This window comes from Prenolepis imparis, unplaced genomic scaffold (assembly GCF_030444845.1).
Source record: "Prenolepis imparis isolate NDT839.2.m4 unplaced genomic scaffold, iyPreImpa1.0 SCAF_22, whole genome shotgun sequence".
NCBI lineage: Eukaryota > Metazoa > Arthropoda > Insecta > Hymenoptera > Formicidae > Prenolepis > Prenolepis imparis.
Window position 1 is genome coordinate 431,299 of NW_028141180.1, and position 72,089 is coordinate 503,387.

The window sequence follows — 72,089 nt, forward strand, 5'->3', positions numbered from 1 at the left end:
AAACCCCTCGTATGGTTACATTCTATTAAGGACCCTTCCTCCAGATTATGGAAATGGAGAACAAAATTGGCTGAATACGAATACGAAATACAATATAAGAAAGGGAGTTTAAATAATAATGCAGATGCTTTATCCAGAAATCCACCTATTAATCTCGCCATTCCTCTATTCGTAAATCACGAGTATGATGAACTTCCAAACGAATCATTAGTCGAACCTGTTTCTAGTAACCCTAATATTTATTGCGAAGTTATTAAGACTCCTCCACCTAATCCACATCCTCAGGAACCTGACGTAATAGTAGAAGAATATTCCAGTGACGACGACAGCAGCGAAGACGGCGACAATAAACGAAGAACAGTTATTGACCTACGCGAAGGAGATCACATATATGAAGAAGTACTCCAACTCGCAGAACCACGGGAAACAGATTTAATTCTAGTAACCGAAAGCCGCGACTGTTTATTAAGACAAAAAGACGATGACGTAATTTTTATTCAAATGGATGGAACTCCTTATGATAATGGCGCTAAAGAATATCAACAAGCAAATTTACTACCTGTATATGAGAACCTCACGTTTGAAAGAGTAAATGTACAAACAGTTAAATCAAAAACATTAATATCCATTCCTATAAGATTAAATAATCGTTCGCGCTTAGAACAACAAACGTTAAAAAATTGTATGCGTTCCCTTTTAGATGCCGTAACCGAATACGTTTAGCCTCCTTTAGTATCAGTAAAACTGATCGTTTCGACGATATACCATGGCGATACGTGATTAGCCAAATTCAAGAATTTTTGAGAGAATTACCCATCCACATTACAGTCTGCGAAAACTTAGTTCGAATTCCCCCTGCCGAAGAACGCGAAACGCTCATTATCGAAAATCATTCCTCCGCTCACGGTGGTCATAAAGGAGTAACTAAAACTTATAACCGATTAAGACCTTATTATCATTGGAACACTATGAAAAAAGATATACAGCATCTTATTCAGAGGTGTCGTCAATGTCAGTTAAAGAAATTAACACGTGTAAAAACAAGACAACCCATGGTAATTACAGATACACCTAGGGCCGCATTCGACAAAGTAGCTCTCGATATAGTAGGTCCTCTCCCTATAACAAATTCTGGAAATCAATATATATTAACTATGCAAGATTTATTGACTAAATATTCTGTAGCCGTTCCTTTAAGAGAAGCTAATTCTTTATCCATTGCTATTGCGCTCACTAGAAATTTCATTTGCATATACGGCGCTCCTAAAGCCATCCTTACGGACCAAGGAACTAATTTTCTCTCTGGTCTCATACGAAATTTAGCTAAAATGTTTAATATACAACACTTTAAAACTACCGCCTATCATCCTCAATCTAACGGTTCTCTTGAAAGATCACATCATGTACTGACAGAATATCTTAAAATTCAGGTCCAGAAAGAGAGAGACTGGGATAGTCATATTAACATGGCAATGTTTTCTTATAACACTAGTGTTCATGAAGGAACTAAATACCCACCATTTGAGTTAATCTTCGGTAGAATAGCCCGATTACCCTCCGCTCACCCACCTGTCGAAGGAAATCTAGAGACTACCTATCGAGATTATCTGACTGATTTATTTAACAGAATACATGACACACAAGAAGACGCACGCAAAAACCTCATAAACTCTAAAGAATGAAGTAAACATTATTACGATCGAAAAGTTAACGAACAAAATTTTCAAGTAGGATCACGTGTATTTTTACTAAAGGAACCTGCAAAAGGAAAATTCGCCGACCAATATACCGGACCCCATGAAATTATAGAAGTTCTACCGCAGTGCAACGTCACATTATTAGTCAAAAATAAACCCAGAATTGTTCACGTTAACAAGTTAAAAATTGCACATGTTGAACCAGGATAAAATAACATGTATCATCTTTGTTTACAGATGTTGGCAGCGCCAACGAAACATTATTCCAGGGCCTAAAGCAGTTATCCTCTTTAACAGCTCTCCATCGTCTGTGACTACGAACTGCCCCGGATCAACTTCAGGTGGAAACAGTTCTCCTTTTTATCAACACTGTTTTACGGATCGCCTGACATCTTTTATTAATTAACTAATTAACAAATTTTCCATTTCTAATAAACCATCTTAATTTCTGCTTAAATGCAGCAACCGTACTAAATATTCCCACTTTATACGCATAAAAAAAACTTTAACAACAATAAATACTAACGCTATACTTACTAATTGCAAAATGTGCATCGGGAAGAATTTTAAATACAACCCACATCCCTTGTTAAAGCACTTTCCAGAACTATATGAAATAAAATGCCTACGAATATCTGGCTACCAAGCTGAAGAAAGTGGCAATAGACTTTGTATTAAATGCTATAACCGCACAACCCCAAAGGGTTATAAATATATTATTGGTCACGGAGTTATAGACGGAGATATGAGCCCTGCCGACTGTCAAATCTGCAGCAGCGAAATAGCCATAGAAAAACGCTCTGTTTTACAATGTAACGATTGCTTTATCGCTTATATAGAATTCATGAACGCCTTTAAAACATACTATTCTAACAAAATCGCACTTCTAGTTCTGGACACTGCTACCCTGGATGTTCTTTACCTCTCGGTGTACGATAACGACACTGGCTTCGAAATTGAATTGAGAACCCCAACCTAATAACCAAATAATCTATTTACTAAAACAAAATCTATTTTCTAACATTTACATACTCCTATGTAACCTATATTCTAACCTTGATGAGTTATCTAGTCATAACTAAAACAATTCTATAAACGGTCTCTAGCTTAACATTTATTAACCAAATAAATCACTAATCTATAACAAGGTATAGAATAAATTATATCTTTATTATAACCTTATAAATACTTAAGTCCAAGGCAAATGCAATTCCGCGTAATTAACTAAAATTAGGAGATACAGTAAACTAGTTATACTACATTTCGTTAAACGTACAGTCTAAAACGTACAGTCTAAAACGTAATATGAAAATTATACGCAGCATTTAATCATTATTAGTGTTCAAATTTATAGAGATAATACATATATATATATATATTAAATGATAATATATCGTTAAAATTATATAAAATATACATTCAAATATTACTACTTTTAACTCTAAGTATTTTAATACTTAATGAAGACATTGAACGAAAACATTTTGGGAAAATATACTATACTTTAAGTAACTTTAAAATGTCCTATCTATTTAATCCTAATACGATAAAGTGTCCTATCTATTTAATCTTATATATAAAATGATAAAATGTCTCTTTATAGCTTCCTTCGATCTTACTACTATAATTATTCTGGCGAAACAATTACATTACGACAAATAACTAGTCTTAAGCAAATATGGCTGACAAATATCTGATTTATTTAATCTTGATCGTAGATAATAAAGTGCTCGTCCTATTTAATAAATAAAAAAAAAAACAATAAAAAAAAAAAAATATATATATACGATAATTAATACGATAATAATATAACAAAGTGCATTCTTAGCTTCTTTTAATCTTATTACGAATCATATATATATGGATTTAAATCATAAGAATATATATATTTTAATTAATGAATCTTAATCATAAACAATAAAATGCTTCTACGGTGTTTCCTCTAATCTTACGAGTATATAAAGTACTTATGAAGGCAGTATGAAATAAAATAACGCAGTTTCTCGATAAGCATAATTTTAATAATTACGTAAAATACATGCGATAATAATTATTATAAAGGAACTATTAAAAATATATACGTTTGCAATCGCGCGCGCGCTCTTCAGAATAACCTGAATCGACGCTATCAAGGCAGTCCTGAAACAATGCACAAAAATAATGTAATGTCAAGCAATGAGATAAACCCAAGGCAAAACAAAGTAAAAGAAAGCTTACTTACCTAATTCTTATAGAATCCCGCTTGGCGTAAAACTTCTTCACGGTACTCCGCGTCTTCAAAATCATCGTACCCCGCGTCCTCACACCTCCTCACCGGCGCCGCGAAATCGATCATTCTCTGCACCCTTCTTTCAGCACGTAGTCTACTCATCTTCACTACGTTCTTCCACAAGCATACCCTCCACGGTGATCCACAATCCCAGTCGTCCTCTAACAAACAAATAAAGGTTACATACATCGAATTATCAATTATATATTAACAAACCGCGTCATAAAAAAAAAAAATTTAAAAGAACTTACTGAGCATCTCATCGGTGATCAGAAATCTCTCTCTGAACAATCTCTCCTCACTCCATTCCTCGAATAATTTATTCAGGGAGAAAATATCATCCCCTTCCTCCTCCAGGAAAGCCTCCCAGCGCCGTCTCTCTTCGGCTCTCACTCGCCGATCTTCGCGATCCTTCTTCGTGTATTGATACACAGAAAGAATAACGTTGGGCTGAGAAAGAAAACCCTTAATTATTATATTTCCCTATCTCGATCGCCCCGTTCCAAATTATTAAGCAAATATCAAATATCATTAATATCAGAGGTAATAGCATTAATAATAAAACAGACTCATACACATTCATGAATAACTACTTACGTTCTCCTTATCAAACTCCATCACCAGAATTATCGGTAATCGCCTGATCACCACCCTCGTTTTCGAATACGGGACTTCAAGTTCCATTATAAATTTTTCTTTTCTCACAACTCTCTTACTACTGCAAAAACTAAAGTGCGACTGTGCGATTCTTCTTCGTTGACCTGCACGTGGAAAACCATTTTCTTTTTCCTCCCATTCCCCCTCTACTCACATACTCTACTCACTACCTATGATATGTTTACGACTTGACACGCCCTTTCTAACTTACCAAAGACGTTAAAACACAACCTTTCCCAGCGAAAAACTACACATATGGATGCAATATCAGACCCTCGCAGCTGCCTGATTCAGAGAACTAGCAAAATACGAAAGCATCCTCGAAAAAAATAATAACAAAAAGAGAGAAGAGAATTTTTATTTATCATTAAGCATCTATGTAAGTTAATATAGTATATATTCCTCGCTACGATAAGCTTCACCCTAAATAATTAACATCTACGCATTGGTTCTAACTGACCTAATTAAAGTAATTTTAATGAAATATATATATCTTAAATATAGAACGTACATATATACCCAAGTACAATTCTTATATCTTACTCAGTTGCAAAATAAAGTTATAAGACATATAGTATATATATATATATAAAAAAAAAAAGAAAAAAAAATAATTTACATATTCATAATTTTAGAATAAAACGTGCATATAATCTATTATAATTCCATACTTTACTCGGTGACAAAAGGATACCTCATATACTATATATATATATAGATATATATATAAAGAAAAAAAACCCAAAAAGCACACAAAAAAAATAATAATAATAAAACAATATATATATATTTACGTATAATTAGAATAAGAATATATATATATTCAATAATAATCACATATATATATATCCTACTTGATTACAAAGCTATAGGAATACAAACATACACATATAACCATAATTTTAAAGCAATATCACATACACGAACAATTAGATTAAGAATATCTATATATATATACTTCACTATGCATTATTACAGACATGTTGTCGTACTTCGCGATTCTCGTTCTCGTTAATCCGATTCATGCTCTTATTGGATTCGATTGTGGCGGACAACACCTGAATATTACTTCGGTATCGTTGCTCGATGTTGGAGAATGCAATCTTGATATACGGAAACCCAATTCGACTGACGTCTACATGCAACTCTTACAACTCTCGGACTACAATCATGCAGAAGTCATCCAGTGCAAGGTGGAAATATCACGGACAATTTACCACTGCGGAATGCACTCGTATGTCTCCATAGTCCATAACGGAAAGGCAGATTATATCCACGAAACCGGATATACAGTGTGCCGAAGGGCATTCCAAGATGGAACATTCTCTCTCGGAGATAGCAATATCATTCACGGACTAAGAGCTAATCAGACTACTTATCATAGTCTCACCTTAGCCGGACGCACTAATAACGACGGAACCTGCAAAGGCACTCAGTACTCCGACCCTTACGGAACCTGGGACAACATCGTTGTTCAAGCCGTCGTCAAGATCTCCTTGAGGACATCGCACGTTCCCGTACAATTAAACTCCGGAAAAATAATATTAAAATCCGAAACCATTTGTCTCTTGAGCGAAGGATTTTGCATCGATTCCGAAAACGGATACTCGTATTGGAAATCCTTGCCAACATCTGCTTGCAATTTCCATCAATATGACGTTCTTTATGAGGGTTTAGCAACTAAAATTACAGATAATTCAACTAACCCTCTTTCTCCAATTATTTATAGTTTGACTACGCAGGACGTCACGTTCGCACTTACGAAGACAAAAGAACAACCCTTGTGCGGATACACTTTATTTCGCACAGAGCACCCTAAGCTCTTTATCCTAGAGACAAAGCAAGGCGATACCTTCGCCAGCCGAGGTATCATCCCCGTGGACAACCTGGATATATTCACATATATGAATTCTAAATTCGTGTATGTGGAAAAACACATCCGACAACAAATGACTTCATTATATTATAATGTTATGCAACAAAAATGCGAATTAGAAAGACAGGTAATCACCAACGCCCTGTCTTTCGCTACTCTTCAACCAGATGAATTCGCATATCGCCTTATGAAAGGACCCGGCTATATGGCAGTTACAACCGGGGAAACCACGCACATCGTCAAATGCATACCTGTAGATGTTGTAGTAAGGAAAACAAAGGAATGTTACACGGAATTACCTGTAACCACCCGCAACACTTCCTTGTTTCTCACCCCGAAATCCCGGATAATTTCTAAATATGGAAATCAAAGGGAATGCAGTTTTGAATTACCAACTATGTACCGTATCGAGGATACATGGGTTCAATTTACACCTGAACCTCAAATCAGACAGTTACCTCCGCAACAATTAAAACCAATGACGACATTAACCTGGGATTATTTGATGCCAGGAGCCCTCGCTGTCAGCGGAATATACTCCGAAGAAGAAAAACTGAGGGATCACATTATGTTCCCCGCAGAGAAACCCGCTCTTCTAAATACAATTGCAAGAGGAATTACGGGATACTCCATTAACTCCGACGCTGTCTCCATGTATAATTTATTGGACGAAGCCTCTCTCAATAAAATTGCCGAGAGTGCCGCCTCACGAGTATGGACCGGATTTATTTCATTCGGATCCGCAACCGCTGGAATCCTTGGCATTCTAATAATTATTCGCATCATAAAAGTCTTCGTCGATACAGCTATTCACGGTTATGCCTTACATTCCGCCTATGGATGGAGCATGCATTTGGTTGGAGCCATTTGGAGCTCTCTCACTCATCTACTACTTCATCTCGCACGAGGACCTGTCGATAAGACCGATAATAAAAAACCAGCCAAGGGACCACCGTCACCTTCTGCTCCTGAAGACCTCTCCAGGGAACCTACCGTAATCATTAATGGGTTTTCAAGACCAAATGATAATGCCTCATCCAACATCGAATCAGCAACTACTAATAATGTTTCTGATATTAATTCATATCAGAATTTAAGAGATCGTTTAAAAGATCTCGAACAAATTCCTTCGAATACATCGCAATTTGTTCTTAAATAAGGGGGGAGGTGTAACGTCCCGTCATTTTCGATAATACCATACTTTTGCGCGCTACTGTTTTCCTGCGCCAATACTTAAAATTTAAGGATAATTAATGATTTTCCTCTTTACATATAATTGTTTAGACTAAAATCAAGCATTTATATTATTAATTACTAACCATACCAAATCTAGGGTCTCCAGTTATCTAGTTCTAACCAGCCGCTACCAGGAACTAGCGATCCGACCAATCAAACGTCATCCGAGACCCCTGAGCGTATACTTCAACTAACCAGTTATTATTATATGAAACTAACCCTTAGCAATAAGAATATATTTTAATCATGACTAACCCACCTATATATGATTATTCAATATTAATTAAACAATATAATAATATTATTTATGGAATCAGAAACATAATAACTTGTCGAACTTTACTTAACAATTTAAGACTTATAGTAATGAGTTTTAGAAGTATTTTAATCACTGACAGAATTATTATGAGGAAGGTTCCATAAATCCTTATCTTGCGATGCATTGTAACGACAAGCCTGCGACAAGCATTCGATGAATTACTAAAAGTGTTCAAACACTTAATATTTTAAGATTTTATCCGCAATTATATTTACGAAGCCTTATTTCAGTCATTAAATGATTTCGATAACGAACCCAAGATTATTAAGATTTATTGAGTAAATTATTGAATGAAGAGATTTATAAATAAGGCCCAAGTGGATATAATTAAAGAGAATATTTTATTACAGAATTAAGTCAAACGAGAATAAGAAAGTCCCGATATTACGTTATGGAATCATAATTCTATAATTTAGAAATAACCTAATCTTACCCTATTGCATTAAACTCAAGTTTTATTATAAATGATCAATCATTAAGAATTCTAATTAATAATATAAAATAAATTATATTAGAAATGATTCCATAAACGTACAAATGAATATTTGGCGAACTACAAGAAACTTTAATATGTATCTATGCGCAGACCTCTCTAAAATCAGCTCATAATCAGCAAGTAATTAAGTGCCGATCGTAGGTGACAAGCCGCTAAGCAGTGGTATCAACGCAGAGTACTCGGATGCTAGCGTTCAAACCACAAAAGAATAATAAATTAGACACTTCTTGGAATCGTCGCTCCTCACCTCAAGCTCACCGCCTAACTTCGATATCCTTTCCAGATTATCTAAAACTCGTAAATTGATAGTTGACACCTAGAGCGTTCGCTCCTGCGGGTCACCGTATCATGACCTCTTAGTACAATTTATTGTGACATATTCCAAGAAAACGTCTTTCTTAGAAATCCCCACCAAAAGGGAATTGCACACGACACTCAGATTTTTCTCGATTTGATGGGTATATAAACCCTTAATTCTTAACTTCATCGCGGCATACCATCATTAGCATCTCACCGTAACTCTACGGCATCTCATTATCGAGATCCTACCGTAGCTCTACAGTACATCATTTCTGTAGCCTTACGATACTCTGTATAAAGTCACGCGTTTGCCGTCAACTGCGTAGACATACCCAATTTGTTAGTCGCGCATAGAATTATAAAGTAAAAGTTAAATTAAGAACTCTTGTGCTTCAAAACTCGAATACGTTGATTTTGCCAAACATCCCGCGACCGAGGTCCTAGAGAAGGGAAGAAGGCGAACGAGCGTATTACGATCCACTGCCTGAAGTTCACAGTCTATCACAAGGTAAGTACTTATAATTACCCAGACTATTTAACACGCCAATTTTAATTCTAAGTTACGTTAGACTGACAATTCTCTTTCAATCACTACCTTCTCCTAAAACAAATAAACGAAATCCACTGTTAAGCATTGCATGCAGCTAACAGTTTCCCGTTGTCAATCGGTATTTATCAAATTAGAATCCAACTACCTTTCCATAATTTATTCAAGGTATCAATATCAGAAACTAGCAATATTAACGTGTAGAAACAGTACTCTTGATATCACTCGGACGTCGTCCAATCCACATTTTACCTCTAGCCGTTGGACGTACCTTTCGTAAGTCCATACGACTCTCTACCATTTCCTCAGCATCCCGTCGTTGTCGAGCACCCAGCGATAGTGCCTGGTGACAAAGCTCCCCTCAACACCCTGCGTTATTTCCATCGTCGACGATAGGCATCCTTCGTATGCCCGAAGACAACTTCTCATTACCTTCTCTCGCCTAATAATATCGATAACAAGAGACAATATATCGCGTAAGAATTCTTAAATAGAATTCTAGAATTAATTTCGCTCTGGACGTGGTCCAATCCTCATTTTACCTATAGTTGCAACGCATACTTTTACCGTAGGCACAAGCAACTTTCTGCCATTTCCTCAACTTCCTTTCGTTGTCGAGCACCCAGCGATAGTGCCTGGTGACAAAGCTCCCATCAACATCTTACGTTATTTCCATCGTCGACGACAGGCATCCTTCGTATGCCCGAAGACATTCTCCTTAACCATCGACCTTCCTTTTGAATTCATATTTAAAACCAAATGAATAGACGTATCGGATATTGATATCTCACTCTCTCTAGTTCCCCTTCATGTTATCTCACGATAATCCTTATCTAACTCATTATAAATATATTATTCTCATCATTGCCTCTACCAATTAATTCAAATGCTACCCAGATCTACTGAATTAGACGTCCAAGGATTAACAAACGATGATGCAAATTCAATTATAAATATAATTATCGGGCTACTAACTGACGTTTTAGAAGGAACTATTGATATCGATCAACTCATAGTCTGCTTAGATAATCTTCATATCCCTGGTGCTCAAATAAGCGTCGAATTCACAGACGATTAAATAAATATCAAATTCATTTTATTAATTAGCCCCTGAATTATTATTATCCAGATGAATAAACAACTTCAAGGCTTAATTTGCAATACAATTTACCAATTAATACTCAATTTGATCTATGAATATTTGAATGGTAAAATAACTTTCGATCAAGTCATAACTATTTTAAACGACATCGAAGATATCGCTAATAGATTCGATACTCCCAACTAATAACTAATACCCCACTCCTGTGACCTACAACATCCCTAGATCCGTAACTTCGGTCCTAGCTCTCGGCGTCCCAGAGGTATAGCCGGTGTAAGCAGGTTGCCTCACAAAAATAGAGAGCGCCCGTTTTCTCACTAGCCTAGGCATAGAGAGAGAAGGAAGATCACCCAGACGTGACACCGTCCTTCACTTTCACTGCACTGTGACTTCTGCTTATTTCCGTCAGCTGTTTTTCTAACTGACGTGCCTGCTTCCACACGTTGTGTATGTGTGTATTGCGGGTCTTATTTTTTAGTATGCTGCTTTCTGTGTTGTCCGTCGATTATTTCGACGTGCCTGATTTTTCTAATACTTCTGTATTGTTTTCAGGTCTTCAGGTTCCTGCTGGTCCTGGCGGTCCGTCGGCGCAATCCCACCGCTGCCACCAATTTTGTTGTGTGCCTCGAACAAGGCACTGGAGTTGCGCCGAATTAAGGATGAGGATCCTCGGGTCGACCGGGACGTCGTAGGAAGATAGGAGGATTATTCTCTTCTTTTGATTAAATCGACTCTTATTTCTGATTAAATATTTGGTTTTACTTTATTTCTCGACCTTTCTTTAAATATATATATACTAGCGTTTCGGACCGCGCTTCGCGCGGTCCTCAAAGCTTTTATAATTCGGACCGCGCTTCGCGCGGTTCTCATAAAGCCTTTATAAAACCTGATTTAACACAAAAGATTAATTGTTCTGTCTGTATTACCGCGAACTACTTCCATATTTTTGGACCGATTTTCACGAAATTTATATCTAATGTTGCAAATTTTTCGAAGATGACTACTATTATTTTTTTTTCACTCCCTGATATTGTATTTTGCGTCTTGTTTTGAATAAACTTAAATATTTATAATTAAAATTTTGTTTGCTTATATTAATTTTTTTTGTTATTTTAATTTCCACACAATTTAATATGTTTTAAATCTGAAACATTAGTTTAGTAAATATATATACATACAAATTTTTTTTTTTTTATTATTTAATTATTATACCATTTTTTTTTCCTTACTCAAATATTTTTTGATTACGTCTAATGTACCCACCGCTAACCCGCTATTATTAGCTCTCATACAATTTCATAATTCTTCAATTTACAAAATTTCTCTGTATATTACATTTTTTGTAAAACATTTTTCACTTCCTTCAATTAGATGTCCTTGATTGCTAAATTCATCAATTTTAATTTTTACACTTTCCCTTTTGGTTGCTCTAGAAAATGCCACATAAAGTTGACCATGAGCAAATACAGGATGTGGCAAATAAATCCCAATTTTTTCTAAACTCTGTCCTTGTGATTTATTTATTGTCATAGCAAATGATACTCGAATAGGAAACTGTCTTCGTTTAAATTTAAATGGCAATTCCAAATCACTTGTAATTAAATCTATCCTTGGAATGATGACAATCAGTCCTCGAGCAGGACCAGTTAGAACCTTCGCATATATTAGATTATTTTTCAAATTAGTTACAATAAATCTTATTCCATTACAAAGTCCTTTCTTAGTATTTAAATTTCTTAATAGGATTATTATAGCACTGACTTTTATTTTAAGTCGATGAACTGGCATTCCAGAAGGTGTCAGAGAGTTCAAAAACTCAGTTGGAAAATTTAATTGCTCCTGTGGATCATCACTTACAATAAAGTCAATTGAGAGATATTCCTTTTCCTCTCCTTCCATTTGACAAAGGATTGTGTCATTAATTTTAAAAGTATCCTCATTTTTAGGACAAAGTATCGCTCGATCTGGATTTTCTCTAATCCGTTCCATGGTGATTCTATCACCAAAAATTTCATTAATATGAGATTCTTTTGATATAAAATCTTTGGGGATTTCAATTGTATCGAGATGTAGTCCATCCGTATTTGATAATTTACCATCTCCGAGTTGCATTAGCCAATTTGAAAATTCTTTTTCTTCCGCAGTTCTCATATTTTGTTTTAATTTAACTTGAGTTACGTTCCTCCATATAGGATTATATTTTACAATCGATTCAATTATAGCTGCTTTTTGTGCATGAGGCACTACTGGGAGATTTTGTCTGAAATCTCCTGCAAATAAAATTACTTTTCCTCCAAATGGTCGAGGATTCTTCATCAAATCCTTTAAAAGTTTATCAACTGCTGTTAAAGCATGTCCAACAGTCATGCTCACTTCATCCCATATGATTAATTTTGCATTAATCAATTCTCATGCACCTTGAGAATTTCCTCTAATATTTGATTTAGCTCTATCATCAATTGGGATTGAAAGCTTAAACAGAGAGTGATAAGTTCTTCCTCCTTTCAGAAGTGTGGCTGCAATTCCAGTTGAAGCACATGGAAGAATTATTTCGTTTCTTCCTCGAATAACACTTAAAAATGTGTTAAAAAGGTATGTTTTACCACTTCCTGCAAACCCGTCAATAAAAAATAATCTCTGAGTTTCATTTTCATTTTCAATTGCTCGCATGACTATATCGTACACGTGCTTTTGCTCAGCATTTAGTGTCGATAATAAATAATCACCACGTATTCTTTCTTCATCCACATTATACTCTGTTACGTAAATATTTATTGGAGTTGGATTTGGCAATTGGAAGTTCTCACAGCTACTTCCATTATTTATCAGAATTCCTTGTATATGGTTTAAAGCCATATTTTCAGGATTTACAACATTGTTATGTACAAAGTCCTCAATCATGAAATCTTTATATTTATTCCAAATAGTTGGTACATCTGTTGGAGTTCCAAAGATGCAAATGTAAGCAAATAATTCTCGAAGTTGTGCAGGCATATTCGATTCTGTTGCTTCTTCCAGCGTTTTTCCCCAAAGATTATCAGTTTCTACCAAGTTTTTTGCAATTGCTGCATCTTTAAATGTATTATAAAGAACTCCATTTACAGTTCTCAAATCTTCAAAACATTTAGCTCCAGTCACATGTAGTAGAAGAAGACGGAGATAAAATCTCTCAATATCTTTTATGCTTACTGTATAGAGTCTTGAAATTATTTTTTCACCACCTTTTTTGCGTGGCTTCCACTTAGTTTCTTTTTTATCATATACATAATGATAAGGAATATCTGTGTAAATAAAATTCACTGCATTTTCATCAGATTGATTTAATTTGAACCATGCAGTCAGCGTAGTATCTCGAGTGAGCTCTCTCTGAACAGCTTGCTCTTCATTTCCTGCTCGAAAATAAACCATTTGACGATTAGGCAAATGAACTGCCAATCTGATTACTGTATGAGACCTCATAAACAGATCGTATCCGTTCAGTCTCCACATTGCTTCTGGAGCACTAATATATCTTGCATCCAGGAATGAGTTAATTTCATCTATTTTAATTAGCCTTGTGCCATCTCGTGCTTGCACTTCAATCGCAGCACAGTCAAATCCTTTATGAATATATTTATATAAGTATTTTACGCTCTTCACCGATGAACATATTTCCAAATTGATATGTCGATCATATTTCATGATTAAATATGGTGAATATGGCACCACCCATCGATTATCAACTTCTTTGCCTCTAACGATGTATCTTTTACCAAAATTCCTTCGTTGATACATAGGATATCCATTCACATTAGCATTAGTTTCTTCACGAAACTCTTTTGAAAAACCTTTTGAACATTTTCCATCGTCTCCAGTGCAAGGATATCTGTGGGAGGAATCTCCACAAGGACCATGAATCATGTGCTTCAAAATTTTTACATTAAGTTCTGAATATCTTTCTTCATCAGGGATTTCAGCCCATACCATCATGTCAATAACTTCTTGAAGTCGGGGCTTATCTTCATCACTCAACATTGCAAGTAAATGCAAATGTGAAAGTCCTCTTTTTTGAAATTCAATCACACCTGCATAAGCAATAATATTTCCAAAAATTTTATTATGAATTAGATCATTTAAAATCTCTTTGATATCCAAGTTAAATGTTTTAGCGACCAAATCTGGTCGAAATTCTATTAAACATCCATCAAGATTATCCTTAATTTCTGGGCATTGAGGATTGCAAGTCATTGTAAGAAAAATATCTGGTTTACCAAACTTTCTTACCAAAGACATAGCATCTTGGTACCTTTCTTGCATGTTTCTTGGACTGCCCATAAATGAAGATAATAATATCACAGGTATACCAGCTGTAATTCCTTCATTTTGTGCTCGATTATCTAGGTAATCCATTAATCCCGAATAAAGTTCTGCTCTTAATTGAGGTTGATTTAATTTAATATAATTAAGCCTATTTGCTTCAGTTTTCATATAGGCATCAAGTATAAATTGACTCAATTTGCCTGCCTTTTTAAATTGACTAAATTCTAATCTTGGTGCTAACAGGTGACCATAATAATCCATTTGAGTTACTTTGAATTCTGGATATTTAGAATTATATGATTTAAGTTCTGAATGCCATCCATCGTTACCATATGGATATAACAAAGGATAACACATTGGGTCACACCTTTTGTCTAGAATTGATATTTGTTGAACATCGTTCGAATTTTTATTATAAATCCGAACGTCTCTTTCAAATGGAGGCTCACCATCTACATTCTTAAAGACCACAGCTATTTCATTTGCTTGTGGAGCATTGTATCTTCTTTGATCTTGTTGAGGATTTTTTCTAAAGGACAACATTAAATTTATGGTTTTATTTCCTATCGGATTAAGATCTTGTTCAACTTGACGCATCATCTTGAATGTTTTTGCAAATTCATTGCATTGAACCATAAAACTTGACAACTCTTTCATTATTTCTGAATCACACTCCTTATTAGCTTTGTTATTCATTCTATGATTTACAACTTCTTCTGTATCTAAAAAGTAAAGCTGTGCAAATCGCGGAGCTTGCCCATCCGCTGGGCGCATTGCTGTTGAAGTTAAATGATGATATTGCCCATGAATCTTTAAGCAATAAGGAGCATTGTTCACAACATCCAATGGATTTCTATTTCCCGGCGCACCCATTGAAGCCATAGCTAAAGCACTATTATATGAACGAATATTATTTAAGAAATTTTTTGAAGCAAAATCATTTCCAATGTATAATTTTTTTATAAAATCAGGACAATTTATTGGCTTTAATTTAAGCTTGCCTTTTTGACAACAATATGTGAATTTTCCATCTTTAGATTTTTCACATGCAAAGTTTAATGATTTGCAAAATTGGCATTCTACATTCATTTGCCCAAGTGTATGAACTGGTACATTTATTTCATCGTCCTTGGCAATTAACGCAATGTGATAATTTAATTGTCTAGCTTTGTGCCTTCCCTGAGCATGTCTCTGGGCATCACTTTCGAGTCGCTTAGTCTTTTTGTCATTATTTTCATCATTCCTTTGCTGAGCATCAGCTTCGAGTCTTTGAAACCTTGTGTCATTATTTTCATCGGCCCTCTGCTGAGCATGTCTCTGAGCATCAGCTTCGAGTCGTTGAAACCTTTCTTCCGAACTCTCAATTTTTCGCCTTTGTCGTGAGCGCCTACCATCGCGACTCACTATATACAAATTTCCGCGTTTTCTCTTTTGAGGCATAATTATCTTACTCTTTCTTCTCCTCCTTTATTATATTGATTTCATTTATTATAACGTTTTCTATTTCATTCCATCTATCCATGATGACATTTAACGTGATTTAAAATGAAACCAGCAACTTACAACCAACAGTTAATTTTTGAAAAATGTGTACGTGTGTTTGTATGTGTGTTTAATTTTGATCCCCAATATTTTTATTATACGCATTGCGACGTCTTTTTCTCCCGACTCGATTAAAAGCCGGAAGAACGGAGCTTGGCCGTCGTCAAAACACAGGGGTTTTAAGGTTTCACGCGGCGGAACTAAGCTCGGGGACGTCCCGCGCGTGCCGCAGCAGAACGCCAGCCGTGATATTCGCGAGAGACTAGTTTTGGGCGCCAGACGCGGTCTTTCACGCATCAAACCACAAATCGCGAACCCAACGCAAAGTTTTGGCCGGGAATCCCGCTACGGGCCAACTAGCTCGCCTAACGGCAGAGGGGCAGGGTGTGGTTGCCGAAATTGCTCTAACGGAAGGAAATTACATTCTTTTCGCGATGTGATGAACACAGAAATGACGACACAGACATTTAAGTTGACAGTACTAAAGAAAAGCAGTACGCGATTTAGTTAAGCAAAGCAAAATAATGAAGTTTATTATAAACCAATGTAATAGAAATAAATATAAAAGAAAAATATAATAGCGGAGGATAATCAGAGAATAAATTTTATAACAAAAGATAATAAATAAAATTTGAAGATAACAAAATATAACTGGAACCGATATTAATAATGAAGTATAATGGAAAACTATGACAGTAATAAAGAAATGACTATAAAGACGGAAGATAATATACAAGACACCGTAAATCCAAAATTCTATACAAAAGAAAATATTTCGACGATTGAACACAGAGTTATATCCGCGACAAGCTTAAGTCCGAGATACGCGCATCGATAGCATAGACAAATACGAAAGAATAACCGCGACCATACAAATAGACATTATCGAACTGACTTAGATCGCGAACAATCGGAAGTTCATATCGGCGACGAGACTGGAGAGTGATACAATATCTGGATTAATCTATTTTTCGCGATCCGACGGGCGAAATTCACCGGTGAATCGAGGGCGCCGGAATCTTTTCCGCTCGCTGTCTCTCTCACTCACGCGCTCGACTACGCTCGCTCTCTCGCTCGTAATCTCTCTCACTCGCGCGCGTTCTCTCTCACTCGCGCGCTCGACTACGCTCGCTCTCTCGCTCGTAATCTCTCTCACTCGCGCGCGTTCTCTCTCACTCGCGCGCTCGACTGCGCTCGCTCTCTCGCTCGTAATCTCTCTCTAACGCGCTCGCTGGTGGTCGCGAACTGCGTTATCACTCTCTTTATGTCGAATTCCTCCGCGATGAGATTAACACAAGGTGACGTCCGGACACAGCCGGATAACGCATACAACAACGAGACCCGACAAACATACGCACTAACAGAAGTAATATTAGAGAAAGACGCGACAACCGTGTAATATGAGACACGACATATGTGATCGAATCCCAGAGAGACGAAGATTTCGCGTTAATATTATTCACTTGCCCGAAGGTGCGAAAGTACTCGCCGCTTGACGTCGATCGCTCGTACACCAAATAGTTTCCCGAATAAGGCAGAGCCCACGCGACAAAACTTCACTAAATAAGACAATCGCGTCAGAACGGACGAGACTCGGATTCACACCGTGACAGACGTGATAATTAGTAGATACGCTTACGAAAGGGTAGCCTCACCGGTACTTCTCCCTTCGACTTGGTCCCTCTTGAGCTCGTCTTTATCGCCAGAATCGAGCTCCGGTCGTCACACGTCTCGCTAAGTTGAGCGGTCGCACCAATCTGCCGGATCTATCGGCCCGAAAATCGACAGCTGGATCAATGCTGCGCACGCGGGGTGCGTACGCGATAACCAATTACGGCGCCGTGCCGTCTACCGTCGTCGCGCGAGATTAGCAAGGCCGTACGGGGGTTCACAGCACCCCTCGTGATGGTGACAAAATATATTTATTCGCGCGGTATTTGCGTAGGGTTTCGAGGTCCTCGCGACCTCGCGCCGCGGGCCTCCCCGCGGTGGCCTTGTGTCCAGTATCCGACGGAGCGGTAACCCGCGGGAGGAAAGTTATCTTCCTGGTCTGGGCCCTTCCGGCGCCTGTTGTCGGGCGCCTCACTGGATCTCCTATCAGTAGATTGTCAAGGCCGAATTCCTACGTGACGCTCTGTATTTGCTTCCTTCTTTGTTGTTAGGAAGGGCAGTTCTTACGGTTCTCGGCGGTATGTTTATCTCGCTAATCTCTCCAACCGCGGCTGTCTCTTTCCTGCGACGACAACACCTCTCTCTCTCTTTCTCCAGCGACAATATTCTCTCTCGGTCAGGCTCCCAAAAATAAAGTAAAATACACGCGAATTAGTAACAATTGATACTGTGTTGCTCAGTCTCTCTGGGATTTTCGGTTTCGCTCTCTCTCTCTCGCTCTCTCGCGATTGGCGTGACCGCTTGGCTTTTTGCCCCGCGATTAGGCTGGGGCGGACGCGCGTCGTGACGACCACGTCACAGCATATATCTTCAACTTTTTCTTTTTGAGCTAATATCCGACGTATCGCTTATAACGACATATCGTATATAATAAAATAATAAAAAAAATGTTTAAAGAGACAAAAAGGAGCAGTGAAAATTCTTGCAATTCAAGTCAGCATAATGTAAGTTTAAATTTTCTAGAAATAGAATGAGAGAGAGAGAGGAATTACAGAATGAAATAGAGAGAATGACATAAAATGAAAGAATGAGAGATAAAATTTAGAATTTGATATTCGATTTGCAACGAAGAAAGAATTTTCTTAAAATTTGTGAGCGCCCAAAACGAATGTAGCCTAAGAGAGAGAGAAAGAGAGAGAGAGAGAGAGAGAGAGAGAGAGAGAGAGAGAGAGAGAGAGAGAGAGAGAGAGAGAGAGAGAGAGAGAGAGAGAGAGAGAGAGAGAGAGAGAGAGAGAGAGAGAGAGAGAGAGAGAGAGAGAGAGTGAGTGAGAGGCAGAAAATTAGGTTAAGAGATAAAGAAAGGTCTGTGTATGTGTGTGTGTTTGTTTGTGTGTGTGTGCGTGTTTGATAGAGAGAGAGAGAGAGAGAGAGAGAGAGAGAAGCAGAGAGAGAGAGAGAGAGAGAGAGAGAGAGAGAGAGAGAGAGAGAGAGAGAGAGAGAGAGAGAGAGAGAGAAGTGGATTATTAATCTAATATATATCTTTTTTTTAGGTTGACATCATTACTGGAGACGCTCTTACTGCCGAAAATAATTTATTAAAAATGAAACTGCAAGAGTTGCAGCATCAACTGGCCGATGCTTTGGCCAAGCAACTACCACTACAAACTGTGGTTAACAATTCACAGCCTGCAGTGGTGGATGCTGAAAATGAACAGCCTGACGATCCACAGCCTGATAATCCTCAGCCTAACAATACACAGCCTGCAGAAATACCACGAAATGAAATTGATGGAAAGGATTCATTTCAATGTAATTATAATAATAATATTATAAATAAATAAAATTAAATATTAAATAATATATATATTTATATAGATAAATTTTATATATAGATAAATTTTATATATCTTTTTTTACAGTGAAAAAAAAACCGCGATGGGCAAGAGCAGGAAGAGGCCGAATCCGTGGACGCGGACGTGGCCGTGGACGCGGAAATAAAACCATTATAAATTACATAAATATGTGAACGCTATAACTCTTGTACTTACGTTAATAATAAATCATTTTCGGCACTAAGAGCATCTTCACTATTTATGTAATTCTAAAAATAAATCTATTATTATTAGATTAATAATCCAGATTTCTCTCTCTCTCTCTCTCTCTCTCTCTCTCTCTCTCTCTCTCTCTCTCTCTCTCTCTCTCTCTCTCTAACACACACACACACAACACGCACGCGCACACGCACACACAACACGCACGCACACACACGCACACACAACACGCACACAAACTATCTCTTTCTTTCTTAACCTCATTCTCTCTCTTTATATCTATATATTTGATATTTTTTATTGTACATACACGTACGTGCGTTTATAATTTATGTATGAAATATTTTTTTCAAATTTCAAATTGTTTATATCTTTTTGATAAATATATTTATACATATAAATTAAATACACATATAGAGAGTAAATACACATATAGAGATATATATATATATATAGATAAATAATCTTTAAAAATTTTTTTTTTTAATCACATTAATTTTTTATGTTTCTTCTTCTTATTATCATCGTTGTCATCTTTACGCTTATTATTTTCTTTTTTATTCTCCTTTTTACATTCTTTCTTCTTATACTCCATTTGTTTTTCAAATTCAATCATTGCATTAATTAATAAATGATCTAGTCCATCTTCTAATACTGAAATTACATACATTACATACTCATCGTCATCGATGTATTGAGCAAGTACGCGTGGGCCATACCACTCAAGAGTAAAGGTGGAAGCGAGACGGCTGACGCTATCGCCGAGATAATTCGAGATAGCAAGAGATGCCCGAGAAACATGCAAACCGATATGGGGAAAGAATTTTATAACGCTGACGTGCAACGGCTTATACGGAAACATAACATCAATCACTATTCTACATATTCGGTATTGAAGGCATCGGTTGTGGAGCGATTCAATCGCACGCTGAAGAACGACATGTGGAAGATGTTTACGCTGAACGGAACTTACAAGTGGATCGACGCATTGGCGGAACTCATATCGGATTACAACGCGCGCAAGCATCGAACGATCGGCATGCGACCCGTCGACGTCACCCCCGCGATCGCTGATAAACTTTTAAAAACGGTATATAGTAACATAAAGATTGCCGCTCCGGCAAAGTTCAAAGTAGGTGACCCGGTACGCGTTAGCAAGTACAAGAAACTTTTTGAGAAGGGTTACACACCAAATTGGACAACCGAAGTGTTTAAAATTGTTAAAGTGCAGCGTACTAATCCCGTAACCTATCTACTCGAGGACTATCGCAAAACATCTGTCGCTGGAGCGTTTTACGAGCATGAGTTGCATAGCGCGAATTATCCGGACGTATATCTCGTGGAGAAAGTACTGCGCAGGAGGGTGACGAGGTTTACGTAAAATGGCTGGGATTTGACAATTCGCACAACTCTTGGATACATAAGGACAATGCAATTTAATTCATACAAATTGTATTTATTAATTACTCAAAAATTAAAAAATATATAATGTGTACAACAAATAAAAGTATTTGAAATATTACAATATACATGAAATATGTGAAATATAAAAATCTTTATTAATACATCCTTTCCGTTCCAATATATGAAATACATACACATATGTTACATAACATATCGCACATACATTATATTACATTATATTACATTATATTTTATAAGGGTATCTGATAATGTCCCCATGGTAATGTGTCGGTCGAATCAGGTATGATATACCGCTTATCGTCGTACGGACTTAGAGCAATTTTTGTCTCGCAGATGGTGTATACTTCATGCAATTTCGACCTAATACATGACTGACTACGTGTCATTTCAATCTCGTCGTTCAGGCACCGCGTATAATCGTCGAATGTTATCGTCCTCGCGACAACGTTACTTTTGACACCTTTAACCTTTTTTGTATCTTTCTTCCCATCTACTCGCAAAGCGTACATTTTTGCTCTAAGTCCTACAAATTCAGTCATTATCGCGCCATTATTTTCATCCTTCATTAGACCTGGCACCTTTTTATTCACAAGCGGTATACTGTACGCGTTGTCAATTGGATAATCGCTCGTATCGAATCTAGCGATATCGCGTTTCATATTTTCATACACGTCTTCGCATTTAATATGATATATTAAACTATCTGTATCGGTGTACATTACCCGACATCTGTCACGATAGAGCGGTGACATGTACTCGTGATGAAATTCGTACAGACACACTTTCGATATGTCGAGTATACACATACCAACATAGGTTGGTTTGTTAAATTTTACTTCTAGTTTACGTAATTCTACGGCAATTAAATTTTCTGAAAAGACGCTCCTGCTATGGAAATTTGGTTTCGCTATCATCGCCTCTGCTCCGTATCGTCCGTCCCACTTTGTCAATAATTTTACATCTACATGTATACCCAGGAAGAGTATAATAATACGCAGGATCGAATCCGTAACTCGCGATGCAAGTGTCGCGAAAGTTTTCAAATATATCAGCCAACAACAAGACATCAGTTTTTAAGTACAGATCGCTGTATTCACCCAAGGTTTGAATGGAGAACTGCTGCCACACGTTGACGGCGTGTGCGTAGTCGCTCTCGGATACAGTGTCACCGGTTAAAGAACTGTAAAATGATTCGCGTGGTGGTAAACGCGTGTCTTGCAGCTTGTCCACGCAGTCAATGTACTCGTACGGCAAGACACCTTTTCGCGTTAATAATTCAAAATTGTTAGCGGATAATGCGGAAAAATTGGAACGCAAAATTTTTAACTTATCCTTATTCAAAAAAAGATGCCAATTTGTCAAGACTAGCATTGATGAATCGTAATTTCATGCAAGCTTTCCGATCTTTGTCGTCGTCGGTACTATTGACAGTCTTCGTAAATGAAATGTATTTTTCTTTTGTTATTGGAAGCACATCTACGCGTCCTTCATACGCGGTAGCTATTTCTTTTATGATAAAATGTGCGTCATAGACGGATAGATTATGGAAAACTACAGGAATGACATAAGAGTCTTTGTAGTTTAGATTACAGTTTGAGTGCGCGGGACCCCTGTATCGCCCGGTCAGATGACAATGATCGCGTACGCGTGTATCATCCGGCGCAAACGGTTTTTCGCAAATGTGACATTGCGTGACGCTATGAAATTTTTCCCATTCATCTTGCGTTAATTTTGTCATGTGGACATTATCAGACAAAATACCCTTTACGCGATGCGCTAAATTTTTAAGTTCTTCGGCGAACCATGAAACGCAATCGATACTACGGCGAGAATTATACGCGGATAACGAGTTGTCGTACGAACATTGCACGTAATACCCAACGCTAAATACCTCGTGATGTTGGGAGTATGACGCATGTTCCGGCGTCTTCTTCAGCACGCACTCCAAGTCGGCGTACACCACGAAGGGAAGTCGCTCCTTTCTGTTATAGTTGTCGAAGTCGAGCCACTTGTCTTTATCGCTTGGTAATCGGATAGCGCAGTCGTTCATTTCTCGACAGTCCGCAATGTGAGCCTCCAATTTTTCGCTCAAATTAAAGAAGTGCAAGCATCTGTGAAAGAAAAAAAATTACAATTTTATTTACAATTTTATTTTCAATTATTATACATATAATTTGCAATAAATATACATACCGATCGCAGATATATTTCTTGTGGTCATGTTTGCTCAGTTGCGTGCTGACAAGCCGGGATAGATTTTTTATATACGCGAAATGCCCAACGCTGTCGTCCTCCTCCACATACAGCATATTTACATGTTTTTCTCTCTTCCGATCGGTGAGCTGTATCGGAAGAATAGATAATTCCTTCTTCCTCTCAATGCCGTAGACGTTGATGGAAATATCTGACACAATGATTTTCTACAATAGCAACACCATCGACAATCCACTGCATTGTATAATTTAATCACATGCTTTCGTACAGCATACATGTGTCCGAAATCTTGAATAGAGATCATACATGAAGTACATAAAGCCAGAGTACCACCCGTAGAATAATAAAAGTATATGGCGCAAACTTTTGTACGTCCGTTTAGCGCAAGGATTTGTGAATTAGACACTACCTTGTCGTGAATATCCATAAGGTCCTCACTGCGATCACTAATATAATTACTGTCACTCAACAACAATGATCTTCGTCAGATTCGTCTACATTGTTATCCGACAACTCGTGATTTTCATCAGATGACTCGTTTAATATTCTCTCGAAATTATTATTTTCCATTTCTTTTTAACTCTCTACACTGTGCCACTGACACTTCGCATAGGACACTTTAACTCGTCGAATGCTAAAGACTTTTTGACGCGGAGACCCACTCTCCATAAGCTTCAGCCCTATCCCTCTCAAAATTATCGCAAAGGAATATCATAGTAATAAAATCGAGCGCTATCTGTTTATAAAAATTCGAGCAGCCGAACGTTGGCGCCGATACGTCGCAATTTTTCCTTAAAAGATATTATGGAAGATGTTTCGCTCTCGTTTATGGGAGATTTTCCGCGAGGGTACAAAGCTGCCGAACGTCGACGCTTTTACATTTTCACCTATAAATAACGTTTCGACATGTTCGTCGCAGCCTCATCCCCCTCAAAATTTCCTAAATTTCCACAAAAGAATATCTTAATGATAAAATGTCCATAAAATGAGAAACATAGTTTTATGGCTTCTAGAGCGCTCCGGTTACAAGCAGCCGAACGTTGGCGCCGATACGTTGCAATTCTTCCTTAAAAAATATTAAGAAAAATGTTTCGCTCTCGTTTTTATGGGAGATTTTCCGCGAGGGTACAAAGCTGCCGAACGTCAACGCAAATAGGTAGAGGCCTATTAAATCACGTTTGACTTGTTCGTCGCAGCGTTGGCCCTAAAATCTTCATTTCTTTCCTAATGATAAAATGTCCATAAAATGAAAAACATAGTTTTAATGAACTCTAGAACGCTCCGTTGACGAGCAGCCGGACATCGGCGCTTCCATAATAAAATTATATTAACGAGGGTACAAAATTGTCGATCGTCGGCGCTTGTTCTATACCTTTTTGGGGAAAATGTCTAAGAACCCTCATAAAAAAGTCGTAAAGATACCATCTACAAATATTGCATTCAGAAAACTCCCCCTCTTTTGTCGAAACATCCCCTCCACCCGCGTGACGTCAGCCCCCGCGCCTACGAGATACCCCCACCCCGCGTGACGTCATACCCCTCGCCTTGGAGAACCCCCCGCGCCCCGCACCCCCCCTCAGAGGACCTGGGTTAGAACTCTCATAGTATATCTACTAATTCCGAATTAGAATTCCTCTAGTTTCTAAAGTATATCTTACATTTTGTACAATGTATTGATATCTTAAAGGAAAAGGACCCCGCACAAAATACATAAAATTTTGGCTCTCAGTGGAATTGACTGAATTTTTGATATATTGTAGTTTAAAACATTCTGATCAAAGGATTTAATAGCCTCAAGGCTAAATAATGGATAATAGTTACTGAGTTACAACCAATCAAACAACTCGATCAAAAGTCCTGATTTTTCGTGCTTGACTGGCTATAAATCAGTAACAAAAAATGTAATAGGCTCAAAGCTGAATAACAGATGGTTACTGATTTACAGCCAGTCAAACACGAAAAACTCTGCGCTCTGCGAGATGTTTGACTGCAGATGTTAGCTGGGTCGAGTAATCGCGTTTCTGAAAGTATACCTCATGTTCGCGTGCTGTTGGCCTCTGCCATCGAACGTGGCTTCAGAGATTTCTTCGCACTGCCTTTCGATATTTTTGCTGCGCAAATTCGACGGTACTCAGCGTCGCGGCTGCATGGACTCTCTATAAGCACAGTGACGACGTCCTTCTAGTGATGAAGCTGGGAATGTCAAGTGAGCGCTGTTTCGCAAGTCCCGTTACAAATAACGCTTTTCGCTTTGCAGGACAAACGTTTGCAGGTAAAAGTTTTATGGATACATTTCTTCCTTGAAAAAGTTATATTCCTCTTTGAGAATTTTATTAACAAGAATCTTTGCAAAAGATGGTGGATAATTAATAATAAAATAAAAAAATTAACATTTGTCATATAAATACGTAGTTAAAATTATTTTTTTTATTATTGCTATAATTCTAATTTTAATAATTATTTTTCCGTTAAATTGTTTTATACATTCTATTTAAAATTTTAACAAAATGTATAGTATGTTTCCGCGTATTGAGATTTTTTTCTATAGCAATTATATATATATATTTGTGTATGTATAAAAATATAATTGTAAATTTACTTATCTCATAAAATAAATAATTTTTTGAATATAATTTTTGTGATATTTATTATTTTCTATACATCATCTTTTGCAATTTTGTTATATATAAACAAATATATGAGATTTTAAAAAATTATAAATTGATATAAAGTGAAAGAAAGAGTAATTTAATAATACCTTTATTATAATCATTATTTATAATATTATTATTTATAAAACACAGTAACAAAATTATTAATATCAATTTCGACAAATTTACAGTTTATTGTTTTGGAAATGGAGAATTATTATAAGCAAGCGCAAAAATATGAAAAGGAAATTTTTCAAAAATATGTTGACAAATGCAAACCATTTTATGGTATGTAATTAATATGTAATTATTATTTCTATATTTTATACAAAAGTTTAATTATTTATATGTTTTATATAAACTAATCAATTAATTACGTACATTTAATTAATATTAAAACAAGTCAAAGATATATTAAATAAAATGCTGAACTTTTTATTTATATATTTACACATCATATTTTTGATAATTTACAAAAAATATGAGGATTATAGCTATCATAGTATTTCTTTTTTTCTTATGAAAAGAGAAATTTCGTGTGGGAGCGAGCGTGTCCACGGATTTTAGAAAAATGGAAAAAGAGCAATATCGGTCGGTGATTCGATTCTTGTTTTTGGAAGGGAAATCGCGCAGCGAAATCAAAGAGCGCTTGGATAAGCGCTCTTTGATTTCGCTGCGCGATTTCCCTTCCAAAAACAAGAATCGAATCACCGACCGATATTGCTCTTTTTCCATTTTTCTAAAATCCGTGGACACGCTCGCTCCCACACGCGGTCAAAACAAAACTACGAGTCCGATTCGGTTGAAATTTTGACAGTAGCCGTCTACGAGAATGTACTACACGATAGTAAATCTCTCTTGTGATACTGGCACCATCGGGCGGTGAGGCTAAGTACTTATCGGACCACCCTCGTATGTAAGAAAAAAATATTTAAAAGAAGAATAGAGTTTTTAAGTCTAAATTATGATGTAATTTCTTTGCATGCATTTCCATTCTCCATCTTTCTCCCACCCGTAAGTAGTCTCAGCTCTCATACGTAGCTCGTTGTAAGGTCCTTGCGGGGATGACGTCATGCGGAGAAGGGGGAACGTGACGCTAGAGACTGAGAGGCTAGGGATCGCGAGACTAGGGACTGAGAGGCTAGGGATCGCGAGGCTAGGGACCGAGAGGCTAGGGATCGCGAGGCTAGGGACCGAGAGGCTAGGGACTGCGAGAGAGGTAGCGCTTAGGAGAGAAAGAGAGAGCGCGAGGTGAACGCGAGAGAAAGAGAGGGTGTGAGGCGAACGTGAAGGAGAGAGATGTTGCGGCGAGGAAAGAGAGAGAGAGAGAGAGAGAGAGAGAGAGAGAGAGAGAGAGAGAGAGAGAGAGAGAGAGAGAGATGACGCGAGGTTAGGGACTGCTAGCGCTTAGGAGAGAAAGAGAGAGCGCGAGGTGAACGCGAGAGACAGAGATAGCGAGAGGCGCATGCGAGAGATGACGCAGTGAAGGAAAAGAAGAGGAATTTTTAAAATGAATATATTAATTTAATATTAATTATTTTTAATTATGAATAAATGTGTATTATACATTTGTGTGTGTGTGTGTGTGTGTGTGTGTGTGTGTGTGTGTGTGTGTGTGTGTGTGTGTGTGTGTGTGTGTGTTTAAAAGAATATAAATGGATATAAATGTATATAAATGTATATAAATGTGAATATATAAATGTGAATATAAAATGGATATAAAATTTTTAAAAATATATAAATGAATATAAAGATAAGAATATAAAGATAAGAATATAAAGATGAAAATATAAAGATGAAAATATAAATGAATATCATAATATATAAAAATTGTCTGTGGTGGAGGTGACTATGGTAAAGCCGACGATTGTGGATGCGAGGCGGTGAGGCGGCCGAATGCTAGGTGCTGTGAGAAGCGGAGGCGACGGCTGGGCGGGGACTCCTGCATAACAGAAAATTTTTATTAATTATTTTAATAATTTATAATTTATTTTAGAATATGCATTAACTATCATTTTTTTATTATACCTTACCTCAATATTTTTATGCACAAAATAATAAAACAAATTGTGTGTGTGTGTGTGTGTGTAATATGTGTATGTGTATAAAATTGATGTTTAATATTAAATTCAAGAAAAGATTATTAATTTATGATAATATTTTGTCATTGACTTTTTATTTTTTATATATAATATGTCTAATAATATCTTTATTGTATTTTTATTATATTTAATAGTAAGATAATGTCGTGTGATATAACTAATTAATTTTATTCTACATATATCTAATTAACAAATACGAGAAAGTGGAGCAAAACCAGATACTTTTTTGTATTTGTCTTTTTACAAAAATTCAAAAGACAAAAAATCTATTGACTGTTAGTAGTGCTAAGTAAACTTTAAACTACGAGAAAATAAGGCTAGTTGCTGAAAATAAGTAGTTTGCTTACCAAGGATAACAAGATTTTTCGAAGTTGTCAAAATACCCGGTTTTGCCTTACCGGTAGGTTAAAACCGGTTACTCATTTAAAAGCGTGCAAATTACCGTGCAATTTCGAAATCTTAATTTATTTAAATCATAATACAGTACAAAAATGCACAGAGAGAATTTTCTCTTAGAATTTACCCTAAAACTCATGGTAATTATGAGACAATATGGTATGAAAAGAATTTTATGAGAATTTTTCTGATTAATATTTATCACATAATAAAAAATAATAATATCTATCACAATAAAATATAAAATATGTTTGATTAATTGTACTAAAAGTATAGTTTCACTAAAAATATGGTAAAATTAATCAAACATATTTAAAAAATTCTTTTCATACCATATTGTCTCACGATTACCATATTTTCAGGGTAAATTCTAAGAGAAAATTCTCTCTGTGTGTATGTCTATAAACAAAAATCACAAAAAAGCAAATATCTTGCTCTACATAGCTGCAGAACTCGTGGATCCACCCTTGGCATGTAATGCACTGTATCCAGCCTTTGATTGATGTTAAGTACAAATTATTACAAAAGATGCAGGCTACATCTTTTTTTCTTCTAAAGATAAACTGTCTTCTTGCTTTTTTTATTATTTAATTTTTTAATCCTTTATATATCCTATATTTTTTGTACCCGGTTTTGCCCTACACGTAGATACCCAATTTTGCCCCAACACGAGGAAAATAATAAACACGGCGGCTGTATTCTGACGTAAAAGAAACGATGAAAACTAATGCGATCTATACTTTCTAATATGTCCAGATTTCAGTTCTGCACTTATCAAAATATAGATGCTTTGTATAGAAAAAGTCCACGACGACTTGATTGTTGCTCCGATATCGATCTTTTTTGTTTCGAAAATTTTAAACTTCTCTTAAAAAAGAAGTATCGTGTATACGTGGACACGGTTCATCTCACAATAATAATGGCGTCAATTTACAATTAATGACACAAATTGGTCACAAACGACAATACTTATCACGAAGAAATAGAGGTACCCGGTTTGACCTGCCTACCCGGTTTTATCCTACTTTCCCCTATATGAAATTTCTCTTTTCATAAGAAAAAAAGAAATACTATGATAGCTATAATCCTCATATTTTTTGTAAATTATCAAAAATATGTGTAAATATATAAATAAAAAGTTCAGCATTTTATTTAATATATCTTTGACTTGTTTTAATATTAATTAAATGTACGTAATTAATTGATTAGTTTATATAAAACATATAAATAATTAAACTTTTGTATAAAATATAGAAATAATAATTACATATTAATTACATACCATAAAATGGTTTGCATTTGTCAACATATTTTTGAAAAATTTCCTTTTCATATTTTTGCGCTTGCTTATAATAATTCTCCATTATGGACTAAAAACTAAAGCTGCCAGCTCGCAATCGATGAGCTGATGCTTGTTCAAGGCGTCGCTAGCGCGTATTACATTTGATACTTCTTTAGGATTCGTTACATTGGACGCGATATTTGAAAATTGCGTAAACTTGATATCGACTGTATTGGTAATTTTAACCAATCGGTCAAAAGTTCATCAATGCATGGATCGAGATCGAACATACGGTGTAATGTCGATTCGATCATCATCATGCATACATTTGAAGATTCAAGACTTATTAACTTGGCGTCGTTAATCGTACGAACTCGCACTGTTAACGGTCCAACGCTTATAAAACTGTAGGCATCTTTAGAATCATTTCGAAGCAGATTCTGAATATTGTGACGTTGCTCGTAGAGTCCTTTCCACGCTTCGAGAGATAATATCAGTTCCTTTCGTCGATGATCTCCTATGGCGATTTCCACGTAACTCGGTGGATCCACTTTGATACCAATTTCGAGGAATTTAAATTCCGTAGCTGTCAATGCGTATCGTCTGCCTAGTATACGAACCGCACGACGCTCCAACGAAATGTAATTCTATAAAAATGAAATTAGTTTGAAAATAATACAATTTGTAAAAAAAAAAAAATATAAAGATAGAAAGAAGTTAAACTTACTCGTCACATTTATTCTCAAACGATGGAGTGTCATCACGACTCGGTACGTAATTATTCACACGTCTGCCGGAGCCACTGCTTCTTTTAGCGTAGTACATATTTCCAGATTTTAAAAGTGAACCACCAGTATGAACGGTTAACGCTACACTGATAAAATTGTATAAAATTAAGAATATACGTGACGCTTATTTTTAAAAGTAGTGGGGTAAATATGGTGGGAGATTCTAGAATACTATTGGCGCTATGAAATTTAGGAGAAGGGGAAACGGCGCTCGGATAAAAAGAATTCTTAGAAACGATTCGTGAGGAAAGGATTGGGGAAGGGGAATAAGAGATAAAACACATTAATGTTTAAATATTTTATTTTTCCAAATCTTGCAATTCTTTCTGGCGTTGCGACCACCAGTTAAATATTTTGAATACATTTTGTAATGCGCAATTCTTAACATGTTTTCCACATCGCATAGTGTTTTTAACATCTAGATTATTTAGAGACTCGATATCATCGTAATCAGCATCCAAGGTCTCAATAATGAAACCGTTTCCCGCATCATCCAATATATCGAACCATTCTCACTTCTCAAGTCCTTTTACATATACGAGAATGGATTCTTCTTCTTCTTCATGTGGTCCACCAACGATAGCTGTTGTAAACGTTGTCAAACGCTGAGCCATGCTGTATGGAACGTTTCCATCTTCCCATTGCAATCCATGATGATTTCGAGTCAACCATGAGGCTTGGTGTCTCTCCGATTTTATGAGCACACCCCATGGTACAGGACATGCGAAAAAATAATGTGACAAAATAAATCCTCTTCTCAGGATTGCCGCTTCCTTTACAATGAATTGTTTATTGAGGATAAACCCCTGTAGATCCACAAACGTTGATACGGACATGACGAGATCTCTCTCTTCGATGTATCAGTTAAAAAGAAGAATGGCAACTATCTCATAACACTTTGATTTATATTCTGCTATGCTTCCCCCTCTCTCTAAATTGTTGGTGCGTTTAAGTGATTTTGCGCACAACATTGGTCAACGGGTTGTACTGGATCACGCGATCGTGTATGATGAGACAGTACGCAGTGGTATTCATCGGCAGTAGATATACTATGAGAGTTCTAACCCAGGTCCTCTGAGGGGGGTGCGGGGGGTTCTCCGAGACGAGGGGTATGACGTCACGCGGGGTGGGGGTATCTCGTAGGCGCGGGGGCTGACGTCACGCGGGTGGAGGGGGATGTTTCGACAAAAGAGGGGGAGTTTTCTGAGTGCAATATTTGTAGATGGTATCTTTACGACTTTTTTATGAGGGTTCTTAGACATTTTCCCCAAAAAGGTATAGAACAAGCGCTGATGATTAACAATTTTGTACCCTCGTTAGTATAATTTTATTACGGAAGCGCCGATGTCCGGCTGCTCGTCAACGGAGCGTTCTAGAATCCATTAAAACTATGTTTTTCATTTTATAGACATTTTATCATTAGGAAAGGAATGAAGATTTTAGGGCCGACGCTGCGACGAACATGTTGAAACATGATTAAGTGCAAAAGCGTTGACGTTCGGCAGCTTTGTACCCTCGCGGAAAATCTCCCATAAAAACGAGAGCGAAACATTTTTCTTAATATTTTTTAAGGAAGAATGCAACGTATCGGCGCCAACGTTCGGCAACTTGTGTTCTTACTCCTCTATCCATAAAACCGATATCTCGGGAAACTATCTTTTGAGATACGCCAAATGTTAGAAAAGAAGATAGAATTAAGTGAAATATATATAAGGAAGATGAGAGCGCGTCAAACCATAGTACGATTTGAAAGCGCATAGATGCAGCGGTGAAAAAAGTTTAGTGGTTACTTTCTTGTATTAGAAGTGTTAGTGGTATAGTGAATAAAAGAAATAATGGAAAACATCGAGCAGAACGAACGCGACCTGTTGGAGCGGTCCCATCAAATCACCACCTTGGGCGAATATTTTGAATGGGCGCTGCGCTGCGAGGACTTTATCAAACTGCTCGAAGAACGCAGTCGTGTCAAGCGTCCGCGACTCTCCATTGGATATAGACAATCTTTGGTTGCTAGAATCGCGCGACTCGAGGGTGCAAAGACTCGATTGCAGAGACAGTTTTTACCCAGTGGTGGTAATTACAGTGGCGGTAATTACAGTGGCGGTAATTACAGTGGCGATAATAACACGGGAAGACTCGTTTGGCGAGAGATCGATACCGCGTTCGAAAATCGGATACTGACAGGTGTGGTGATTAACACAGACTATATTGAACCGCGACAATTTTTGAAAGACGCTAGTAGTGTAGTACTTGAGCAAGTGCAAGATGTTATAAAAATACACAACTGTGCAAAAGTAAATACCGTGTTCAACGGTGAGTTTGTGACAGGTGATAAGCGTGCCAACAAAAGCATTAACACGCGAAATTATGAACTCTTTCACACATCTGATTTACGCGAGTGGTATGAGCGGCATGTCATCGAATCCACTTTGGCGTCTCTCGAAGAGTTTCAGGAACGTGATAGCGGATGGGCATTGTCACGAATCCTTGATCTTACGGTCAATGTCAACAAGTGCAATCCTATGCGCGCGGGATGTTATCTAAACTTACCGCGAGAAATTATGACGAAGAGAGCAGTGGTGAACGTGCGATCAACGGAAAATGCATGTTTCGCATGGTCAGTAGTGGCCGCTCTGTACCCCGCAGAAAGACATGTGGAACGAGAATTTTCATATCCCCATTACACGACAGTGTTAAATCTTCAGGACATTGAGTTTCCGATGACGTTAAACCAAATTAAAAAGTTTGAACTGGCAAATAACATCTCAATCAACGTCTACGGCATTGAGAGGAAGAAGGAACTATCAATTCTTCCGATACAGCTCACTGATCGGAAGAGAGAAAAACATGTAAATATGCTGTATGTGGAGGAGGACGACAGCGTTGGGCATTTCGCGTATATCAAAAATCTGTCTCGCCTCGTAAGCTCGCAACTGAGCAAACATGATCACAAGAAATATATCTGCGATCGGTATGTATATTTATTGCAAACTATATAATAATTGTAAATAAAATTGTAAATAAAATTATAATTTTTTTTCTTTCACAGATGCTTGCACTTCTTTAATTTGAGCGAAAAATTGGAGGCTCACATTGCGGACTGTCGAGAAATGAACGACTGCGCTATCCGATTACCAAGCGATAAAGACAAGTGGCTCGACTTCGACAACTACAACAGAAAGGAGCGATTTCCCTTCGTGGTGTACGCCGACTTGGAATGTGTGCTGAAGAAGACGCCGGAACATACGTCATATTCCCAACATCACGAGGTATTCAGCATCGCTTATTATATACATTGTTCGTACGACAACTCGTTATCCGCGTATAATTCTCGCCGTAGTATCGATTGCGTTTCATGGTTCGCCGAAGAACTTAAAAATTTAGCGCATCGCGTAAAGGGTATTTTGTCTGATAATGTCCCCATGACAAAATTAACGCAAGATGAATGGGAAAAATTTCATAACGCCACGCATTGTCATATATGCGAGAAACTGTTCGTACAAGACACGCATACGCGATCATTGTCATCTGACTGGGCGATACAGAGGTCCCGCGCACTCAAACTGTAATATAAATTACAAAGAATCTTATGTCATTCCTGTAATTTTCCATAATCTATCCGGCTATGACGCACATTTCATCATAGAAGAAATAGCTACCGCGTATAAAGGACGCGTAGATGTGCTTCCAATAACAAAAGAAAAATACATTTCATTTACGAACTGTCAATAGTACCGACGACGACAAAGATTGGAAAACTTTCGTGAAATTACGATTCATCGATTCATACAAATTTCTCAGTGCTAGTCTTGACAAATTGGCATCCTTCCTCGATAAGGGTAAGTTAAAAATTTTGCGTTCCAATTTTTCCGCATTATTCGCTAACAATTTTGAATTATTAACGCGAAAAGGTGTCTTTCCGTACGAGTACATTGACTGCGTGGACAAGCTGCAAGACACTCGTTTACCACCACGCGAGTCGTTTTACAGTTCTTTAACCGGTGACACTGTATCCGAGAGCGACTACGCACACGCCGTCAACGTGTGGCAGCAGTTCTCCATTCAAACCTTGGGTGAATACAGCGATCTGTACTTAAAAACTGATGTCTTGTTGTTGGCTGATATATTTGAAAACTTTCGCGACACTTGCATCGCGAGTTATGGACTCGATCCTGCGTATTATTATACTCTTCCTGGGTATACATAGGACGCGATGCTAAAACATACACGCGTAAATTTCGAACTGCTTACCGATATCGATATGGTTATGTTTATTGAACGGGGTATACGCGGTGGTCTAAGTCAATGTTCAGGAAGATACGCCCATGCTAATAACAAATACATGCAATGGTATGATCCGTCGAAAACCATCATCGTACCTTATGTATTTCGATGTAAATAATTTGTATGGATGGGCAATGTGTCAACCGTTGCCATATGCCGATTTTCGATGGGTCGATGATGTATCTAATTTTGACATCTCGTCAATAGCGCTCGATTCACCTAGGTATCTAGGCTATATCCTCGAAGTAGATTTAGAATATCCGCAACATCTTTACGACATGCACACTGACCTACCGTTTTGCCCGACGCGCGACAAGCCGCCCGGCAAGCGGGAAGATAAGCTTCTCGCAACGCTATATGACAAGAAGCGTTATGTCATACACTACCGCAACCTGCAACAGTGCACGCTCTTCGTATCGTAAAGATACATCGCGTATTACAATTTACTCAATCCGCATGGCTCCGCGATTACATTGAACTAAATACAAAATTTAGAACACAAGAGAAAAATGATTTTGAGAAAAATTTGTACAAATTGATGAATAATGCAGTATTTGGCAAAACGATGGAAAACGTTCGAAATCATGTAGATGTAAAATTATTGACAAAGTGGGACGGACGATACGGTGCAGAGGCGATGATTGCTAAACCAAATTTTCACAGTAGAAGCATCTTTTCGGAAAATTTAATTGCCGTAGAATTACGTAAACTCGAAGTAAAATTTAACAAACCAATCTATGTTGGTATGTGTATACTCGACATATCGAAAGTGTGTCTGTACGAATTTCACTACGAGTACATGTCACCGCTCTATCGTGAAAGATGCCGGATAATGTACACTGACACCGACAGTTTAATATACCATATTAAATGCGAAGACGTGTATGAAAATATGAAACGCGATATCGCTAGATTCGATACGAGCAATTATCCAATTGACAACGCGTACGGTATAGCGCATGCAAACAAAAAGGTGCCAGGCTTGATGAAAGACGAGAATAACGGCGCGATAATGACCGAATTCGTCGGGCTCAGAGCAAAAATGTATGCTTTGCGAGTGGATGTCAAAAAGGACACTAAAAAAGCAAAAGGTGTCAAAAGTAACGTTGTCGCGAGAACGATAACATTCGACGATTATACGCGGTGTTTGAATGACGAGATTGAAATGACACGTCAGCAGTCATGTATAAGATCGAAATTGCATGAAGTGTATACCATCTGCGAGACAAAAATTGCTCTAAGTCCGTACGACGATAAGCGGTATATCATACCTGATTCGACTGACACATTACCATGGGGACATTACCAGATACCCTTATAAAATATAATGTAATATAATGTTATGTAACATATGTGTATGTATTTCATATATTGGAACGGAAAGGATGTATTAATAAAGATTTTGTATTTCACATATTTCATGTATATTGTAATATTTCAAATACTTTTATATGTTGTATACATTATATATTTTTTAATTTTTGAGTAATTAATAAATACAATTTGTATGAATTAAATTGCATTGTCCTTATGTATCCAAGAGTTGTGCGAATTGTCAAATCCCAGCCATTTTACGTAAACCTCGTCATTCCTCCTGCGCAGTACTTTCTCCGCGAGATATATGTCCGGATAATTCGCGCTATGCAACTCGTGCTCGTAAAACGCTCCAGCGACAGATGTTTTGCGATAGTCCTCGAGTAGATAGGTTACGGGATTAGTACGCTGCACTTTAACAATTTTAAATACTTCGGTTGTCCAATTTGGTGTGTAACCCTTCTCGAAAAGTTTCTTGTACTTGCTAACGCGTACCGGGTCACCTACTTTGAATTTCGCCGGAGCGGCAATCTTTATGTTACTATATATCATTTTTAAAAGTTTATCAGCGATCGCGGGGGTGACGTCGACGAAAACGAAAATCGAGTTTGGACATGCTTCGCTCGGTGGAATGACGTCACTGTTATTGGAGAATGTAAAATAGCCGATTTCATCGATCGACGTCAACAAATTCTCCAGATACTGATATTTTGGCTGTTGCAGTGACTTTGAGTACACGTACACGTTTTCAAAGCGGACGCCGTGCGGGCTTTCTATCAAACTAATCAACACGTTAGTTTTACCGCAATTCGAGGGGCCGCAAACGATCGCGCGTATAGTAGTCGGCAGTATCTACGTATCACGTACCGTGTCTACGCATCTCCGCGTTGTCCCCCATCGATCGTAATCTGGCGTCGTAATTCGTCACGCGTATCGCGAAAGGTTGTCGCACGAATCTCATTTTGTGTTCACTCCCCGATTGAATCGAACGCTTGCCTATTTATAGCTGCGCGGAACCACGAATCGCTCAGTAACGAAAAAATGTTTGTCTTGCTATCAAGTCCTTACGATATTTGTAATTTGAGCACCGAACAGCTACAATTTGTGTCGAAAACAGTTTTATTGCGAATGTGTGGCAATTACGTCCACTGCGTGTGGGACAAGCTTCCAGAACATATAAAGGCGGATTTGGAGGTTCAAACTTATCGCCGCTGTTTCGAACATTACAATCGACCGTGGCAGCAGACGCACATCGACGGTCCAACGCCGATGATAAAGGATTGCAGCGAATGTCAACGAAAATAGGTAGAGGCCTATTAAATCTCACGCACTTCCGATCGAATTCCATATCCCCGGCTATCAGTTTTGCGGTCCGGGCACGCGACTACAAAAGCGATTAGCCAGAGGCGATCGAGGTATCAACCCATTGGACGCAGCGTGCCGTGAACACGATATAGCGTACTCTCGAAGCAACGATCTCATCGAGAGACACGCGGCAGATAGGATTGTCGCCAAGGAAGCGCAAACTCGCATCGTTGCGAGAGATTCGACTCTCGGTGAGAGAGCCGCCGCCACAGCTGTCTGGGCAGCGATGAAAGCCAAGACGAAGTTCGGTATGAGCCTGAAGACGACAAAGACGAAGACGAAGAAAAAGATGGCGAAGAAGCGAATACTTTCCGGTAGCGAAACGTGGGGGTGTATTGCCGATTCTACCAATGTTGGGCGCGCTCGGATCTCTGGTCGGTGGAGCGGCTGGTGTAGCAAAGATGGTGAACGACGGAAAAGCCGCACAACGTCAGTTGCAAGAGATGCTACGTCACAATCGCGCCATGGAAGGTCACGGATTGTATCTCGCTCCATACAAACGCGGACGAGGAGTTTCAACGAGAAAAAAGGGGAAAAAAAAACATCAAAGACACGCTAAAAATGCCACAGGGCGTAACTACCAACATACAATTGCTACAACTGGCAAAACGTATGCACATTCCGTATTTTAGAGGTGTTTTCATGCGTGATTCATTACCGATCGGTGGTATATATCGAAACGAGAGCGGCATCGTAAATTTGGATAACGCTAAAGGATCGGGTACTCATTGGGTAGCGTATGCAAAGAGGGGGGATCGCGCTATATATTTTGACAGTTTCGGCAATCTTCGACCGCCGAATGAATTGGTGCGATATTTAAATGTGACAAAGATACAATACAATTACACACCTGTTCAAACTTACAATCAAAGCATCTGTGGACAATTGTGCTTACAGTTTCTCCGAGCGGTCGATGCATGTGAATTTAAAGACTGACATTGCGCTATTTAACTCAGTATTCGTTAAACAGTTTTGCCGATATGTCTATGACATTCACACTGACCGGGAAGAGTGGTGTTCTCGCGGCAAACTACTTTCCCGCCGTAGATTTGAGCGATGATGAATACGAGCTAGGTCTAGCGGATTTTGAGACTTATCACACGATATCGAACGTGAATTCCTCGAATAATAAATTTTACTTTGGCAAAGATGACGCGGAAATTACGATTCCCGAGGGATCGTACGAGCTACAAGCGATACATGAGTTTTTGAAACATGCAATTTCACGAAAACGTCCGCGACACGCTGTTCATGACGATGATAAAAAACACGCTGACACCACGGATATTCAGACGAATTCATATTCGGACGAATGACGACGGTGACTTTGAAGATGGAGAATATCCGATAGTACTCCGCGCTAATTATAATACGATGAGGAGTGAGATCAAATGCGCCTACAGAATGAATTTTAGCAAGCCTAACAACATTGGATCGCTGCTGGGATTCTCGAACCGTATACTGCAGCCGCGAAAATGGTATAAGTCGGACATGCCGATTAATATTATCAACGATGAACATTATCCGCGTAGAATGTAATGTGACCGCGGGCGCGTACAGCAACGGCAAACTCGTTCATACGATACATGAATTTTCACCGAGGATACCACCAGGATATAAGATATCGGAAACACCGGCGTACATCATTTACCTGCCGATCATCATGCGGAGCATTACGGATTTAACGTTACGCGTTGTCGACCAGGACAGACGATTGCTCGATTTTCGAGGAGAAGAGATCACCATTAGATTGCACGTACGACGACGACAGCGATAACGTACGTGTGTGGTGTATGAGATGCTCGTGTTGAACGGATCGAAAGACACGAGAGATAACACAAACTTTACGGAGCCAGCGACAACAACAACGTCGACATTCACTAATATCCAATCATCCGGTTGCAGTAAGAAAAAGAAACTGAACGCATCAAACGTTGCGTTTTTACAATCTTTGGGATTCGCAGTGCGAAACATCTGAACAATGACCGATATCCTCAACATTGGAGACGAGCCAATCTTCGACGATCACATCGTCAAGATCGAGACTCACACGTACAACCCGTTCGCTAACACAACATTCGGTCACAGTGATGAGATAAGAATACCCATACAACAACAGGATCTGTATATGTTGCCGTATGAAAGTTTCCTATACATCGAGGGAGAACTAAAGATAAATAAACCAGCCGAAGGATCTGCTGTGATACTGGGAAATAATTGTGTCGCATTCATGTTCGATGAGATTCGATACGAACTCGATGGCGTGGAGATTGATCGCAATAGAAACGTGGGAATAACAAGTTTGCTCAAAAACTATGTCACGATATCATCCGATAGAAGCGTGATTATGAGAAACGCCGGCTGGACTGATCCGACTACTGCGAATGGAAACTTCAATTTTTGCATACCGCTCTACATGTTATTGGGATTTTGCGAGGATTACAGACGAGTGGTGATGAACGCTCATCATGAGTTAATCTTAATACGATCGCGCAACGACAACAATTGTCTGATTGGATATTCGACGCTGGAGCCTGTGATCAACATATTCAAGATACAATGGCGAATGCCGCATGTGTTGTTGAGCGAGATTAAGAAGCTGTCGATGCTGCGCGCTCTGGAAAGCGGACATTACCTCAGCATGGGTTTTCGCTCGTGGGATCTATGAGTATCCGCTATTGCAGCATACAACCAAGCATTCATGGGCCATTAAGACAGCGACTCAGCTGGAGAAGCTACGATATGTTATCTTCGCTCTGCAGACAGGTCGGAAAAACATCATGTCTGAGGATATGAGTCGATTCGACGATTGCAAGATGACCAATGTGAAACTCTATCTGAACTCGGAATGTTATCCGTACGACGATATGAATCTGGATTTCGATAAAAACAGATGGTCGATTCTGTACGATACGTATGCGCGTTTCTGCAAGAACTATTATGGATACGAGTATCTCGAGCCGAGTCTCACCGTCTCAATGTTTCTACGTAACGGTCCGTTCGTGATCATCGATTGTTCTCGACAAAACGAATCGGTCAAGAGCGCAACCGTGGATGTGAGATTGGAATTCGAGTGTAAGGAGAATGTGCCGATGAATACCACTGCGTACTGTCTCATCATACACGATCGCGTGATCCAGTACAACCCGTTGACCAATGTTGTGCGCAAAATCACTTAAACGCACCAACAATTTAGAGAGAGGGGGAAGCATAGCAGAATATAAATCAAAGTGTTATGAGATAGTTGCCATTCTTCTTTTTAACTGATACATCGAAGAGAGAGATCTCGTCATGTCCGTATCAACGTTTGTGGATCTACAGGGGTTTATCCTCAATAAACAATTCATTGTAAAGGAAGCGGCAATCTTGAGAAGAGGATTTATTTTGTCACATTATTTTTTCGCATGTCCTGTACCATGGGGTGTGCTCATAAAATCGGAGAGACACCAAGCCTCATGGTTGACTCGAAATCATCATGGATTGCAATGGGAAGATGGAAACGTTCCATACAGCATGGCTCAGCGTTTGACAACGTTTACAACAGCTATCGTTGGTGGACCACATGAAGAAGAAGAAGAATCCATTCTCGTATATGTAAAAGGACTTGAGAAGTGAGAATGGTTCGATATATTGGATGATGCGGGAAACGGTTTCATTATTGAGACCTTGGATGCTGATTACGATGATATCGAGTCTCTAAATAATCTAGATGTTAAAAACACTATGCGATGTGGAAAACATGTTAAGAATTGCGCATTACAAAATGTATTCAAAATATTTAACTGGTGGTCGCAACGCCAGAAAGAATTGCAAGATTTGGAAAAATAAAATATTTAAACATTAATGTGTTTTATCTCTTATTCCCCTTCCCCAATCCTTTCCTCACGAATCGTTTCTAAGAATTCTTTTTATCCGAGCGCCGTTTCCCCTTCTCCTAAATTTCATAGCGCCAATAGTATTCTAGAATCTCCCACCATATTTACCCCACTACTTTTAAAAATAAGCGTCACGTATATTCTTAATTTTATACAATTTTATCAGTGTAGCGTTAACCGTTCATACTGGTGGTTCACTTTTAAAATCTGGAAATATGTACTACGCTAAAAGAAGCAGTGGCTCCGGCAGACGTGTGAATAATTACGTACCGAGTCGTGATGACACTCCATCGTTTGAGAATAAATGTGACGAGTAAGTTTAACTTCTTTCTATCTTTATATTTTTTTTTTTTTACAAATTGTATTATTTTCAAACTAATTTCATTTTTACAGAATTACATTTCGTTGGAGCGTCGTGCGGTTCGTATACTAGGCAGACGATACGCATTGACAGCTACGGAATTTAAATTCCTCGAAATTGGTATCAAAGTGGATCCACCGAGTTACGTGGAAATCGCCATAGGAGATCATCGACGAAAGGAACTGATATTATCTCTCGAAGCGTGGAAAGGACTCTACGAGCAACGTCACAATATTCAGAATCTGCTTCGAAATGATTCTAAAGATGCCTACAGTTTTATAAGCGTTGGACCGTTAACAGTGCGAGTTCGTACGATTAACGACGCCAAGTTAATAAGTCTTGAATCTTCAAATGTATGCATGATGATGATCGAATCGACATTACACCGTATGTTCGATCTCGATCCATGCATTGATGAACTTTTGACCGATTGGTTAAAATTACCAATACAGTCGATATCAAGTTTACGCAATTTTCAAATATCGCGTCCAATGTAACGAATCCTAAAGAAGTATCAAATGTAATACGCGCTAGCGACGCCTTGAACAAGCTCATCGATTGCGAGCTGGCAGCTTTAGTTTTTAGTCCATAATATCGTATGTAAGAAAAAAATATTTAAAAGAAGAATAGAGTTTTTAAGTCTAAATTATGATGTAATTTCTTTGCATGCATTTCCATTCTCCATCTTTCTCCCACCCGTAAGCAGTCTCAGCTCTCATACGTAGCTCGTTGTAAGGTCCTTGCGGGGATGACGTCATGCGGAGAAGGGGGAACGTGACGCTAGAGACTGAGAGGCTAGGGATCGCGAGACTAGGGACTGAGAGGCTAGGGATCGCGAGGCTAGGGACCGAGAGGCTAGGGATCGCGAGGCTAGGGACCGAGAGGCTAGGGACTGCGAGAGAGGTAGCGCTTAGGAGAGAAAGAGAGAGCGCGAGGTGAACGCGAGAGAAAGAGAGGGTGTGAGGCGAACGTGAAGGAGAGAGATGTTGCGGCGAGGAGAGAGAGAGAGAGAGAGAGAGAGAGAGAGAGAGATGACGCGAGGTTAGGGCTGCTAGAGAGATAGCGCTTAGGAGAGAAAGAGAGAGCGCGAGGTGAACGCGAGAGACAGAGATAGCGAGAGGCGCATGCGAGAGATGACGCAGTGAAGGAAAAGAAGAGGAATTTTTAAAATGAATATATTAATTTAATATTAATTATTTTTAATTATGAATAAATGTGTATTATACATTTGTGTGTGTGTGTGTGTGTGTGTGTGTGTGTGTGTGTGTGTGTTTAAAAGAATATAAATGGATATAAATGTATATAAATGTATATAAATGTGAATATATAAATGTGAATATAAAATGGATATAAAATTTTTAAAAATATATAAATGAATATAAAGATAAGAATATAAAGATGAAAATATAAATGAATATCATAATATATAAAAATTGTCGGTGGTGGAGGTGGCTATGGTAAAGCCGACGATTGTGGATGCGAGGCGGTGAGGCGGCCGAATGCTAGGTGCTGTGAGAAACGGAGGCGACGGCTGGGCGGGGACTCCTGCATAACAGAAAATTTTTATTAATTATTTTAATAATTTATAATTAAAAAGAAATACTTACTAGTTCCAATTTTCCACCACAGGTTCAGGTGGATATGGTTCTAGGCCAAACAGCTCCCGAAGAGCGTACATGTTTTCCCATAGCCCATTGTAAACGGTATCCATTTCCCGCGCCTCCGCAGTTTCACACCACATTTCTGCAAACATTCGCCGATGTTCCCACCTTACCATTCTCACCCACTCTCGTTCAGTTAAGCCTTGCTCCACCATGTGTTGCGGTCGTAAATTTTGCACAATGCTATCGATCATCTGAAAAATATGAATATTTAATATATCTAAACATATTGCAATATTCTGTACAATAGTTTTAAATAAATTGTACAACTTACTATTTCGGGGAGCGTACGGCGCAGAAAACCTCCAGTCATTTTTTCACTATTTTTTTACACTCACTTCGCTCGGCGACTGTTCGAGACTTTTTGATGTGGAGACAGACTGTCTCTCCATAAGCTTCAACCCTCATCCCTCTCAAAATTATCGCAATTCTTCCTTAAAAGATATTTAGGAAAATGTTTCGCTCTCGTTTACGACCGATTTTCTGCGAGGGTACAAAACTGCCGAACGTTGGCGCCGATACGTTGCATTCTTCCTTAAAAAATATTAAGAAAAATGTTTCGCTCTCGTTTTTATGGGAGATTTTCCACGAGGGTACAAAGCTGCCGAACGTCAACGCAAATAGGTAGAGGCCTATTAAATCACGTTTAGACATGTTCGTCGCAGCGTCGGCCCTAAAATCTTCATTCCTTTCCTAATGATAAAATGTCCATAAAATGAAAAACATAGTTTTAATGAACTCTAGAACGCTCCGTTGACGAGCAGCCGGACATCGGCGCTTCCATAATAAAATTATATTAACGAGGGTACAAAATTGTCAATCATCGGCGCTTGTTCTATACCTTTTTGGGGAAAATGTCTAAGACCCCTCATAAAAAAGTCGTAAAGATACCATCTACAAATATTGCACTCAGAAAACTCCCCCTCCTTTGTCGAAACATCCCCCTCCACCCGCGTGACGTCAGCCCCCGCGCCTACGAGATACCCCCGCCCCGCGTGACGTCATACCCCTCGCCACAGGAGAACCCCCCGCGCCCCGCACCCCCCTCAGAGGACCTGGGTTAGAACCGGCATAGTATTCCTACTTATGTGTGCGTGCGTGCGAGTGCGTGCATGTGTGTGCGCGTTTGCGTGTGCGTAGCGTATGCGTAGCGTGTGCGTGCGCGCGCGCGCGAGAGAGAGAGAGAGAGAGAGAGAGAAATTAAGATTATTAATCTATATATTTCTTTTTTAGAATCACATCAGCAGCGAAAAAATTTTTGACGAAAACAACATCTTGAAGTCACATTTACAGGAGCTGCAACGGCAACTGGCCGCTGCTTTGATCAAGCAACAGCCTGCAGTGGTGGCTGCTGAGAATCCACAACCTGCAGAGGTGACTGCTGACAATCCTCAGCCACCACTGCAGGCTGCTGACAATCCACAGCCACCACTGCAGGCTGCTGAAAATTCACAGCCTGCAGGTGAAAAGGATACGTTTCAACGTAAATATATTATAATGATAAATAATGTATATTTTTTATTTAATCGGCTCTCAATATTAATAAATAATAAATAAATAAATGTGATCTGATGTTCTAGACTCTTTTCGGACTCTAGCTCTTTTCGGACCTATATTTTTCTCGCCTATTTTTCCATTGTAAGTACGAGGTTAATTGATAATTAATCAAATGGAACTCAGTGATCTCAAACCAAGAGATACTGTTCCGAAAAATTAGAAATTAATTTTCGCGCTTGGCTCTATTGGCCGACATCTAGAACATCAGATCACATTTATTTATTTATTATTTATGATAAATAATGATAAATAATAATAAATAAAAATATACATAAGTAGTAAATAATATAACCAAAAACTTAAATTTTATATATTTTTTTACAGCAAAATACAAAACTCGGTGGGCAAGAGCTGGAAGAGGCCGAGGACGCGGACGCGGACGTGGCCGTGGACGCGAACGTGGCCGCGGAAGCAAAACTATTATTAATTATATTAATATGTAGTAGATAGCTATAAATATTAAATAAATACACACATATACATATTATATATTTTTTAATAAATAGATATATATTATAGATATAGATACGGATATATATATATAGATATTTATATATAGATATATATATATAGATATATATAGATATATATAGATATATATATATAGATATATACTCGTATATATAGATATATATATATATAGATATTTATATAAAAAATCTTTAAAAAAAATCTTTTTTAATTAAATTTTTTTTTCTTATTTTTCTCATTCTTATTGTCATAATTTTCATTATCCTTTCGCTTTTTATCTTTTTTCTTAACTTCCTCTATAAATCCTTTCTTCTTATCCTTTTTTTTATACTCCTCTTGTTTTTCAAAATCACTCAATATTGAAAATATTGAAAATTAAAAAAATATTTAAATGAAAATTTATAATTAAGTAATAAATTATTTTTTTTATTTACCGTTTTTAAATTCTTCTATTTCTTTCAGTCTATTCATTTCGTCGATGTTTTCATTTTCACTCTGTGCCTTTATTTCGTTTATTATTATACATTGTCTTTCATTCCCATTTATTCCATTTATTATAATACTAGCGTTTCGGACCGCGCTTCGCGCGGTCCTCAAAGCTTTTATAATTCGGACCGCGCTTCGCGCGGTTCTCATAAAGCCTTTATAAAACCTGATTTAACACAAAAGATTAATTGTTCTGTCTGTATTACCGCGAACTACTTGCATATTTTTTGACCGATTTTCACGAAATTTATATCAAATGTTGCAAATTTTTCGAAGATGACTACTATTATTTTTTTTTCACTCCCTGATATTGTATTTTGCGTCTTGTTTTGCATAAACTTAAATATTTATAATTAAAATTTTGTTTGCTTATATTAATTTTTTTTGTTATTTTAATTTCCACACAATTTAATATGTTTTAAATCTGAAACATTAGTTTAGTAAATATATATTCATACAAATTTTTTTTTTTTATTATTTAATTATTATACCAATTTTTTTTCCTTACTCAAATATTTTTTGATTACGTCTAATGTACCCACCGCTAACCCGCTATTATTAGGTCTCATACAATTTCATAATTCTTCAATTTACAAAATTTCTCTGTATATTATATTTTTTGTAAAACATTTTTCACTTCCTTCAATTAGATGTCCTTGATTGCTAAATTCATCAATCTTAATTTTTACACTTTCCCTTTTGGTTGCTCTAGAAAATGCTACATAAAGTTGACCATGAGCAAATACATGATGTGGCAAATAAATTCCAATTTTTTCTAAACTCTGTCCTTGTGATTTATTTATTGTCATAGCAAATGATACTCGAATAGGAAACTGTCTTCGTTTAAATTTAAATGGCAATTCCAAATCACTTGTAATTAAATCTATCCTTGGAATGATGACAATCTGTCCTCGAGCAGGACCAGTTAGAACCTCCGCATAAATTAGATTATTTTTCAAATTAGTTACAATAAATCTTGTTCCATTACAAAGTCCTTTCTTAGTATTTAAATTTCTTAATAGGATTATTATAGCACTGACTTTTATTTTAAGTCGATGAACTGGCATTCCAGAAGGTGTCAGAGAGTTCAAAAACTCTGTTGGAAAATTTAATTGCTCCTGTGGATCATCACTTACAATAAAGTCAATTGAGAGATATTCCTTTTCCTCTCCTTCCATTTGACAAAGGATTGTGTCATTAATTTTAAAAGTATCCTCATTTTTAGGACAAAGTATCGCTCGATCTGGATTTTCTCTAATCCGTTCCATGGTGATTCTATCACCAAAAATTTCATTAATAAGAGATTCTTTTGATATAAAATCTTTGGAGATTTCAATTGTATCGAGATGTAGTCCATCCTTATTTGATAATTTACCATCTCCGAGTTGCATTAGCCAATTTGAAAATTCTTTTTCTTCCGCAATTCTCATATTTTGTTTTAATTTAACTTGAGTTACGTTCCTCCATATAGGATTGTATTTTACAATCGATTCAATTATAGCTGCTTTTTGTGCATGAGGCACTACTGGGAGATTTTGTCTGAAATCTCCTGCAAATAAAATTACTTTTCCTCCAAATGGTCGAGGATTCTTCATCAAATCCTTTAAAAGTTTATCAACTGCTGTTAAAGCATGTCCAACAGTCATGCTCACTTCATCCCATATGATTAATTTGGCATTAATCAATTCTCGTGCACCTTGAGAATTTCCTCTATATTTGATTTAGCTCCATCATCAATTGGGATTGAAAGCTTAAACAGAGAGTGATAAGTTCTTCCTCCTTTCAGAAGTGTGGCTGCAATTCCAGTTGAAGCACATGGAAGAATTATTTCGTTTCTTCCTCGAATAACACTTAAAAATGTGTTAAATAGGTATGTTTTACCACTTCCTGCAAACCCGTCAATAAAAAATAACCTCTGAGTTTCATTTTCATTTTCAATTGCTCGCATGACTATATCGTACACGTGCTTTTGCTCAGCATTTAGTGTCGATAATAAATAATCACCACGTATTCTTTCTTCATCCACATTATACTCTGTTACGTAAATATTTATTGGAGTTGTATTTGGCAATTGGAAGTTCTCACAGCTACTTCCATTATTTATCAGAATTCCTTGTATATGGTTTAAAGCCATATTTTCAGGATTTACAACATTGTTATGTACAAAGTCCTCAATCATGAAATCTTTATATTTATTCCAAATAGTTGGTACATCTGTTGGAGTTCCAAAGATGCAAATGTAAGCAAATAATTCTCGAAGTTGTGCAGGCATATTCGATTCTGTTGCTTCTTCCAGCGTTTTTCCCCAAAGATTATCAGTTTCTACCAAGTTTTTTAATTAGCGAAATTTTGGAACCAATTTATTGAAAATCGGTTAACAAATGTATGAGTGCGTAGGTGTGTGCGTGGGTGGTTGCGAGGGTGGGTTAAAAAAATCACATATACCATAGTAGCCATCACCGAAAAATTTGCTGAATTTTTTTACGAATTTATTGAAAATCGGTGAACAAATGTATAAGTGCGTTGGTTGGTTTTTTGGGTGGTTGCGTGGGTTTTGCCCACCCAATTTTCATTTAAAAAAAAATTTTTTTTTTCTCATAGAGGAGGGTATGTTTTCCTGAAAATAATTTTTTTACAGATTTTTACTCCATTTACGCCAATGAGTTTAGGGTGTTCCAAAACATTGTATATGGGTGGTTGCGTGGGTTTTGCCCACCCACGCAACCACCCATATACAATGTTTTGGAACACCCTAAACTCATTGGCGTAAATGGAGTAAAAATCTGTAAAAAAATTATTTTCAGGAAAACATACCCTCCTCTATGAGAAAAAAAAAATTTTTTTTTAAATGAAAATAAACCCCACAGCAGCCACCCCCGAAAAATTTGCAACATTTTGGTACCTGTTTCACAAAAATCGGTCCACAAATGTGGAAGGAGTTCGCGTACATACAGACAGACAGACGGACGGCACTTATATATATAGATTTTCTTCAACCATGATGACATTTAGCATTGACATTTATCATTTGAAATCAGCAACTTATGTATATAGTCATTTATTAAATAACATATAAGAAAATTAAAACTCATATCACCTCTAAGGGGTGATTTGAATATTAAAACTCATATCACCTCTAAGGGGTGATTTGAATATTAAAACTCATATCACCTCTAAGGGGTGATTTGAATATTAAAACTCATATCACCCCAAATAGATTGTTAAGAAAGGAATGTATAAGTTTCTAATTTGAATAAATCTTTAATATAACGGGCTGAAACAGACGGTATTTATATATATAGAAAAAATTTGCGAAATAAAATCAGTCCATAAATGCGCGCGCGCGTGGGTGGATGCGTGGGTGGATGCGTGAGTGGGGGTGCAAAACTTAAAAAAATCACATATTAGCTCCATATCCCTGAAAAATTTGGAATTTTTCTATCCCACCGCTGTCACCAATTTGTTACGTCCGGAGCGCAGTCGCGGCGTGAAATTCGCGAGAAATATTATAATTATCGCGGTCCACGTGCTCGGACTATCGCGCTGAACAACGTCGTATTTCGGAAAACCTTTCCGGGGATACTCACGACGAAGGGTGTTCCGCCAAGGCTACACACAACGGTTCAATGTCTTGCGGAGTGGAGGGTATCGCCTTAAGATTCGTACGAGGGAGTTGCAAATGTTACTCAGGAGTATGGGGATATTATCGAATAAAATCCTGAAAACGTTCGAGGGAATCATCGACGGAGTGGAAAATTGTAATTACGATGTTACCATCGGTGTCGATACGAAAGGTTTCTTCGCCGTTGATGTACCGTAGGTAAGCGATCTGACAACGGTAACAATGGAGTTGAGGGTCGCGAGTTACCGACAATCGATGGAAGTTATACGCTGAGCAAAATATTCCGGTTGGTAAGTTACCGATTACGAGCAAATGTTTGGCAATGTTCAACCATTCGTTTCGAGCAGTACCGCGTAAGCGCATATGGCAATCTACGCAAAGGGCGGCATTTGTTTCTTTATTAATAAACCCGACTGATATTTGGCAGTAAGGGGTTCCCTGTTCAATAAGCTCTTCTTCCTCTTCGGGAAGAGGCAAGATGTACGGGGCGGTGAGGTACTGAGGCCTTATTGGGCACATGGGTGAATTATTTAAATAAATGGAATTAAATAAATGAATAAAACGTTCGCGTTATTTTATTCGGAATTCTAGAATATTCATTGAGTGTGCTACGTTAGCTTAGTTTGCAAAAGAGAAATCGTCGAGACCCCTTTTTTTTATCAAGGGTCTAAGGGTCAGTTTTATGACTCTAGGCAAAAAACAGAGTTTCACTTTTATGGCCCTTGGAAAACGCAGTTTTCCAAGAGTCTTTACGAATATTCTAGAGACCACGTGTAAAGTTATATTTCAAATTTCGTAGAAAATATTAATTTTAAATATGTTTAAACAATAATTATACACGCACGTATGTGTTTCAAATTATTTTGATAATTTGGCTATTTGTGACGGCAAATAGTCTTATCCTTTAGTATTAGAATCTTAGCGTTGAATTTTATTATTTATTTCAATTGTTCATAATAGTTTAGACTTACCTTAGTTGATCTCTAGGGGGTGGACAGTGGTTCCCCGATGCTCTGGAATAGGCGCGTCGTAATGGGTGTGCAGGATGTCCGCCCTGATTTGCAAGTACCGGGTGCGACGAGGATCGTTGTCCGGGATGTCGTCTCTCGGAATACGAGGGTTCTCGATTTCGATTGGAGTCAATTGCACTGGCCACTTTCTCAGTTTAACGTCTTTATTATTAACAGCGAACGGCGCGGTTAATAATAAAGACGTTAAACTGAGAAAGTGGCCAGTGCAATTGACTCCAATCGAAATCGAGAATCGCGGTTCCGTCAAATAAATTATCGTACTCTGAGTCGTTATGATAGTAGGTGCCGATGAGATTTGAATATTCACTCGATGATACTGGATAGTAGAGTCGCGCGGTTAAACGGCGAAGTTGGTTTTTCCTGCCTGCACGGCATGTCTTAGGCATAATGATTTATAATATAAAACATTCTGAATATTGCGTCACTTTTACAATAAGTCGACGTGCGGCGGTCCTCACTGTCGGTTATTGTTCTAGTGCGTAACTACGAGCGATTCGTCCTCTCAAAGTAGTCACAACAGAATTCAGAAATTATAAGAAAAGTGAAATCGTGCGGCAGCGACGAGCGGTTCGTCCTCTCTAAGTCACAGCTTGGATTCCACTAAGAAAATTATTTATATAATAGATTTTCACTACACGTGCAGATTGGAAGAACTCGTTTTAGAATATTTTAGAAATACTAAAATCGTAATATTAGAATAGTAATAATATTAAAGCAAAATATTATATTGGAAACGCGTGAAATTGGAATTGGAATTGTTTAAAATAAATGTGGAGAATTATAATATTATAAATGAAAAATATGTTTTTTATTTTTATATCGCTAGTAAATTAATCACCAGGGTAGTTAAATTAATCGACCACACTAGCCAATGAATTTGTCTAAGTTATTACTTTATCGACCATATAGTTGTGGTCTTTATAAAGTATAACTTGAAATTATTAATTACAAATTTTTCATAAGTGAGAAAAATATTGGTCCGAAAGTCGCTGAATTTATTTATAAGTGAAACACACACAGTCGCTGAATTTAGTTATAAATGAAACACACACTTTTATTCTAAATTAACACTACACGATACAAAGTTAACTAAAGTTAAAGTTTTAATACTAGAGTTAGGACTTATAATATTAGAATGTTAGAATTGAATTAGATTTAGAATTAGGAGAGCGTTCAAGGTATGACTGCTCTAGTCGGAGTCGCGATGTGATCTGCCGGTTTTTGGGACCGCTCTGAGGTTCTTCGTTTTCGGTGGCTTGGCGCTGCGGCGGCCCGAGAGTGGGAGACGCTCGGTGTGGCGGGGGCGGTTCCCCGTAGTGGGAAGTTCTTAGACCTTAGCGCCTCTCTTAGTCACTAGACTGAGTTAGGCATCATGGCCGGCACTGGCGCGCTTTTCAAACAGCGCTTAGAGGACTTAGAATTTATTTCATGTGAAAGTAAAAATTTTATGTGATCGGACGTGACAGTACAAACGTCTGCAGACGATTACAAAACAATATTCGTTTACAGAATTAATATCTTAAAAAATGACATTATTAGCTCTAATAAAATATCAATTTTGAACATTCGATATATTTACACCTGTAGGGGTACAAATAAAACGGAAAGCGGTACAAACGTCTGCAGGCAATTACAAAACAGCACCCGTATAGAAAATTGAAATATCCCAAAAATGACATTATTAGCTCTAATATCAATTTTGAACATTCGGTATATTTACACCTATAAGGGTACAAACAAAATGGAAAGCGGTACAAACGTCTGCAGGCAATTACAAAACAGCATCCGTTCCTCGGTCTGTCTGGCTATTATCGTAGGTTCATCCCTGAGTTCTCTAAAATCGCACGACCTCTTACCGACTTATTAAAGAAGGACAAACCATTTACCTAGAGGGATGAACAAGAAAAAGCCTTTACGAAACTCCACTATGCTCCAAACCCATTCTCCAGTTTCCCGATTTTACGCGACCTTACATCGTCACAACAGACGCTTGAGGATACGCGGTCAGAGGAGTCTTGAGTCAGGGAGAAATCGGTAAAGATCTGTCCATTGCATACACATCTCGATTACTAAACGACGCAGACGGAGCCTCCACATACTGGTCGGTGTTACCTGCCGACAATTGCCATTTTGGCCGATACGATGTCCTATACGAAGGATTGGCACATCGCTTATCACCGAAATCATCGCAAGAGGACTCCCCAACGGTCTACACGACACCACGTTCGCGCTGGCACGCACAACCGAGACAAACGTCTGCTGATATAAACTCCTTCGAACTGAGCACCCCAAGCTCTGCGTCCTCGAAACGCAGCCAGGACGCGTCGTTCAAAGGTCGTTCAAAAATCAAAATCGATAATCTTGATATTTTCTCGTACGTAAACTCCAAGTTTATTTACGTAGAAAAACACCTCAGAACACAGCTATCACAACTATACAAAGACATAATGGAACAAAAATGAGCCCTGGAGAGACAAATCCTGCTCAACGCTCTCCCTTGCTAGCATTGCACCAGACGAGATGGCGCACAGAATCATGAAATCACCAGGGTACACCGCCATTACAGCCGGCGAGGTTATCCACCTCATCAAATGCGTACCTGTCGAATGCCGAGTACGACCCGTCGACAATTGCTACAACGAGCTTCCCGTCACCCACCAGAATAAATCCCTTTTCCTATTACCCAGATCAAAAATACTTACAAAATCTGGAACACTCAGGGACTGCAACGAACTTCTATCAGCGTTGTATCAAATCCGCAGCACCTGGTATCGACTGACGCAAAACTCGTGGAATCAATGGCGCCGCCAACGATCCAACCGCTAACCAAATTATCATGGAGATACGTGAGTCCTGACTCACTCGCCTCTAGCGGCATCTACACCAGTGAGGACCTTGATCGCCTCCGCGATCACATCATGTTTCCCATGGAAAAGCCCTCGATGCTCAACACGATTGCCAGAGGGGCAATGGGACAAGAAATCCCTACGGGAAGTTTCTCCATGTTAAATCTGCTAGACGAGAAAACACTTGATCAACTAGCAGAAAACACCGGAGCCCGCCTATGGAAAGGATTCATGAACTTTGGATCAGCCAGCGCCGGAGTACTCGGAGTCTTCGTCCGAGCACGTGGACCGCGATAATTATTTCTCGCGAATTTCACGCCGCGACTGCGCTCCGGACGTAACAACCGTCTGCAGATGTTTGTATTGCTTTCCGTTTTGTTTGTACCCTTACAGGTGTAAATATACCGAATGTTCAAAATTGATATTAGAGTTGATAATGTCATTTTTGGGATATTTCAATTTTGTATACGGGTGCTGTTTTGTAATTGCCTGCAGACGTTTGTACCGCTTTCCGCTTCGTTTGTACCCCTACAGGTGTAAGTATACCGAATGTTCAAAATTGATGTTACAGCTAATAGTGTCATTTTTAAAGATATTTTAATTCTGTAAACGAATGTTGTTTTGTAATTGTCTGCAGACGTTTGTACCGCTTTCCGTTTTGTTTGTACCCTTACAGGTGTAAATATACCGAATGTTCAAAATTGATATTAGAACTAATAATGTCATTTTTGGGATATTTCAATTCTGTAAACAGGTGCTGTTTTGTTACCGTCTGCAGATGTTTGTATTGCTTTCCGTTTTGTTTGTACCTTTACAGGTGTAAATATACGAATGTTCAAAGTTGATATTAGAGCTAATAATGTCATTTTTGGGATATTTCAATTTTCTATACGGGTGCTGTTTTGTAATTGCCTGCAGACGTTTGTACCGCTTTCCGTTTCGTTTGTACCCCTACAGGTGTAAGTATACCGAATGTTCAAAATTGATGTTACAGCTAATAGTGTTATTTTTTAAGATATTTTAATTCTGTAAACAAATGTTGTTTTGTAATTGTCTGCAGATGTTTGTACCGCTTTCCGTTTTGTTTGTACCCTTACAGGTGTAAATATACCGAATGTTCAAAATTGATATTAGAACTAATAATGTCATTTTTGGGATATTTTAATACTGTAAACAGGTGCTGTTTTGTTACCGTCTGCAGATGTTTGTACCGCTTTCCATTTTGTTCGTATTTATACAGGTGTAAATACACCGAGTTTTAAAAATTGATGTTACTGCTAATAGTGTCATTTTTTAAGATATTTTAATTCTGTAAACGAATGTTGTTTTGTAATTGTCTGCAGACGTTTGTACCGCTATCCGTTTTGTACCCTTACAGGTGTAAATATACCGAATGTTCAAAATTGATATTAGAGCTAATAATGTCATTTTTGGAATATTTTAATACTGTAAACAGGTGCTGTTTTGTAATTGCCTGCAGACGTTTGTACCGCTTTCCATTTTGTTCGTATCTATACAGGTGTAAATACACCGAGTTTTAAAAATTGATGTTTCTGCTAATAGTGTCATTTTTTAAGATATTTTAATTCTGTAAACGAATGTTGTTTTGTAATTGTCTGCAGACGTTTGTACCGCTATCCGTTTTGTTTGTACCCTTACAGGTGTAAATATACCGAATGTTCAAAATTGATATTAGAGCTAATAATGTCATTTTTGGGATATTTCAATTTTGTATACGGGTGCTGTTTTGTAATTGCCTGCAGACGTTTGTACCGCTTTCCATTTTGGCTTTCACTTCCCCAAACAAATTTAACTTGATTTTCTTTCAGCGCGTAAAGGGGCTTTGCCAAAGAAGAAAATCCTTTCACAAATTTCCTATAATACGAACAAAACCCTAAGAAACTTCGCAACTGTTTCTTTGTATGGGGGATCGGCCAATCTTTTACGGCAACAATCTTTTCCGGATCCGTAGTCACGCCCTCTTCGGAAATTATATGTCCCAAATATTTTACATTTTTTTGGAAGAAAATACATTTTTTTGGATTAATTTTTAAATTAGCTTCTTTTAATCGCGAAATGACCAAATTTAAATTTTCGAGCATTTCTTCAAAACTTTTTCCAAAAATTATTACGTCATCCAAATATACCAAACATATTTTTGATAATGAACCGTGTAAAACTTTCTCCATAAGTCGTTCAAATGTCGCGGGGGCGTTACATAAACCGAACGGCATTACTGTAAATTGCCAAAGACCTCTGCCGATCGAGAAGACCGTCTTTTCTTTGTCCTCCGATCGGACTTTTAGTTGCCAATAACCACTTTTCAAATCTAATGTGGAAAACCAACAATTACCTGTAAGTTGATCTAAAATGTCATCGATTCTGGGAAGGGGGTATGAATCCTTTACCGTGATATTATTCAATTTCCGGTAATCGACGCAAAATCTTAAACTGCCATCCTTTTTCCTCACCATGACAGCCGGAGAAATCCAGGGACTTTGTGATTCCTCAATGACTCCTTGTTCTCTCATATCCTCAATTATTTTATCTACTTCCTTCCTTAAATGAATTGGAATTCGACGAGGTACCTGCTTTATGAGGAGAGAGTCTTTCACATTGATAACATGTTCAACAACATTGCAATTGCCAGCCACAATAATTTCAGAGAATACATCACAATAATTATTTAAAAAGTTAGCAAAAATTTCTTTTTCTGTATTTTTTAAATTTATTGAATTATTTTTGAAAAGTTCTTTTAAAATAGATGGAATTTCATAAGAATCTTCGATTCGAGAGCAATTATAAATTATTTCTTTATTTGATTCCAATTCTTAAATTCATAATCAAAAATATTTTCTAAGCTAATTTTTTGAAGAAAATCGGCTCCCAATAAACAATTATCTTTTATGGTGGCAACGAACATAGGAAATAAAATCGAATGCTTTCCAACCTCTACTCTAACCTCTACTTGAAATTCAATTGATACTTTTTCTCCCGTCGGATATCTTAGATTGCAATTTTCAACTCTAACCTTTTTAATATCTTTATCTATTAACTCTTTATTAATAACAGAAACATCGGAGCCCGTGTCTATTTTCAAAGAATAATCTTTACCATTTATTCTTCCATTGTAATAGAAATTATTTTGTCTAATTCTAGCAATATCAAAATTAATAAAACGATTCACTGTCGGGGCTTTTTGAGAGAAAGTCGAGCTCACCCCGCGTAGCTCGACTAAACCGCGTTTCCCTTCTCTTCAGGGCATTCTGACCGGAAATGCCCTGTTTTCCCGCACGTCCAGCATTCCCTGCCTTTCGAGGAAAAATTACTCCCTCGCCATTTCTCTTTCGAAGGACCCTTCTTATCGTGATTTTTCCGCGCGCCGTTCCTCTCCGCCTTTTGATAAAAATTCGCGCTATTAAATTTGCCGTAATTAGATTTTGCGAAATTTTCTCTCCTTTTCTCAAAATTTTCTCCCTGAATAATTTTTACCGTTTTTGCTCTCTCAACGGCCAAATTTAAGGAGGTTATTCCTTCTAACTGAAGGGTCCTCCTCAAGAAACCATCGGAGAGAGCCGAAATAAATTGCGCGCACGCGATTTTATCCCTTACTGCGTACGGACATTCGGGATATGCAAGTCGTGACAACCTTTCCAACTCAGCACCAAAAGAAGCAAGATCTTCCCCAAATTTTTGTTTTCGATTCGTAAATAACGAATAATAATTTTGTGTAAGATTTCCTTCCCCAAAAAGCAATTCTAATTTTGACTTTAATTCAGCAAAAGTGAGGTTATCGAAATTCTCAATATTTTCTAAAACGGTTCGCGCTTTTCCTCTTAGATTCGCGGCCAAAGCAACAGTTTTTGTGGATTCGTCCCAATTATTCGCGCGCGCAATCAAAAGAAATTGCGAGAGGAACTCTCGCAGCGGAACTTTCCCGTCAAACGTGTCGGGTTTCAATTTAAAACCCATTCTCGCGCGAAGATCACTATTAATATCTCCACAAGCTCTACTATCGGAATTAAAAGAAGCGATGTTATTGGAAGGATTTAACTCATTTTCCTCCCGCGAAGCGATTCTCTGTTCCAACCGGCGAAGTTCCTCGTCGCGCTGTCGCAGCAAAGCTTTCGAATTGTGTGCACTCCTGCTCTCGTTGTTCTCGCAGTTCTCTGATTTCCTGTAGCGCAGTTTGTAGAATATGTTCTTCCGAAGCCTCCGAATTCGATGGTGTTCGAAGCGGAGCCTGTGAGCGGGTTACTCTCGGCGAATGTTGCGTTGTCATTTTTTTAACAATCCTTTGTAGCTCGTTGTATCGGCTCGTCGTTCGTTCGATCCCGGACGAGCCCCCAAAATGTTACGTCCTCGGGACGGCTTTATATTTCGCAAAAAGGGGTTCACTCGCACTCACTCACTCACGCGCCCGAAATAAATAGACTCGCGTAATAAAACAAGGAATTTTAATATCACGACCCAATACAAAAGGACGATGAAATATAATAACGAATGCATGTAATATGCGGAAAATGTACTAAGCTCTCGGAAGCGTCCGCACGATGCGACGGCTAGACCAAATCTTCATATGGCGTCGGAAAACATCCGCACGCCGGTTGTTAATAAACAACTCTCTAGCGATGATGCTCGGGGGATGAAATGAAGGCGCTTAGGGGATGAAAACCAGGGACGTAACAATATATATAACTAGCGTTTCGGACCGCGCTTTGCGCGGTCCTCAAAGTTTTTATAATTCGGACCGCGCTTCGCGCGGTTCTCATAAAGCCTTTATAAAACCTGATTTAACACAAAAGATTAATTGTTCTGTCTGTATTACCGCGAACTACTTCCATATTTTTGGACCGATTTTCACGAAATTTATATCAAATGTTGCAAATTTTTCGAAGATGACTACTATTATTTTTTTTTCACTCCCTGATATTGTATTTTGCGTCTTGTTTTGCATAAACTTAAATATTTATAATTAAAATTTTGTTTGCTTATATTAATTTTTTTTGTTATTTTAATTTCCACAAAATTTAATATGTTTTAAATCTGAAACATTAGTTTAGTAAATATATATACATACAAATTTTTTTTTTATCATTTAATTATTATACCAATTTTTTTTCCTTACTCAAATATTTTTTGATTACGTCTAATGTACCCACCGCTAACCCGCTATTATTAGCTCTCATACAATTTCATAATTCTTCAATTTACAAAATTTCTCTGTATATTACATTTTTTGTAAAACATTTTTCACTTCCTTCAATTAGATGTCCTTGATTGCTAAATTCATCTATCTTAATTTTTACACTTTCCCTTTTGGTTGCTCTAGAAAATGCCACATAAAGTTGACCATGAGCAAATACAGGATGTGGCAAATAAATCCCAATTTTTTCTAAACTCTGTCCTTGTGATTTATTTATTGTCATAGCAAATGATACTCGAATAGGAAACTGTCTTCGTTTAAATTTAAATGGCAATTCCAAATCACTTGTAATTAAATCTATCCTTGGAATGATGACAATCTGTCCTCGAGCAAGACCAGTTAAAACCTCCGCATAAATTAGATTATTTTTCAAATTAGTTACTATAAATCTTGTTCCATTACAAAGTCCTTTCTTAGTATTTAAATTTCTTAATAGGATTATTATAGCACTGACTTTTATTTTAAGTCGATGAACTGGCATTCCAGAAGGTGTCAGAGAGTTCAAAAACTCAGTTGGAAAATTTAATTGCTCCTGTGGATCATCACTTACAATAAAGTCAATTGAGAGATATTCCTTTTCCTCTCCTTCCATTTTACAAAGGATTGTGTCATTAATTTTAAAAGTATCCTCATTTTTAGGACAAAGTATCGCTCTATCTGGATTTTCTCTAATCCGTTCCATGGTGATTCTATCACCAAAAATTTCATTAATAAGAGATTCTTTTGTTATAAAATCTTTGGGGATTTCAATTATATCGAGATGTAGTCTGTATTTGATAATTTACCATCTCCGAGTTGCATTAGCCAATTTGAAAATTCTTTTTCTTCCGCAGTTCTCATATTTTGTTTTAATTTAACTTGAGTTACGTTCCTCCATATAGGATTGTATTTTACAATCGATTCAATTATAGCTGCTTTTTGTGCATGAGGCACTACTGGGAGATTTTGTCTGAAATCTCCTGCAAATAAAATTACTTTTCCTCCAAATGGTCGAGGATTCTTCATCAAATCCTTTAAAAGTTTATCAACTGCTGTTAAAGCATGTCCAACAGTCATGCTCACTTCATCCCATATGATTAATTTGGCATTAATCATTTCTCGTGCACCTTGAGAATTTCCTCTAATATTTGATTTAGCTCCATCATCAATTGGGATTGAAAGCTTAAACAGAGAGTGATAAGTTCTTCCTCCTTTCAGAAGTGTGGCTGCAATTCCAGTTGAAGCACATGGAAGAATTATTTCGTTTCTTCCTCGAATAACACTTAAAAATGTGTTAAATAGGTATGTTTTACCACTTCCTGCAAATCCGTCAATAAAAAATAACCTCTGAGGTTCATTTTCATTTTCAATTGCTCGCATGACTATATCGTACACGTGCTTTTGCTCAGCACTCAGTGTCGATAATAAATAATCACCACGTATTCTTTCTTCATCCACATTATACTCTATTACGTAAATATTTACTGGAGTTGGATTTGGCAATTGGAAGTTCTCACAGCTACTTCCATTATTTATCAGAATTCCTTGTATATGGTTTAAAGCCATATTTTCAGGATTTACAACATTGTTATGTACAAAGTCCTCAATCATGAAATCTTTATATTTATTCCAAATAGTTGATACATCTGTTGGAGTTCCAAAGATGCAAATGTAAGCAAATAATTCTCGAATTTGTGCAGGCATATTCGATTCTGTTGCTTCTTCCAGCGTTTTTCCCCAAAGATTATCAGTTTCTACCAAGTTTTTTGCAATTGCTGCATCTTTAAATGTATTATAAAGAACTCCATTTACAGTTCTCAAATCTTCAAAACATTTAACTCCAGTCACATGTAGTAGAAGAAGACGGAGATAAAATCTCTCAATATCTTTTATGCTTACTGTATAGAGTCTTGAAATTATTTTTTCACCACCTTTTTTGCGTGGCTTCCACTTAGTTTCTTTTTTATCATATACATAATGATAAGGAATATCTGTGTAAATAAAATTCACTGCATTTTCATCAGATTGATTTAATTTGAACCATGCAGTCAGCGTAGTTTCTCGAGTGAGCTCTCTCTGAGCAGCTTGCTCTTCATTTCCTTCTCGAAAATAAACCATTTGACGATTAGGCAAATGAACTGCCAATCTGATTACTGTATGAGACCTCATAAACAGATCGTATCCGTTCAGTCTCCACATTGCTTCTGGAGCACTAATATTTCTTGCATCAAGGAATGATTTAATTTCATCTATTTTAATTAGCCTTGTGCCATCTCGTGCTTGCACTTCAATCGCAGCACAGTCAAATCCTTTGTGAATATATTTATATAAGTATTTTACGCTTTTTACCGATGAACATATTTCCAAATTGATATGTCGATCATATTTCATGATTAAATATGGTGAATATGGCACTACCCATCGATTATCAACTTCTTTGCCTCTAACGATGTATTTTTTACCAAAATTCCTTCGTTGATACATAAGATATCCATTCACATTAGCATTAGTTTCTTCACGAAACTCTTTTGGAAAACCTTTTGAACATTTTCCATCGTCTCCAGTGCAAGGATATCTGTGGGAGGAATCTCCACAAGGACCATGAATCATGTGCTTCAAAATTTTTACATTAAGTTCTGAATATCTTTCTTCATCAGGGATTTCAGCCCATACCATCATGTCAATAACTTCTTGAAGTCTAGGCTTATCTTCATCACTCAACATTGCAAGTAAATGCAAATGTGGAAGTCCTCTTTTTTGAAATTCAATCACACCTGCATAAGCAATTATATTTCCAAAAATTTTATTATGAATTAGATTATTTAAAATCTCTTTGACATCCAAATTGAATGTTTTAGCGACCAAATCTGGTCGAAATTCTATTAAACATCCATCAAGATTATCCTTAATTTCTGGACATTGAGGATTGCAAGTCATTGTAAGAAAAATATCTGGTTTACCAAACTTTCTTACCAAAGACATAGCATCTTGGTACCTTTCTTGCATGTTTCTTGGACTGCCCATAAATGAAGATGGTAATATCACAGGTATACCAGCTGTAATTCCTTCATTTTGTGCTCGATTATCTAGGTGATCCATTAATCCCGAATAAAGTTCTGCTCTTAATTGAGGTTGATTTAATTTAATATAATTAAGCCTATTTGCTTCAGTTTTCATATAGGCATCAAGTATAAATTGACATCTCAATTTGCCTGCCTTTTTAAATTGACTAAATTCTAATCTTGATGCTAACAGGTGAGCATAATAATCCATTTGAGTTACTTTGAATCCTGGATATTTTGGATTATATGATTTAAGTTCTGAATGCCATCCATTGTTACCATATGGATATAACAAAGGATAACACATTGGGTCACACCTTTTGTCTAGAATTGATATTTGTTGAACATCGTTCGAATTTTTATTATAAATCCGAACGTCTCTTTCAAATGGAGGCTCACCATCTACATTCTTAAAGACCACAGCTATTTCATTTGCTTGTGGAGCATTGTATCTTCTTTGATCTTGTTTAGGATTTTTTCTAAAGGACAACATTAAATTTATGGTTTTATTTCCTATCGGATTAAGATCTTTTTCAACTTGACGCATCATCTTGAATGTTTTTGCAAATTCATTGCATTGAACCATAAAACTTGACAACTCTTTCATTATTTCTGAATCACACTCCTTATTAGCTTTGTTATTCATTCTATGATTTACAGCTTCTTCTGTATCTAAAAAGTAAAGCTGTGCAAATCGCGGAGCTTGCCCATCCGCTGGGCGCATTGCTGTTGAAGTTAAATGATGATATTGCCCATGAATCTTTAAGCAATAAGGAGCATTGTTCACAACATCCAATGGATTTTTATTTCCCGGCGCACCCATTGAAGCCATAGCTAAAGCGCTGTTATATGAACGAATATTATTCATAAAATTTTTTGATTTATAATCATTTCCATTATATAATTTTTTAAGAAAATCAGGACAATTTATTGGCTTTAATTAAAGCTTGCCTTTTTGACAACAATATGTAAATTTTCCATCTTTAGATTTTTCACATGCAAAGTTTAACGATTTGCAAAATTGGCATTCTACATTCATTTGGCCAAGTGTATAAACTGGCACATTTATTTCATGGTCCTTGGCAATTAGCGCAATGTAATGATTTAATTGTTTAGCTTTTTGTCTTCCTTGAGCATGTCTCTGGGCATCAGCTTCAAGTCGTTGTGACCTTACATCATCATTTTCGTCGGCCCTCTGCTGAGCATGTCTCTGGGCATCAGCTTCGAGTCGTTGAGACTTTGCGTCATCATTTTCGTGGGTCCTTTGCTGAGCATGTCTCTGAGCATCAGCTTTGAGTCGTTTAGACCTTGCGTTATCATTTTCATTGATCCTCTCCTGAGAATTTCTTTGAACATTAGCTTCAAGTCTTTGAGACCTTTCCTCAAAACTCTCAATTATTCGTATTTTTCGTAAGCGCTTACTTTCGCGACTCACTTTATACAAATTTCCGCCTTTTCTCTTTTGAGGCATACTTCCGATTTTCAATAAATTCGTAAAAAAATTCAGCAAATTTTTCGGTGATGGCTACTATATGTGATTTTTTTAACCCACCCTCGCAACCACCTACGCACTCATACATTTGTTAACCGATTTTCAATAAATTGGTCCCAAAATTTCGCTAATTATTCGGGGATGGCTACTATATGTGATTTTTTTGTTTTACACCTTCACCCACGCACCCACCCAAGCAATCACATATTTGTTAACCGATATTTTCGAAATTGGTAATAAAATTTTCGATATTTTTAAGGGATGACCATTATGGTTATTTTAAAGTTTTGCCCACCCACGCAACCACCCACATACAATGTTTTGGAACACCCTAAACACATTGGCGTAAATGGAGTAAAAATCTGTAAAAAAATCAATTTCAGGAAAACATACCCTCCTCTATGAGAAAAAAAAATTTTTTTAAAAATGAAAATAAACCCCACAGCAGCCACCCCCGAAAAATTTGCAACATTTTGGTACTTGTTTCACAAAAATCGGTCCACAAATGTGGAAGGAGTTCGCGTACAGACAGACAGACAGACGGACGGCACTTATATATATAGATAGATGTTGCAAATTTTTCGAAGATGACTACTATTATTTTTTTTTCACTCCCTGATATTGTATTTGTAACGTCCCGTCATTTTCGCGAAACCATATTTTTGCGCGCTACTGTTTTTCCTGCGCCAATACTTAAAATTTAAGGATAATTAATGATTTTCCTCTTTACATATAATTGTTTAGACTAAAATCAAGCATTTATATTATTAATTACTAACCATACCAAATCTAGGGTCTCCAGTTATCTAGTTCTAACTAGCCGCTACCAGGAACTAGCGATCCGACCAATCAAACGTCATCCGAGACCCCTGAGCGTATACTTCAACTAACCAGTTATTATTAAATGAAACTAACCCTTAGCAATAAGAATATATTTTAATCATGACTAACCCACCTATATATGAATATTCAATATTAATTAAACAATATAATAATATTATTTATGGAATCAGAAACATAATAACTTGTCGAACTTTACTTAACAATTTAAGACTTATAGTAATGAGTTTTAGAAGTATTTTAATCACTGACAGAATTATTATGAGGAAGGTTCCATAAATCCTTATCTTGCGATGCATTGTAACGACAAGCCTGCGACAAGCATTCGATGAATTACTAAAAGTGTTCAAACACTTAATATTTTAAGATTTCATCCGCAATTATATTTACGAAGCCTTATTTCAGTCATTAAATGATTTCGATAACGTACCCAAGATTATTAAGATTTATTGAGTAAATTATTAAATGAAGAGACTTATAAATAAGGCCCAAGTGGATATAATTAAAGAGAATATTTTATTACAGAATTAAGTCAAACGAGAACAAGAAAGTCTCGATATTACGTTATGGAATCATAATTCTATAATTTAGAAATAACCTAATCTTACCCTATTGCATTAAACTCAAGTTTTATTATAAATTATCAATCATTAAGAATTCTAACTAATAATATAAAATAAATTATATAAGAAATGATTCCATAAACGTACAAATGAATATTTGGCGAACTACAAGAAACTTTAACATGTATCTATGCACAGACCTCTCTAAAATCAGCTCATAATCAGCAAGTAATTAAGTGCCGATCGTAGGTGACAAGCCGCTTCCGTCCGTTATCTCCCTCGCGTTATCGGATGCTAGCGTTCAAACCACAAAAGAATAATAAATTAGACACTTCTTGGAATCGTCGCTCCTCATCTCAAGCTCACCGCCTAACTTCGATATCCGGTCCAGATTATCTAAAACTCGTAAATTGATAGTTGACACCTAGAGCGTTCGCTCCTGCGGGTCACCGTATCATGACCTCTTAGTACAATTTATTGTGACATATTCCAAGAAAACGTCTTTCTTAGAAATCCCCACCAAAAGGGAATTGCACACGACACTCAGATTTTTCTCGATTTGATGGGTATATAAACCCTTAATTCTTAACTTCATTGCGGCATACCATCATTATCATCTCACCGTAACTCTACGGCATCTCATTATCGAGATCCCACCGTAGCTCTACAGTACATCATTTCTGTAGCCTTACGATACTCTGTATAAAGTCACGCGTTTGCCGTCAACTGCGTCGACATACCCAATTTGTTAGTCGCGCGTAGAATTATAAAGTAAAAGTTAAATAAAGAACTCTTGTGCTTCAAAACTCGAATACGTTGATTTTGCCAAACATCCCGCGACCGAGGTCCTAGAGAAGGGAAGAAGGCGAACGAGCGTATTACGATCCACTGCCTGAAGTTCACAGTCTATCACAAGGTAAGTACTTATAATTACCCAGACTATTTAACACGCCAATTTTAATTCTAAGTTACGTTAGACTGACAATTCTCTTTCAATCACTACCTTCTCCTAAAACAAATAAACGAAATCCACTGTTAAGCATTGCATGCAGCTAACAGTTTCCCGTTGTCAATCGGTATTTATCAAATTAGAATCCAACTACCTTTTCATAATTATTCAAGGTATCAATATCAGAATTTAGCAACATTAACGTAGAAACAATACTCCTGGTATCACTCGGACGTCGTCCAAACCCGCATTTTACCTCTAGCCGTTGGACGTACCTTTCGTAGGTCCAGACGACTCTCTACCATTTCCCCAACTTCCCGTCGTTGTCGAGGCATCCATCGTACTTGCCCGACGACAAACCTCCCATCAACACCCTGCGTATCTCCATCGTCGACGAGGCATTCATCATACTTGCCCGAAGACAACTCCTCATTACCTTCTCTCACCTAATAAAAATCGATAACAGGAGAAAGATATCGCATAAGAATTCTTAAACAGAATTCTGGAACTAATTTCACTCTGGACGTGGTCCAATCCTCATTTTACCTATAGTTGCAACGCATACTTTTACCGTAAGCACACAAGCAACTCTCTGCCTTTTCCCCTACTTCCCGTCGTTGTCGAGGCATCCATCGTACTTGCCCGACGACAAACCTCCCATCAACACCCTGCGTATCTCCATCGTCGACGAGGCATTCATCATACTTGCCCGAAGACATTCTCCGTACCCCCAGACCTTCCTTTTGAATTCATATTTAAAACCAAATGAATAGACGTATCGGATATTGATATCTCACTCCCTCTAGTTCCCCTTCATGTTATCTCACGATAATCCTTATCTAACTCATTATAAATATATTATTCTCATCATTGCCTCTACCAATTAATTCAAATGCTACCCAGATCTACTGAATTAGACGTCCAAGGATTAACAAACGATGATGCAAATTCAATTATAAATATAATCATCGGGCTACTAACTGACGTTTTAGAAGGAACTATTGATATCGATCAACTCATAGTCTGCTTAGATAATCTTCATATCCCTGGTGCTCAAATAAGCGTCGAATTCACAGACGATTAAATAAATATCAAATTCATTTTATTAATTAGCCCCTGAATTATTATTATCCAGATGAATAAACAACTTCAAGGCTTAATTTGCAATACAATTTACCAATTAATACTCAATTTGATCTATGAATATTTGAATGGTAAAATAACTTTCGATCAAGTCATAACGATTTTAAACGACATCGAAGATATCGCTAATAGATTCGATACTCCCAACTAGTAACTAATACCCCACTCCTGTGACCTACAACATTCCCTAGATCCGTAACTTCGGTCCTAGCTCTCGGCGTCCCAGAGGTATAGCCGGTGTAAGCAGGTTGCCTCACAAAAATAGAGAGCGCCCGTTTTCTCACTAGCCTAGGCATAGAGAGAGAAGGAAGATCACCCAGACGTGACAATCCAAAAACTTTGGTGGCAGCGGTGGGATTGCCTAAAGGACTGATAAGGATCCTCCTGTGTAAAGGTCTCAAGAATTAATCCTCTTTCGCGTTAAAATTCTAAAAATTTAAATCGAAAGTGAATAACGAGTGTAACTTGAAATTTGATCAAATTGTCGCTGACAAGTGTGGCAACAATTATCGCTGTCGCTGACGAAGAGGGTGGCAACAGACGATTACGATTGAATTTTCAATTATATTCAATTCCTTTCCTAAATGATTATCTTGATTTGAGATTTGACTTAGTTGTCGCTGACGAAGTGTGGCAACAACACCAACTGTCGCTGACGAAGAGTGTGGCAACAGTTGAGAAATAAGTTAAAATTTCAAATACATTTTATTTTCCCTCATGCCCAGGAAAGGCGGGCGTCGAGTTCAAATTAAAAGGATTAATTTCCAGATCAAAGAAACAATCTCCTCTTTCCAAAATCCCCTTCCTTTATTTACCAGATTATACAATTTAACTAATAATACAAACGACCCCGAACCACTATCTAACGAAAATAAGAGTATCGATTACAACCCAACGCCAATAGAATTCGAATGCAAATATCCTGATTACAAAACAATTGAACGTACAGATCCCCGTCGCAAAATCTATAAAATTCGACATCTATTCGGTCCCGACTAAGCGACCAAACACTGTAACTAATCTTATTAATATATTTTCTTTCAGCCTCTTATTTCTCTCTAAGGTAAGCGCCATGCCGACTACACGATCGCAAAGTTCTAATCCTCCCTCCGAGGCTGAGGAAGGTGTATCACGATCCGAACTTGAAATTTTTAGTCAAATGTTAACGGAAAAAGAAAAATCACTCAAAGAACAACACAAATTACTGCAGGAAAAGACAGACGAATTTAAAGCACTATTACGAGAAATCGAAACCAAAAAATCAGACGACCAGCATGACTCAATATTAACTACTTTAGTTGAGCAAATCTCTCACCTTAGTGCTTTACCCAGACAAGAAGAAATTTTAAACCAACGTATTAATAATAGTCTGACTTCCGATGCATCCAATCAAAGAAGAGCTCATTTTGATTACCTCCCTTCAGAAAACACTCATGCGATGCGTTCACCCCCACTCGTGCGACAATTGCCAACTTCTCGCACTTGTATCACAATATACTATAATTTCAAATCCATTTGTTTTATTTATCAGAACATTTTCTATTTCTTTCGGTATATTATTTTCTTCCACAATTGAATTTTCAAATTCATTTGTATTTATTTGATCATCTTCAATTACTGAAATTTTTTAATTAAAAAATATATTAGATTATATGTTAATGCGATAATATATTAATTTAAATAAAACATTTAACAAATTAAAAAAAAAATATTATTTTATTTAAATAAATTAATTATTATTTATATTTACCATTTAGAAATTCTTCAATTTCTTTTTCTATTTCTTTCGGTATATTATTTTCTTCCATGATTGTATTTTCAAATTGATTTGTATTCGTTTGATCAATGATGACATTTAATATGTGAAACCAGCTACTTATATACTTATACAGATATAGATAGATAGATAGTCATTTCTGAAATGACATGTAAATAAAACTCATCACCTCTAAGGGGTGATTTTTGCAAAATCTCACTGAACAAAATAATTTAAAAATTTTTACGATTTAAAAAAAACAATACATTAATAAATAAATGCTCTTACTTAATAACACCATTTAACAATCACGCCACTACCAAAAGATGATTTTATTAAAATTATATGTTTCTCTTTTATAACTACAAAGCTTTTTAACATAAAATAACATTTTTTAAATGCGCACGCGCGTGAGTAGATGCGTGGGTGGGTGAGTTGGGGTGTAAAATTAAAAAAAACCACATAGTAGCCATCTCTAATAAATTTGCTAAATTTTGCTACCAATTTCTTGAAAATCGGTCAATAAATTTGTAAATGCGTGAGTGGGTGCGTTGGTGGGTGCGTATGTAGACAAAAAAAAATCACATACAGTAACCATCTTTGAAAAATTTGCGAAATTTTAGTACCAATTTAGTGAAAATCGTTTAATAAATGTGTGGATGCGTGGGTGGGTGCGTAAGTAGACAAAACTAAAAAAATCACATATAATAGTCATCCCCGAATAATTTTCGAAATTTTGGTACCAATTTCGTAAAATCGGTTAGCAAATTTATGAATGCGTGGGTGGGTGCGTGGATGGTTGCGTGGGTTAGCAAAACTTAAAAAATTAAAAATTTGAAAATTTTAATACCAATTTCGAATCGTTCACCAATTTCGTGAAACTCTCTCTGAGTAGCTTGCTCTTCATTTCCTTCTCGAAAATAAACCATTTGACGATTAGGCAAATGAACTGCCAATCTGATTACTGTATGAGACCTCATAAACAGATCGTATCCGTTCAGTCTCCACATTGCTTCTGGAGCACTAATATATCTTGCATCAAGGAATGATTTAATTTCATCTATTTTAATTAGCCTTGTGCCATCTCGTGCTTGCACTTCAATCGCAGCACAGTCAAATCCTTTGTGAATATATTTATATAAGTATTTTACGCTTTTCACCGATGAACATATTTCCAAATTGATATGTCGATCATATTTCATGATTAAATATAGTGAATATGGCACTACCCATCGATTATCAACTTCTTTGCCTCTAACGATGTATTTTTTACCAAAATTCCTTCGTTGATACATAAGATATCCATTCACATTAGCATTAGTTTCTTCACGAAACTCTTTTGGAAAACCTTTTGAACATTTTCCATCGTCTCCAGTGCAAGGATATCTGTGGGAGGAATCTCCACAAGGACCATGAATCATGTGCTTCAAAATTTTTACATTAAGTTCTGAATATCTTTCTTCATCAGGGATTTCAGCCCATACCATCATGTCAATAACTTCTTGAAGTCTAGGCTTATCTTCATCACTCAACATTGCAAGTAAATGCAAATGTGGAAGTCCTCTTTTTTGAAATTCAATCACACCTGCATAAGCAATTATATTTCCAAAAATTTTATTATGAATTAGATCATTTAAAATCTCTTTGACATCCAAGTTGAATGTTTTAGCGACCAAATCTGGTCGAAATTCTATTAAACATCCATCAAGATTATCCTTAATTTCTGGACATTGAGGATTGTAAGAAGTCATTGTAAGTCATTGTAAGAAAAATATCTGGTTTACCAAACTTTCTTACCAAAGACATAGCATCTTGGTACCTTTCTTGCATGTTTCTTGGACTGCCCATAAATGAAGATGGTAATATCACAGGTATACCAGCTGTAATTCCTTCATTTTGTGCTCGATTATCTAGGTGATCCATTAATCCCGAATAAAGTTCTGCTCTTAATTGAGGTTGATTTAATTTAATATAATTAAGCCTATTTGCTTCAGTTTTCATATAGGCATCAAGTATAAATTGACATCTCAATTTGCCTGCCTTTTTAAATTGACTAAATTCTAATCTTGATGCTAACAGGTGAGCATAATAATCCATTTGAGTTACTTTGAATCCTGGATATTTTGGATTATATGATTTAAGTTCTGAATGCCATCCATTGTTACCATATGGATATAACAAAGGATAACACATTGGGTCACACCTTTTGTCTAGAATTGATATTTGTTGAACATCGTTCGAATTTTTATTATAAATCCGAACGTCTCTTTCAAATGGAGGCTCACCATCTACATTCTTAAAGACCACAGCTATTTCATTTGCTTGTGGAGCATTGTATCTTCTTTGATCTTGTTTAGGATTTTTTCTAAAGGACAACATTAAATTTATGGTTTTATTTCCTATCGGATTAAGATCTTTTTCAACTTGACGCATCATCTTGAATGTTTTTGCAAATTCATTGCATTGAATCATAAAACTTGACAACTCTTTCATTATTTCTGAATCACACTCCTTATTAGTTTTGTTATTCATTCTATGATTTACAGCTTCTTCTGTATCTAAAAAGTAAAGCTGTGCAAATCGCGGAGCTTGCCCATCCGCTGGGCGCATTGCTGTTGAAGTTAAATGATGATATTGCCCATGAATCTTTAAGCAATAAGGAGCATTGTTCACAACATCCAATGGATTTCTATTTCCCGGCGCACCCATTGAAGCCGTAGCTAAAGCGCTGTTATATGAACGAATATTATTCATAAAATTTTTTGATTTATAATCATTTCCATTATATGATTTTTTAAGAAAATCAGGACAATTTATTGGCTTTAATTGAAGCTTGCCTTTTTGACAACAATATGTAAATTTTCCATCTTTAGATTTTTCACATGCAAAGTTTAACGATTTGCAAAATTGGCATTCTACATTCATTTGGCCAAGTGTATAAACTGGCACATTTATTTCATGGTCCTTGGCAATTAGCGCAATGTAATGATTTAATTGTTTAGCTTTTTGTCTTCCTTGAGCATGTCTCTGGGCATCAGCTTCAAGTCGTTGTGACCTTACATCATCATTTTCGTCGGCCCTCTGCTGAGCATGTCTCTGGGCATCAGCTTCGAGTCGTTGAGACTTTGCGTCATCATTTTCGTGGGTCCTTTGCTGAGCATGTCTCTGAGCATCAGCTTCGAGTCGTTTAGACCTTGCGTTATCATTTTCATTGATCCTCTCCTGAGAATTTCTTTGAACATTAGCTTCAAGTCTTTGAGACCTTTCCTCAAAACTCTCAATTATTCGTATTTTTCGTAAGCGCTTACTTTCGCGACTCACTTTATACAAATTTCCGCCTTTTCTCTTTTGAGGCATACTTCCGAT

General features: G+C 37.2%; 1 protein-coding gene across 1 annotated transcript; it reads left to right on the top strand.

Annotated features, from left to right (window-relative positions):
- Window positions 1-19,552: 19,552 nt before the first annotated feature.
- Window positions 19,553-45,778, top strand: LOC145946801 (uncharacterized). Its single transcript, XM_083056558.1, has 4 exons — window positions 19,553-19,760; window positions 19,871-19,890; window positions 44,954-45,203; window positions 45,602-45,778. The coding sequence occupies exons 1-4, from the start codon at window positions 19,553-19,555 to the stop codon at window positions 45,718-45,720; spliced, it is 597 nt and encodes a 198-aa protein (XP_082912684.1). The 3' UTR covers window positions 45,721-45,778.
- The last annotated feature ends 26,311 nt before the right edge of the window (window positions 45,779-72,089 follow it).

Coding starts and splice junctions, on each gene's coding strand:
- LOC145946801 (XM_083056558.1), top strand. CDS start 19,553: ATGAAACTGCAAGAGTTGCAGCATCAACTGGCCGATGCTTTGGCCAAG. Junction 19,891..44,953: donor TGAAAAAAAAACCGCGATGG/GCAAGAGCAGGA, acceptor TTTCTTTTTTAG/AATCACATCAGCAGCGAAAA. Junction 45,204..45,601: donor TGAAAAGGATACGTTTCAAC/GTAAATATATTA, acceptor ATTTTTTTACAG/CAAAATACAAAACTCGGTGG.